Genomic DNA, 57460 nt, shown 5'->3' on the forward strand with positions numbered 1-57460 from the left:
TGGTGTCGCTTGCTTGGTGGTGCCCCTTGCTTAGTGGTGTTGCAGACTCTGGGGCCTTTCAGAACATGTTGTTTTTAGATTGTTCTACTGTATTATTGATTGTATGTTTGTTTATTCCATGTGTAACTCTGTGTTGTTGTATGTGTCGAACTGCTTTGCTTTATCTTGGCCAGGTCGCAGTTGAAAATGAGAACATGTTCTCAACTAGCCTACCTGGTTAAATAAAGGTGAAATAAATAAATAAAATAAATATATACTGAGATCATGTGAAAGATCATGTGACACTTAGATTGCAAACAGGTGGAATTTATTTAACAAATTATGTGACTTCTGAAGGTAATTGGTTGCACCTGATCTTATTTAGGGGCTTCATAGCAAAGGGGGGGAATACATACATATGCACACACCAGTTTTCCCTAGTTCTTTTTTTCATTTTGTGTATGTCCATTACATGTAATCCAAATAAAAATCCATTTAAATTACAGGTTGTTATGCAACAAAAAAACGCCAAAGAGGGATGAATACTTTTGCAAGGCACTGTATGTTTAATAACGAGTTCCTAGGGACACTGATTGATTGGTGGTGAGGTACAGTACAGTAGACTATAATCAGTTGCATAAAGAGCCCCCCTGCAGTGGGGTTGTGTTCTGCTCAATATGCCACTCAGTCGTTGTTTGTCCATTCAGTCGATAGGGAGATAGAAAATGCAGATGGAATCACAGACTGACTGTAGTTCTCAGTGGACCAACACCAGGGTGCCAACAAGAGTTATGATGCTGTGCGTTCGAACGTGCTGATCAATTTGTATAGTTTGATTAAAAGTACATGTATAACTTGATTTGGGGAAAAATAATTATTCAGTCATGTACAACTTGATCTAGGGAAAATAAATGATTTTTCAATGAAATAGGTGTGTTTTGGTAAACTGATGGATTGCGTTTGATTGGGAAAACAGGAGTAGGGAGGGAGTTAAAACCTCTTGAAGCTAGGGGACAGTATTTTTATGTTTGGAAAAATAACGTTCCCAAAGTAAACTGCCTATTTCTCAGGCCCAGATGCTAGAATATGCATATAATTGGCAGATTAGGATAGAAAACACTCTAAAGTTTCCAAAACTGTCAAAATATTGTCTGTGAGTATAACATAACTGATTTTGCAGGTGAAAACCTGAGGAAATCCAACCAGGAAGTGCCTCTTATTTTGAAAAATCCCTATTCCATTGCCTGCCTTTCCTCCATTTAAAGGGATATCAACCAGATTCCTTTTCCTATGGCTCCCACAGGGTGTGAACAGTCTTTAGACATAGTTTCAAGCTTTTATTCTGAAAAAAAGAATGAGATTTATCACATTGCGTCAGTGGACTGCCAGATGTCCTTCGATTAGTTTATACGCGACAATGGTAGCTCGACATTTTCTTTCTCTCTTGTATTGAATAGTTTACCGTCCGGTTGAAATATTATCGATTATTTATGTTAAAAACAACCTGAGGATTGATTATAAAAAACGTTTGACATGTTTCTACGAACTTTACGGATACTATTTGGAATTTTCGTCTGCCCGTCATGTCCTGCACGAGCCTGTGGATTACTCAACAAAACGCGTCAACCAAATGGAGGTTTTTGGATATAAAAATAATCTTTATCGAACAAAACAAACATTTATTGTGTAACTTGTAGTCTCGTGAGTGCAAACATCTGAAGATCATCAAAGGTAAGCGATTCATTTTATTGCTTTTCTTACTTTCATGACCAAGCTACTTTGCTGCTAGCTGTTTGTAATGTTTTGTCTGCTGATCGATGTCCTCACACAAACGCTTGGTTAGCTTTCGCTGTAAAGCTTCTTTTCAAAATCTGACACGACAGGTGGATTAACGACAAGCTAAGATGTGTTTTGGTTTTGGCGCTCTGCAATTCAGCGGATGTTGACGAAAATGATCCCGCTAAAGGGATCTGTGCGCCAAGAGAGGGGTGCTTGACAGATCATATGACTCACCCCCTTTGCTCCTCACAGACTCTAAGAGAGCTTACGCAATGCTCCACCATCCTCACAAATCTATTTCAGGAGGAGTAGAGTGCGAATGAAAGAGCGAGAAATACGTTGGATTGTCTTTCTAACAAAGCCGGGGATAAGGAGGAGCATGCATCAATGGGAAAACAGCTGCATATCTCTCCCTCTTTAACCCACTCAGCAGTGGGCACAAAGCCTCACTGTGTCAACAGACCCTGTAGTGAGAACATAGCGTCATGTCCTTTAGCCCTGGCCCCGGTCCAGCCAGGACAGGCACAGAGATAATGGCTATTAAATGCCCTGTTATGAAACCTGAACGTAAAAGAATTCCAATGGATTTAGGTTTCACCACCATAGCTGGGACATCTTGTAAATTGCTTCTACTGCTGTGGATTGCTTCAAAAGTCCTTCAAGTATACTTTTTTTGATTCCACTCAAAGTTGTTGAACTGGTTGCAATATCTGTTTCTGCTTCACAGTGACAAACTGGCAAGACGCTTTGTTATGAGTTTGAAACGAGTTAGCAGACACTTGAGTCCAATGTTAATGTACCCAGGTCTTAAATCAGCCTTCCTTGAGTTAACTTTGGAAATCATTCATCCACACGTTTAAGAACAACATGTGCAATTACTTCTCAATTAAAGTAAAAAGTTACACAATCTTGGTTGATTTCCAGGAAAGGATTTCATTTTGCTTTGCATTTTAACTAATGACAATAACCAGTTGTGGGCTCATTTAAACGGTCTATTTCACCTTCCATTCATGCATTCCTGTTGATTTAAGTATGGACGAATGCTAATGTTTTAGGCACCAGCTGTGAGTTGAGAGAATACTTAATTAAAGAAGGGAATTGCTAAATATTCTGATTTGTTTTCAAGTTTTAAAAAGAAAGGAACTTTTTAACTTAGAGATGGGAGACAGGAAGACAGACACACAGAATGACAGACAGATGGACGGACATACAGAAACCAGACAGACAGACAGGACATAGAGCTTTTGAGAAAATCCATACATACTGTATGTTATTACTTTTCCTTCCTTTTCACATTTCTCCAAAACAGAACACAGGGGATGGCATCAATATATCGACCCCCCCCCTTCTCCTCCTTCTGCATTTATCACATATCAGCCCAGTTTGTTTGACATATAAATCGATACAGTTGGAGATTCTTGTATCCTTGTATCCTTGATCATATTTTGATTCCATTTTTACTTTTGGCTTTGTACGTTGAACATCCAGTCCATGAAATTACAAATGTATACTGTAGGCTCAATTATTTCTATCATTAGATGCCGAGGGCCGGGGTTTTGATTTATAACAGCTGTGAGGCATTCAGACTCTCCCGTTATATCTTCTCTGTATGTGTGCAACCATTCTGGACTTCAATCTGCTGAACTTCAATCCCTCTGACTGCCTAACTGTACATGCTTTGCCCTGTTAACTTTGCTTTTATTCACTTCTCCTGGTGTGCTCTGACAGCATCATATATCATTTCACTCTGTTACTTGTGGTCGATTTGGGCTCGGAATAGGGAGTGAAATTAGACTCCTTTTAAGAGAATATTGAAGAACCTCTTTGGAAAGAAATTGCCTTTCAAAATGTTCCTCACAGGACATAACTTTTTATGTGAATGAAATGGATGGATCTAATTAAGGTGAAAATGGACATCACCAAAGCCTTGGCGATGTACTCGAGTTTTTGTCTATCTGAAGAGGGCCACGGGTCTTGAAAGGAAAGGAGGTAAAGCTCTCCAAAACGCAGTATTAATGGGCATAAAGAGGGATTGGAGAGAAGGAGATTAAACAGTTCGGAATAGATTTTCTCACCTATTTTCTCCGTTCAATACTCTGTCTTATTTAGTCAGTGACAAAGACAGCAGATGGAAGAGATTCTCTCTGTAATGCACAATGCATCAACAATGAAAACAATAGAAGCAATAGGATTCCTTCCTTGATTTGATTCAGTATTTATCAATGCCGTCTTCAAAGGATAAATACTGTATTTTAAAGCTCCTCCGTCCGTTTAAAAAAAAGGCCATAAGCCAAAACATATTGGTTCTACTTTTAACAATTTAAAGAAGCCTTTTTATTTCATTCCATTGTTTTCCAAAAGTTGCTGAATATCCTCTGTACCTCAGTTTGCTCCTCTATTCATGCAGCTTGGTTGGAAAGGCTGGTAGCGTCAGTGATCCCGTCCGTTTATGGGTGTTTTTGTGCGATAACGTTCTAGCAAACCCCTGGTGTCCGACAGCAGAGTTATGGCCCATTTTCCCTCAGACTGCCTTTATGGTTTAAGAAGAGTCACATTTCCTTGTGTCAGGTCATAATAGCATGGCCAGAGATTAAAATGTCAAACTGTGATTTTATCACTCTTGGTGCTCTGCCTTGGCTTTCGGGCCTGCTGTGGGGAAGATTGCTAGTGTGGTCGGTGGCTGGCTGTGGATCAGATCTACATAGATTGTTTTCATACATGGCGGCTGGTCACTAAGTATGGCTCACTGGTCCACATCTCAGCTCTCTATCTCTGGGTGTATGTGTCCCTCTAGCTGGGTGAGAGCTGCGTCCCGCCATCCACAGCAGACGGCTCATTAAGCTCAGGGCTCAGGCCTTTACGCTTGAGGTGAAATTGCATGATTGCGTTTTTCTCTCCCCCTTGTAGATAACACGATAAGCCTCGCTGGCAACATATGTCTTGCAGACAAGGATCATTTCACGTGTAATGATAATTTCCCGTGGGTGTAATATAGCAGTGTCTTCGGTGGCTTTTGTTGACATGAGGGGATCGACCAACATTCCGTATCGCTCTCAGCGACATGGATAAATAGATTTTATCTATGTCATTCCAAATTATTTAATTCTGATTATGACTAGCGTTCTCAGTTTCTTACATAGGGGAAATATGGCATACATATTATATGGAACATGTTTTATTACTTTTCGATCAACGACAAAGAGAATTGTTTACATTTGTCACATTCACCTCAGTTAATTCATTGCACTTTTGTAGCACTTGATCAAAATAGGTCATGATATCATCTTAAATAGTTCTTTCCACAATGTTGGCCCTGAAGTCTGTAATTTGTCACTTCTTGGGCGTAAATGTTCATGATATTATCTACAGGCAATGTCCGTAATCCACAAGATAGAAAATGTCATGTTTGTTGTATGATGTAAGTTCCTCTTGAGCCACACTATGTCCCTAAAGTCTCTCAAGTCCTCAGGATAAAAGGAGACAAAGTCAATTCTAAAGAAATTACCATGAACTTTCACAGAAAACCTGCACATTATTAAATCAAAACAGAGAACCATACATAGCATCAACATTTAATTCTGAGAGAAATCAAAACTCACATATCAAATAGTTACATGTTCTTAAATGTGCACATTGTTGACATATTTTATGCCTTTGGGCTATGATATTAACAGTATTCACCATCTTCTTTATCCAAGCAATATTTTACAGGACGAAAAACCGTCACACAGTATCAACTTCAATGTAGAAACATCAGATACAGTGAGCCACTGTCTTTCAGTTCACAATATGTAAACTAAGGCATCAGTCAAATTCTGTCAGGTTGTCCCCTGTATTGTTCATCCATTTTGACAACCTCACCTTCTGCCAGCACTTAGATCCAGGAAAACCCCTTTGGGTCACTCTCACATCCAGCAACCGAGGAGTTTTGTGAAAGATCATTTAATTCAGGTCTCATGGTCGAGAGCAACATTCTAGAAATCAGGTCTCAGATTGAACCTTAAAGATAATTGTTCTCCTATCTCAATGAATAGTTTGTCAAAGAGGTTCCAGATCTCAGAACTCAAGTCTCATGCTCGACAGCAGAAAAGTTTGTGAAAGACATTTCGGAACTCTGCGTTGAAGGCAGTGTAGATGATGGGGTTGACAGCACTGTTGACGTAGCCCAGCCACGTTACCACGGATATCAGAGTGGGGCTAATTTTGCAGGACACGCACAGCACGTTGGTCACATGTACCACAAAGAAAGGTGTCCAACAGGCTAGGAACACACCTGGTATAGGTGAGAGGGGATGAGGAGAAGAAGGGGGGGGGGGGGGGACGCAGTCAGTCTTTTCAATAAATCAATACATGGCAAGGGATACATAACTACAGTATATTACTATAACCTGAGATGGTAAATGCCAATGTGATATGACATTGAGGAAAAGGTGTTTATGACAGACACTGCATATAGAGTTACTGGTTTTGTTTAATACGAGTATATTGGTATAATGTGAGATGGTAAATATCATGTGATGTCCCATTGAGGAAAAGCTGTCTTTGACAGGCAGACTGTAGCTCACTGCATATAGAGTTACTGGTTTTGTATTATCTGATTGTGGGTGTGTAGAATAAATGCATGTGGCACGAAAAAGTGTTTGCACAGATCATGTGAACCATGGTAGAAGATGGCAATTGAGTGGCTGTTTCCAAGGAGATAGCATCCTCTATTTGTACTGCAGGCTGCATTATTATGATGTATGATGCCTCACAGACACTTACACCATGTGTTAACTCTATATTTGGTCGCTAGCTAATTAGCCGGTAATACTTTATCACCTTTCCGGCAAACGTGCCATGATAACATTGTCACACTGAGCAAAGTTAGTCAGCTCTGCCTGTACACATGGCCTGCGCCAGTTATGGCGTGAACGACTCTCAGAGTAGATGTACGTAGATGTACGTAGACAATGGGTGTGCGCACGTCCTATTTTTCTTTCGTTCACTCAGCACGCGCCAACACACACCTGTGCACGCACTCACACATATGGTATGATACAGCTTAGATCCACAACACATAGACTACGGACTCTATTTCTCTCTGCTTTGTCCGTTCAGACACAGCGGGAGTTGGTTTGTCAGTGGATGCGGTCCTGCATTAGTAAGCAAACAGGCCCGGCATTGTGGGAAGAGACTATGCTGTGGAGGATGCCATTATTCATTCCTCTGTTGTCACAACAGCACTAGCATAACGCTCGACACATCATGCTAAATCTGTGGAGCATCAACACCGGCTAACACCACCGTCTCCCCTCGCTGCATTTTGACAGTCTGTGTTTTCAAATGTTGAATACATAGCCACGGAGTGTGAGCCTTTTTCTCACATGATCAAAATGTTAGCCCCTTCTCAGCATGCAGCCTCTTTCAAGCATTCAGGGTTTGTTATATTGATGCCATCCCCTGTGGTCTCAGATTGCAAAAATCTGATCCTTCTTTTGTGTTGCTGTAAAGCTATGTTATTATGTAACGCTGAACAAAAACCATTGATTTCAAACATCCTCTTCTTGACCCTTGTCTGGCAGTAGAGTATTTACTCTTCTCTCAGGAGAGGCAGGCGTAATGCCTTCAGTTGGGGTGGGAACTGCCCGGAAGGTGGCGACAGTTAAGTCGTAGTGTTCCTCATTTCTGCATCTCGGCGTCGTAAAACCTAGGTGCGGCGCTTTCACCTGTTACCACTGCAGGTGTTGTCCACTCTTTTAGGTGATCGAGCTTGGTGAGCACTGTTTCTCCTGGCGGTATCAACTGTCATGGTCTAGCCCTGTGACGTTGGTTGTAGTAGAAGACTTGTTTCCTCTTTTCTGCTGTATCCTTTAGCCCGGTGTGGTTTTTGTTAAGCCACTTAGGTTGCAGGTTTCTCACCAAGGTTGGGAGCGTCGTTCAGATTTTTCTACCCATGAGGAACTCTGCTGGGCTCATTCCCGTCGTTGTGCATGGGGTTGACCTGTAGCACATGAGAGCAATCAGCGGGTCTTTCTGCTTCAGAATCCTCTTTGCGGTCTGCACTGCCCTTTCTGTGTGACCTTTACCCTGAGCGTTGTGAGCGCTGGAAGTAATGTGCTTAACGTCAAGCTGCTCTGCCATTTCTTGGAACTCGGAACTAGAGAATTGAGGCCCATTTTCACTAACGACCTCATCTGCAATCCCATACCTTGCAACGGTTCCTTTCAGCTTAAGGGCAACCTGTGTGCTTGTGGTTGTAGGCATGTGTCACAGCTGTCGTAAGAACGGGACCAAGGCGCAGCGGATGTTGAGTTCCACATATTTCATACAAAGAGAAACTTAAACAAAACAAAAATGATCAAATAAACGAACAACTAAACGTGACTACGTGATGCACAAACACAAAACAATATCCCACAAACACAGGTGGGAGAAATATCTACTTAAATATGATCCCCAATTAGAGACAACGATTACCAGCTGCCTCTAATTGGGAATCATACAAAACACCAACATAGAAAATATAAACTAGAACACAACACAGAAATTATAAACTAGAATACCCCCTTGTCACGCCCTGACCTACTACACCATATAGAAACAAGGGCTCTATATGGTCAGGGCGTGACAGCATGTGTAGTATTTCTATGAATCTTAAATAGTAGTCAGATATAACCAAATAGTTTTGTTTGTTATGCACGCATAGATCCAGATCAATTATTTTACATGGCCTGCCAGGGAGCGGTGTTGAGATTAGTGGCTCCTTTTGCAGGGCCAAGATTGACATGACCTTTTTCTTCTCTGAGATCCCCGACCACGATACTGAGGCATTGGCCCTCTCTCTGCATTTAGTCAGACCTTGATGTCCGTCGTGTATTCTATCAAGAATGTCTGCCCTCTGTGTCTGTGGTACTAGTATGCGGTTCCCCCTGGTGACCATACCAGTGTACTCTGAATGTTCACTCTCCACAGGGAAAAACTCTCTGTGACTGGGGTTTTACTCACATGTTCTGGCCAGCCTGACCTGTACTTGATCACTGTCTGTAGTTTATCATCTCTGAGAGAGCAACTCTGCTCTCCATTTTTGGCTTTGTAGTAGGTATGTTGTTGATTATGGCTGCAATGTAACACTCCATGTATGTGTGTGTGTCTGTTTCCTTTTCTGTGAGTATCAACAGACTCCTTGAAAGAGTGTCCGCCACGACCATAGTTTTTCCTGGCGCGTACTCTGCTGTGGTTTTGAACCTCATCAGCCGCATGAGTAGTGGCACCGTACAGGCACATTATCCAAGTCTTTGCTGTTCATTAGTGGGACCACGGGCTTGTGGTCTGTCACTAGCTTGAAGTCCTCCAGGCCATAGAGAAATTTCTCAAACTTCTCACAAGCCCAAACACTCGCCAGATGCTCCTTTTCGATCTGCACGTATCAAATCAAATGTTATCGGTCACATACACATGGTTAGAAGATGTTAATGCGAGTGTAGCGAAATGCTTGTGCATAGTTTCCTAAGAATGCGAAGCGAGGCGACCATCTCTGTCGGCGCCATCTCTGATTATCTGGTTTCTGCCTCCATGAGCCACCAGGAGCAGTACACCACAGGCTTCCATTCCTCACCATGGAGCTGTAGTAGTACACCGTCAAGCCCAAAGCTGCTTGTGTCTGCTGAGACTGCGATGGCTCTGTTGCCGTCATAGAACGTCAGGACTGTGGAAGTCGTCAGAAGTTCTTTGAGGCGCTGGGACACTGCCTGGTGTGCGTGATCCCATGTCCATGCCGTATTTGACCTCAGGAGCTCATGCGGTGGTTGACCCACTGTGGGAAGGTTGGGGATATACTTCCCTAGGTAGTTAACCATCCCAATAACTCTCTTCAGCTCCTGCAATTTCTCTGGTGGGGAAACGCTGCCAGATGGCCCCCACTTTCTCTGAATCGGGCCTGATTGGGTCAATGAGGTGTCCCAGGAAGCGTAGCTGTGTTTGCCTGAGGACACACTTTTATTTGTTCAACTTTAGTCTGGTTGACTCAATCTCTTTTTAGTCACTCGTCGTGCTCCTCCATGGTATTTGCATATACCAAAATGTCATCCATAAAACGGTGACTCCCTCAAGGCCTTGTAATGTCTACATAATTTTTGGGGGGAAGATTTCTGGAGGGCTCGAGATCCCAAATATCAAATGGCAGAAACAGTACCTGCCAAAAGATGTAATAAAGGTTGTCAACTTTCTGCTGTCACAGTGTAGGAGTATTTGCCAAAACCCACTTGCTGCATCCCTTTGTTGAGAATACTTTGGCTCTGCTCAGCTTTGCGAGTATCTCATCCGAGGTGTGTAGGATAAACCGTTCTATTCACTATCTTTTCAACGCTTCATTATTCTTTTTCAAACCCACACACTTTTCCATTTTTCTTCAGGACACCAATCTGTTGGCTGCGTCACCTTCTCCATGATGTAATTTTACTCCATCCTGCACAGCTCCTCTTTCACCTTCTGCGTACGTGGTATTGGGATGCTGCGCGCTGTGTGTTCTCTTTCAGTTGTATTTTGTGTGACACATTCTTTCTCAAAGTCCTGGTTTCTGACACTTGTTGCATGTTCACTTGAAAGCTCGTTGATAAAAAACAGCCATGTTCGTGAATAACACTCCGTTTGGGAAAACAGTATTCAGTATATTTCCTCACGACAATATCAAAGTCTGCTTCCTCATCCTCTGATGCAAAGGTGAACGATTTGAAAATGTTCTCTGCCTCGCTGCCCATGGCGTGAGGGAACTGACCTGCACATCACCATCTTCCTGATCCAACTTGGTCACGGTTCTGAATCTCATAAAAAGTTGTTTCCAATCCATCCATTCCATCAGAGGAGTACCTTTCTAGGTAAGTTGTTTTAATGCCCGCCTCACCAGAACGCCTCATGATAACGTACTGCTTTATGACATCCCGTAACACTGTTGTGTAGACTATGATATCGTCTACACACAATAGCCCATAATGACAAAGTAAGAACATTATACATTTGAGCAAATTTATTGAAAATTAAATACAGAAAAGTTCAGAAGGGTTTGTGTATATATTATGAAAAAAATTTGTGACATTTTTTTGTTAGTTTTGGACTTCGGTACGTTTTTTTTATTGTTCGGCACACAACATTTTTTCTTGAGGCCAGCCGATAAAGTCTTTGTCTTAATTTCGTGCACTTTTTTTCATTGAGAAATACTGCACCAAACATCTTAGTTAGATGTAAAATGGCACGACTAAGATCTCTTTGGCAAAAACGTCTAAATAAAATGACATATTTCTTGACTTGTTTAGAATTTTGAAAAACATTATTCCCCTTTGACATTATGTGGTATTGTGTGTAGGCCAGTGACCAAAAACCTACATTTAATCATTTTTTAATTCAGGCTGTAACACAACAAACTGTGGAAAAGGGTGTGAATACTTTCTGAAGGCGCTGTATTTGCTCTGAATTAAGATTAAACGATGCCTGCAGAAATAATGGGGTGTCATTTATGACATGATTCTTTTGGTTATTGAACTACAGTAAGTGAATTGATTTACACCCGGTAACAGAATTGTGCTAATGGAATTTCGTCATAGGTCCCTGATTTGAACTAAAATAGATAGTTTCCTAAATAGGTACACAAAAAGTATAAATATGAAATATCCTCCTTCGCATATTTGGGTTTTATTCTACACACTGGCCATTATTTGAATGACCTCTGCCCCCAAACAAGACCAAATTTGGTTGGTCCGGACCGGACCAAATCTAAACCAATCGCAGACGTCTATGTTTCACACGTTTGGACATCAGCTCAGTAGAGTACAATAGAGTACAGAACAGTAGAGTTTAGTGCTGTAGAGTTCAGTACAGAACAGTAGAGTACAGTAGTGTACAGTAGAGTATAGTTCAGTAGAGTATGGTAAAGTAAAGTAGAGTACAGTACAATACAGTACATTATAGTGTACTAAACTCTAGTGTGCTCTACTGTGTACTGAACTACACTCTACTTTCCTTTACTGTACTGTACTGTACTGTCCTATGCGGTCCAAACTATTATGTGACTATGATTTCCCATTGTAGCCAATTCATTTGCAGAAATTCCTGACAGATTTTTCTGAATTTTCCGTTACGGATTTGGTACTCATAGCTTTCATTTTACACCCAATTTGACATTCTCCTAGGAACTTCACATGTTGGTGCTCATGGCTCATTTTACATGGAAATGACCGCATTCATCTTAAGATAAATAAGTGAGACAACCACATATCACAGTCGTAGTAAGTACATTTTCCCACGATACAGAAATGATCAGCAAAGTCACTGCTAGCTGGAAAATATTATTTCTTTTTTTATGGGGGGAGGGGGGGGGGAATAAGACAGAGATATCTTATTTAAGATACTCATTGAAGAGGTAGATTTTCAGGTGTTTTCGGGAAGATAGGCAGGGACTTTTCAGTCCTAGCTTCTGGGGAAAGCTCATTCCACCATTGAGGTGGAAGGACAGAGAAGAGCTTTAACTGGGATGAGCGGCTTGGGATGTAGGGTTTGAGCATAGCCTGAGTGTAGGGAGGGGAAATTCCCATTGGTGCTCCGTAGGCAAGCATCATGGTCTTGTAGTGGATGCAAGTGGAGTGTGCGGAGGACTGGGTGACATGGGAGAATTTCGGAAGGTTGAACACCAGGCGTGCTGCGGCGTTCCAGATAAGTTGCAGGGGTTTGACACAAGCGGGGAGCTCTGCCAACAGCGAGTTGCATTAGTCCAGACGGGAGGTGGCAAGTGCCTGGATTAGGACGTGCACCGCTTCCTGTGTGAGCTAGGGTTGTACTCTACAGATGTTAAAGGGCATGAACCTGGAGGAGCGAGTCACTGCTTTGATATTTGCAGAGGAAGACATGGTGTTGTCCAGGGTCACGCCAAGGTTCTTTGCACTCTGGGAGGGGGTCACTGTGAAGTTGTCAACTGTGACGGAGAGGTCTTGGAGTGGGCAGGCCTTCCCCGGGAGTAAGAATAGTTCAGTCTTGTCGGGTTGAGCTTGAGGTGATGGGCCGATATCCAAGCTGAGATATCTGCCAGGCACACAGAGATGCATGTTACCACCTAGGTGTCAGAAGAAGGGAAGGAGAAAAGTAGTTGAGTGTCATCTGCATAGCAATTATAGGAGAAACCATGTGAGGATATGATGGAGCTGAGTGACTTGGTATATAGAGAGAAGAGGGCCTAGAACCGAGCTCTGGGGGACACCAGTAGTGAGAGCATGTGGTGCAGACACAGATCCTCTCCACGTCACCTGGTAGGAGCGGCCTGCCAGATAAGATGCAATCCAAAAGTGTGCAGAGCCTGAGATGCCCAGCACTGAGAGGGTGGAAAGGAAGATCTGATGGTTCACTGTGTCCAAGGCATTGGATAGATCTAGGAGGACGAGGACAGAGTAGAGAGTCAACTTTGCCAGTGCGGAGAGCCTTCGTGACACAGAGGAGAGCGGTCTCTGTTGAGAGACCCGTCTTGAAGTCTGACTGGTTAGGGTCAAGAAGATTGTTCTGAAAGAGATAACGAGAGTGTTGGTCAGAGACTGCACGCTCAAGTGTTTTGGAAAGACAAGAAAGAAGGGATACCGGTCTGTCATTTTCTATGTCAGAGGGGTTGAGTGTTGGTTTCTTGAGGAGGGGAGTGACTCTGGCCATTTTGGAGTCAGAGGGGATGCAGCCAGTGGTCAGGGATGAGTTGATGAGGGAAGTTAGGAATGAGACGGTCTGGAGAAGGGAGGAGGGGATGGGGTCAGGTGGGCAGGTTATCAAGCGGCCAGATGTCACTAGAATTTCATCTGTAGAGAGAGGGGCGAAAGAGGTCAAGGTGTAGGGTAGTTCTGTGTGAGTCGTACCAGTGGACTCAATAGGCTGACTGAATGAGGAGTGGATATTGTCTACCTTCTTTTCATAGTGGTTGACAATGTCTTCCGCAGAGAGGGGGGGATTAAGGAGGGAGGAGGTGGAAAAGAGTTTCCTGAGGTTAAAGGCAGAAACCTGAAATCTGGGGTGATAGAAAGTGGTGTTAGCAGTGGCTACGTAGGAAGAGAAGATAGAGAGGATGGAGTGAAATGATGATAGAAGTTTAATTTTAGTTTAGTTTAACTTTCCTCCATTTTTGCTCACCTGACATACTCAGCCACCGAGCAGAAGGATAGGGCAAGCCGACCGGGAGGAAAGGGGACAGTGAGTGTCATACGATACAGAAAGGGAGGAGAGTACGTAAAGTAGATGGCCCTAGCTAGCAAAAGACAATACTAGACAACAACAAATGAAGACAAAAAGGATTCTTCTCACTCCTGGAGAGAGTAGGAGTCCTCTAGCTATAGATTGAAACACACTGAACTGGAGCTTGAGAAGCTGGATATACTGTATACTCAGAGAAGAGGTGAAACCACTCACCCTCCAGGCACTGATTACCAAAACAGCAACAATCACAAACTGCCCTGCACTTTAATCCTAGTTGATGTGTCAACAATCAGCTGCAGGTTATGAGGTTATGTATTCTGCTCACAGTGGGGGAACCCCTCATTTCCATGCCCCTCCATGTTTATGTAATTAATACTTTTTAAGGTCACCGCAACCCACTGTTTTCTTACCCCAACGATGCTAAATGTCCTTTGTTGACATGATTTGTGTAAATATTAGACCTTGGAAGACACGTGCATGTACACACACACACACACACACACACGAACACACACACGAACACACACACACACGAACACACACACACACGAACACACACACACACGAACACACACACACACACACACACACACACACACACACACACACACACACACACACACACACACACACACACACACACACACACACACACACACACACACACACACACACACACGTACACATACCTACCAACTACAACAGGAAGGACCTTCATGGCTTTGCGCTCCCTCCCACTCACTCTGCTACTCTTGCTGTTGCGGCGCCCCCTCTTGGTGGCCTTAGCGTGGGCCAGCCCATTCTCCTTCCGGCTCTTCCCCTGCCGAGGCGGCTTCTCCGTGGGTTCTGCGTCCGAAATGCTTTCTATCTGTGTAGTCATGGGGTCGCTCTCTGCCATGCCAGCCCCCACAACATCCTGCTGCTTGTCCTCCACCCCCGGGGTCGCTGTGGGCGACGCCATCGATACGGTCGACGGTGACATTGGGCTGAGCCCTGAGGGCATGAGGTACACCACCTTCTCCTTGGCCCCCGCCCTGACCCCTGCGTTTTCCCTCTGCAGGGCGGAGCTGAGGCGCAGGGACAGTCCCCGTTTTCCTCCCCTCGTCAGCTGGGAGCGCCTCCTGCCTGAGCTCCAGCGTCTCAACCCCCGGAACATCCAGTAGTACAGGAAGAGCATGACTGGGCAAGGCACAAAGAAGGAGCACACTGAGGAGTAGACCACGAAGCTGTCGTTCTCCAGCTTGCACACGGTGGGGTCGCGGCCTGGCACCTGGTTGAGGCCGAAGATGACAGGACTGGCGACGCCCAGGGAGAGAACCCAGGTGGCCGTAATGAGGACCAGCTGCCGCAGGCTGAACTGGTTCCTGTTGTACTTCAGGGGCACCACCACCGCTATGTACCTACAGGGACACACACGTCACAGGGGATAAAATACATTTAAAATACATGGAGCACACCTGTTGTACTTCAGGGGCACTGCTGCCACCATGGCTATGTACAGTTAAAGTCGGAAGTTTACATACACTTAGGTTGGAGTCATTAAAACTCAATTTTCAAATATTCTTGTTGACAAACTATAGTTTTGGCAAGTCGGTTAGGACATCTACTTTGTGCATGACACAAGTCATTTTTCCAACAATTGTTTACAGACAGATTATTTCACTTATAATTCACTGTATCACAATTCCAGTGGGCCAGAAGTTTACATACACTAAGTTGACTGTGCCTTTAAACAGCTTGGAAATTCCAGAAATCAAGTCATGGCTTTAGAAGCTTCTGATAGGCCAATTGACATCATTTCAGTCAATTGGAGGTGTACCTGTGGGTGTATTTCAAGGCCTGCCTTCAAACTCAGTGCCTCTTTGCTTGACATCATGGGGAAATCAAAAGAAATCAGCCAAGACCTTAGAAAAAAATGTGTAGACCTCCACAAGTCTGGTTCATCCTTGGGAGCAATTTCCAAACGCCTGAAGGTACCACGTTAATCTGTACAAACAATAGTACGCAAGTATTAACACCATGGGACCACGCAGCCGTCATACCGCTCAGGATGGAGATGCGTTCTGTCTCCTAGAGATGAACGTACTTTGGTGCAAAAAGTGCAAATCAATCCCAGAACAACAGCAAAGGACCTTGTGAAGATGCTGGAGGAAACAGGTACAAAAGTATCTATATCCACAGTAAAACGAGTCATATATCAACATAACCTGAAAGGCCGCTCAGCAAGGAAGAAGCCAAAACCGCCATAAAAAAGCCAGACTACGGTTTGCAACTGCACATGGGGACAAAGATCGTACTTTTTGGAGAAATGTCCTCTGGTCTGATGAAACATAAATAGAACTGTTTGGCCATAATGACCATCGTTATGTGTGGAGGAAAAAGGGGGAGGCTTGCAAGCCGAAGAACACCATCCCAACCATGAAGCACGGGGGTGGCAGCATCATGTTGTGGGGGTGCTTTTCTGCAGGGGGGACTGGTGCACTTCACAAAATAGATGGCATCAAGAGGATGGAAAATTATGTGGATATATTGAAGCAACATCTCAAGACCTGTCAGGAAGTTAAAGCTTGGTTGCAAATGTGTCTTCCAAATGGACAATGACCCCAAGCAAACTTCCAAAGTTGTGGCAAAATGGCTAAAGGACAACAAAGTCAAGGTATTGGAGCGGCCATCACAAAGCCCTGATCTCAATCCCATAGAAAATTTGTGGGCAGAACTGAAAAAGCGTGTTCGAGCAAGGAGGCCTACAAACCTGACTCAGTTACACCAGCTCTGTCTGGAGGAATGGGCCAACATTCACCCATCTTATTGTGGGAAGCTTGTGGAAGGCTACCTGAAACGTTTGACCCAAGTTAAACTATTTAAAGGCAATGCTACCAAATACTAATTGAGTGTATGTAAACTTCTGACTCACTGGGAATGTGATGAAAGAAATAGAAGCTGAAATAAATCATTCTATCTACTATTCTACTATTATTTTGACATTTCACATTCTTAAAATAAAGTTGTGATCCTAACTGACCTAAAACAGGGAATTTTTACTAGGATTAAATGTCAGAATTGTGGAAAAACTGAGTTTAAATGTTTTTGGCTAAGGTTTACGTAAACTTCTGACTTCAACTGTACCTGCAGAGACGCGGATCAAAGCGAATGACATAGTCTACATTTAAAATACATAAATTTAACATGGAGGGGCTTCAAACAGGCCAACACAGCAGGGAAGTACTCAGAGGACATAGTGGCTGTTCTGGAAACATTTGAAAAAACTCAGTTGTTCAAAGCTGTTCTGTGGTCCTACAGGTTCAAAGTAAACTTAGATATGGAAGCACTGGAATGCCACAGATGAAGTTACAATAATATTCACCTTAATTTGTAACTCCACTCTATTCCACCCCCACAACCTGGCTCTACCCTGCTTCTCCTGTCTTATAAATACAATTCATCTCAATCTATTGATTAGATACCATGTCGTATTATTACATTGAGAAATGTAATAACACCACAATGCTATAGAACCTGTCAGACACATGAGCCGCACACCACTAGAGATATAACATTTAACTAACAGGAAGTGTGTGCTGTGTGGAACCTAATGCCCATCTTATATTTTACAGTCGGCTTGTTTTTCCTTTGCCTTAGAAACTCTCGGTCACACTAAGCCCTTAGATGTGGTTTGGGGTAGAGTCCCCTGGGTGGTTGGCGTGAGTTTTCTTCTCTCTGTTTTGAGTAATTACTGGGCATTGATGATTGAGTCGATGAGGGGTTCCAGAGCTACGGTTCCATTAGCCTCCTATAGACCACAGCCATCAGTTAGCATTCACTGTGTGATGTCTGCTAATGGTCTCGCTACACTCTTCTCACAGTCTGGCAGAATGATTTGAGGGATTACTATGAGTGACAGGGCTCGCTACAGATATTAGAAAGACATGCTGAACTTGCACGTTGGAGATATTGTTCTTGGTGTTTTTAATGACTCTCTTTGTTCCTTTCAAAAGTGGGAATAAAGAGTATACACAGGGTATTTCTTGAAGAAAGTTTTTGAAGAAAAGCTTGCATTATCAATCTTTTCCTTGTTCAAACTAATCATTCAGAGATATTGTGGTAGTTCTTTGCAATTCTTTGTTAACTCAAATCACACTGGAGACTGCCCAATGGGCACAGCATGTCATTCCAACGTGGATAATTGGGTAATATTTGGTTGACACGTCGATCAAAGACATTACCACCTATATTCACCCACTCAAAAAGACAGCCGAAAGTTAGTTGAATATCCGTTGTGTTATCCCGATGCTTTCAACCATCTAAAGGCCCAAACAAATTCCAATGCCAAACAATGTCTGATTTGTGGTTTATTTATAGAAAAGATGATTGTGTTATCACTGTGCATCGTAACCAAATGACCTGGATTGCAGTTGAGACTGCGTTAAAAGTACATGGTGCAAGTGATCAATGCCGTTCGAGATTCTGCACAGATTATTACAGAAATTGTGATCATCTCCACAGACCTGCGACGACCTATCCATGCTATTTTGATATGCACGCCTTATATGATTACATAAGAATACATTCATGGTTACAGTAACCTCAATGTGGCTATGGATGTGTTACTCATTTTAAAGTTACATTCGTTTCTAAGATAGCCTTCACTTTAGGCTATTTACTGTATTACAAATGTAATATTGAATTGTGTTTGGTTGTCAACGCAATCAAATATCAACATTATGTTCTGATTGGATAGTTCCATTTGTGCCACTAACTTAGTCTGGCTTTAATTCCAGTTTGTCTAAGTCAAAGAATAGAACAAAATAAAATCAATCTTTTAAAGCACTTTAAAGTTTGCTTTTGATTTCATCTTATTCTTTAAATTTGATTTTGGTTGAGATGGAGACGTGAATCCAACATATCAATGATTCATTTGTAGACAAACTGGAATTAAAGGCAGACTAATTCAGTGGCACAAATGGCATTAGCCAAGCAGAATATGCATCTCCTTCAAATGTTGATATTTGGTTGCGTTGACAACCAAGCACACAATTCAATACCACTAAATATCATTCAATTAGAAATCAACCAGAGCTTGAAACCCTAGGCCTGTTGTATTGTCTAATTTTTGTTGAATTCTGGGTTGAAATAAAGCGATAGCTTTTGATGTCTTTGCAAATCCTATAGCTTGTAGGCCTAAATAGCATAATTTATGATCTGGAGTGATAAGACTATGGTCACATTTTATTTACTCTGCTAAACCTACCCTTTTGTAATGACTTCGATAGCAACAGTGAATCTATTTTGTTTTTTTAAGTGGACATCTCTAAGAAATCATTCTCACGATAGCACATTGGTAATAGTCAGTGACAAATATCATAGCTGGGCTTGGTTAAAACCCTGGATGGGAGACCAAAGGGTAGCTGTAGATAGATCAATTCTCTAGTAGGAGCCAGGAAGTGCTGCCCAGCCTATAGTTTTTCTTCTTCTGATAGTGTGTATAACGTTGAAGATCTGACATTGTTTTAAAGGTACAAATGCAAGGTTTATATACAAGGTTTCCATATGTTGAAATGTGGTTACCATGAGGACATAATCCTGTTGTAGAAATGTCTCCCTCAAAACAACAGTTAATGACTTTTTTCAAATCCAATATATTTTCCACGTATATTCCACGTCACAATATGTTGACAAATTACATTGAAACAACGTTGATTCCACCAGTTTGTGCCCTGTGGATGGACATGTGGTGCTGCTATGTTTCAGAGTCCAGTGTACCGTAACTCGACAGGTTAGAGAGGGCAGGTGTGTTATTGAAAACTAGTGTGACCTGACAGCCATGTGTTACCATGGTGTCCAGGTGAAGTTGAGACAGAAGGACTCACCTGTCCACACTGATGGCACATAGGTTGAGGATGGAGGCCGTGCACAGCATGACGTCCATGGTCATCAGAGCATCACAGATGTATGTGCTCAGGGTCCAGATACCACCCAGGAACTGGGACACACAGCAACAACAACAACAACAACAACAACAACAACAACAACAACACATGGTTAACAAGTTGTCAGTCCTGTCAGCGGTGGACTTTAAACTACGACGAGACAGACAGGACAGGTAATTGAGCAAAACGACATGTATTTGGGTATGTGTACGTGTTTCTTCAATTTAAGAGGTCATGGAGGGAAAGTCAACTTGCACACACATACACACATAAATACACACAGACACACACACATACACACACACTCTCCGCTCCTCCCTCACCTCAGAGTAGACGTAGAGGGGCAGCACCAGTACAGCCAGCAGTAGGTCGGCCACAGACAGGCTGATGATGAAGTAGTTGGTGGCAGTCTTCAGGGAGCGCTCAGTGAGCACGCTCAGACACACAAGTACGTTGCCCAGGATGATGATCAGGATGAGGGGCACGCCCAGCACCAGGGCAAAGTAATTGTAATCATACTCTTCCCTCTGGCCCAGGACCAACAGCCCTCCCTCAGTCAGACCCTCTGGGGTGGCATTGCTGCTGGGTGACATCGTCACGTTGACCATGTCGATTATGGAGGCCCCGGGCTGCACTGTCGCTCTGAAGTTAACATCTAGGGAGGAGGCGAGAGGAGAGTGTTTACTGTGGAGTGTGTGTGTGTGCCTTCAGTAAGTATTCACACCCCTTGACTTTTTTTCACATTTTGTTGTGTTACAAAGTGGGATTCAAATTCATTTAATTGTATTTTTTTTATCATCAATCTATACAAAATACTCTGTAATGTCAAAGTAGAAAGAAAAATGTGAACATTTATTAAACATTTAGGAAAAATAAAACACAAATATATCTCAATTATATAAGTATTCAACACCCTGAGTCAACACTGTACATGTTAGAAACACCTTTGGCAGCGATTACAGTTGTGAATCTTTGGGTCTCATTTGGGTCTCATCAAGTCTCTAAGAGCTTTTCACACCTGAATTGTACAATATTTGCCCATTATATATATATATTTTTTATTCTTCAAGCTCTGTCAAGTTAGTTGTTGATCATCATTTGGGGCGGCATGTAACCTAGTGGTTAGCATATTGGGACAGTAACTTAAAGGTTTCTGGATCGAATCACCGAGATGACAAGGTAAAAATCTGCTGTTCTGCCCCTGAACAAGGCAGTTAACCCACTGTTCCCCGGTAGGCTGTCATTGTAAAATAAGAATTTGTTCTTAACTGACTTGCCTAGTTCAATAAATAAATAAAATAAAATTGCTAGACAGCCGTTTCCAAGTCTTGCTATAGATTTTCAAGTTGATTTAAGTCAAAACTGTAACTAGGCCACTCAGGAACATTCAATGGCATCTTGGTTAGCAAACTCCATTGTAGATTTGGCCTTATTGTCTTGCTGAAAGGTGAATTCTCTTCCAGTGTCTGTTGGAAAGCAGACTGAGCCAGGTTTTCCTCTAGGATTTTGGCTGTTCCTTGCTGTGTTACATTTATTTTTGTCCCAAAAAACTCTATAGTCCTTGCCAATGACAAGCATACCCATAACATGATGCAGCCACCACCATGCTTGAAAATACAAAGACTTCTACTCGGTGATGTGTTGTGTTGGATTTGCCCACAAAATAATACTATATATTCAGGACAAAAAGTCAATTTCTTTGCCACATTTTTTTGCAGTATTACTAAAGTGCCTTTTTCCACACGTTAATATTTTAGAATATTTGTTATTCTGTACAGCCTTCTTTTCACTCTGCCATTTAGGTTAGTGTTGTGGAGTAACTAATCCATCCTCAGTTTTCTCATATCACAACCAAACTGTTTTAAAATCATCATTGGCCTCATGGTGAAATCCCAGAGCGGTTTCCTTCCTCTCCAGCAACTGAGTTAGGAAGGACGCTTGTATCTTTGTAGTGACAGGGTGTATTGATACACCATCTGAAGCATAATTAATAACTTTACCATGCTCAAAGGGATATTCAATGTCTGTTTATTTTTTTAATTTTGAACCATCAACCAATAGGTGCCCTTCTTTGCGAGGCATTGGAAAACCTCCCTGGTCTTTGTGGTTGAATATGTGTTTGAAATTCACTGCTCGACTGAGGGACGTTACAGATACTTGTATGTGTGGGGTACAGAGATGAGGTAGTCATTCAAAATCACGTTAAACACTATTATTACACACAGAGTGAGTCCATGCAACTTATCACGTGACTTGTTAAGCACATTTGTACTCCTGAACTTATTTAGGCTTGCCATAGTAAATGGGTTAAATACTTATTGACTCAACGCATTTCAGCTTATCGTTTTTTATTCATTTGTAAACATTTCTGAAACATAATTCCACTTTGACATTATGGGGTATTGTGTGTAGGCCAGTGACACAAAATCTCAATGTAATACATTTTACATTCAGGCTGTAACACGGCAAAATGTGGAAAAAGTCAAGGGGTGTGAATACTTTCAGAAGGAAAATGACTAGGCAACAGGACATATAATAGACTGTAGCAGCAGCGTATGTGGTGTAAAGTGTGTGTGTGTGGTGTCAGTATGCATGTGTGCGAGTGTTATGTGTGTGTGGGCGTATTTAGTGTGTGTGTGGTGGGGTGTCAGTGTAAGTATGTGTGAATGTGTGGGTAGTCTAGTGTGGGTGCGTAGAGTCAGTGCAAGAGAACTAGTGCAAAAAAGGGTCTTTGCAGGTAGTCCAGGTAGCCATTTGATTAGCTATTTAGCAGTCTTGTTTAGTAGTCTTGTGGGTAGAAGCTGTTCATGGTCCTGTTGGTTCCAGACTTGCTGCACTGGTACTGCTTGCCGTGAGGTAGCAGAGAGAACAGTCTATGGTTTGGGTGGCTGGAGTCTTTGACAATTATTTGGGCCTTTCTCTGACACCCCCTGGTATAGAAGTCCTGGATGGCAGAGAGCTCGGCCCCAGTGATGTACTGGGCAGCTTGTTGTCGGATGCCTTGCAGTTGCCGTACCAAGCGGTGATGCGGCCAGTCTACAGGGAGGAGGTGAGGGCCCTCGGAGTGTGGTGTCAGGAAAATAACCTCACACTCAACGTCAACAAAACAAAGGAGATGATTGTGGACTTCCGGAAACAGCAGAGGGAGCAGCCCCCTATCCACATCGACGGGACAGTAGTGGAGAAGGTAATAAGTTTTAAGTTCCTCGGCGTACACATCACGGACAAACTGAATTAGCCACCCACACAGACAGCGTTGTGAAGAAGGCGCAGCAGCGCCTATTCAACCTCAGGAGGCTGAATAAATTCGGCTTGTCACCAAAAGCACTCACAAACTTCTACAGATGCACAATCGAGAGCATCCTGCCGGGCTGTATCACCGCCTGGTACGGCAACTGCTCCGCCCACAACCGTAAGGCTCTCCAGAGGGTAGTGAGGTCTGCACAACGCATCACTAGTGGCAAACTACCTGCCCTCCAGAACACCTACAGCACCCGATGTCACAGGAAGGCCATAAAGATCATCAAGGACAACAACCACCCGAGCCACTGTCTGTTCACCCCGCTATCGTCCAGAAGGCGAGGTCAGTACAGGTGCATCAAAGCAGGGACCGAGAGACTGAAAAACAGCTTCTATCTCAAGGCCTTCAGACTGTTAAACAGCCACCACTAACATTGAGTGGCTGTTGCCAACATACTGACTCAACTCCAGCTCACTTTAATAATGGGAATTGATGGGAATTGATCAAAGATGTATCAATAGCCACTTTAAACAATGCCACTTAATATAATGTATATGTATATACTGTACTCTATATCATCTACTGCATCTTGCCATCTTTATGTAATACATGTATCACTAGCCACTTTAAACTATGCCACTTTTATGTTTACATACCCTACATTACTCATCTCATATGTATATACTGTACTCGATACCATCTACTGCATCTTGCCTATGCCGTTCTGTACCATCACTTATTCATTTATCCATTTACACTAGTGTGTATAAGGTAGTAGTTGTGGAATTGTTAGGTTAGATTACTCGTTGGTTATTACTGCATTGTCAGAACTAGAAGCACAAGCATTTCGCTACACTCGCATTAACATCTGCTAACCATGTGTATGTGACAAATAAAAATGGATTTGATTTGATTTGAAGATGCTCTCAATGGTGCAGCTGTGGAGCTTTTGAGGATCTGAGGGTCTATGCCAAATCTGTTCAGGCCTACTGAGGGGGAAGGGGTCCTGTTGTGCCCTCTTCACAACTGTGTGGGTGTGTGTGACCATGTTCATTCTTTAGTGCTCGCCCCTTTATTTCCTGTATTCCACGATCAGCTCCTTTGTCTTGCTGACGTTAAGGGAGAGGTTGTTGTCCTGGCACCACACTGTCAGGTCTCTGACCTCCTCTTTTTTGGCTTCCTCGTTGTTATTAATCCTTCCACCATTGTGTCAACAGCAAACTTGATGATGAGGTGGGAGTCTTGCACGGCCAAGCAGTCGTGGGTGAACAGGGACTACAGGAGGGGACTAAGCACACACCCCTGAGGGGCCATCGTGTTGCTGGTCAGAGTGGCGGATGTGTTGTAACATTTCAGTGAAGACACTTGCCAGCTGATCAGCGCATGCTCTGAGTACGCATCCGGGTATTCCGTCTGGCCCCGTGGCCTTGCTAATGTTAACCTGTTTATTGGTCTTACCCACATGTAATCTGTGATAGTGTGCAAGTCCTGCCACATCTGTCGAGCGTCAGAGCTGCCGTAGTAGGATTCGATCTTAGTTCTGTATTGACGTTTTGCCTGTTTGATGGCTCGTGAGAGAGAGAGAGGGGAGCGTGCGTGTGTGTGCATGCAAATCATGTCCATCAATACAGAAGGAAGTGTATAATCACATCACTCCCTCACAACCCTGACAGATGTTCATACCTTGATGAAGTGAGGCCGGGAGAGGCGCAGAGCGGGATGTGTGTCCTGACCACTGATTCTAGACACAGTGTGTTTAGCGTGTGTGTGTCAGCCAACTGCTTCCCCTCGCTGAGACCCGTGACAGCCATGTTTTTATAGAGATGACTCTTCAGTCGTGCTCATCTCCCTGAGTAACATCACAGATCACACCTGCCAGGGAAGAGGAAGAGGTGGGATGTAAAAAAAAAGAAAAACACATTTTCTTTAACCCGCTTCTGCTGCAACTCAGTAGCCCATAGTGACCTCTGCTATTTTTCATCCAAAGTGATGGTACAGTAGGCATCTGTGTTTTTACATCAGTGCGGGTTAAAGGAAAACTCCACCCAGAAACTGTTGGTGTTTGTTTCATTAGTCTATTGTTGATATATTCCCAAACTGTTTTGCATGTCAGCAATCAAGTTTTCAAGATATGTAGCTTTCAAAATACAGAAATCTGGCCCGTTTGACGAGGAAAGCTTATTACTATTCCCTCTTTCGTGGCATATTTTTAACTCTAGCTATAATTCAGATGTCATCATATGCAGCCTCCCTCCCTGTCTAATTGTTGTTTTGCACGTGTTGCTGAAACACACATCTTGTTTTCCCACAGTCTCCCCACTGAGCGTGCTCCAGATCAGCGCAGTTTTTCCTGTGATATGGAACTGTCTTTTTCTCCGCGGCAACAGGTGAGGGTTGCCATGACACCCATGAGAGCTCGCACAAGCTACAAAAAGACCCACTCGAACTGTTCCAGCTCATTTCACTTGTATAGATGAGATATGAAAGCAGTGGTTTTTGTTTATCCAATTTTGGAGTGGTTGGGTCTAGTTTTGATTTACCTTTGTTTGTTGAGTTGTCAATTAATGTGACTTCAATGTGAAATCAACAAACAATGTCCCATGTCATTAGATTTAGGTGAGAAGTTGGGTGAAAAAAGCATGAAATTCTCTTACGTTAATTACTTTTTGCAAATCCAATCAGTTTTCCACATTGATTCAACGTCAACACATTTTTTTTTTTTTATGATGTGGAAAAAAACATTGATTCAAACCGTTTTTGCCCAATAGGTTGACACATTATGTACAAATAGAGTTTGTCATGTTCTGTGTGCCTATGGTTCTGGTCCAAAAAGGATTTTCTTCTCACATCTGGGCAGTCCAGATGCATTCATTGGTGATCATATTGATGATGTTCCTTTCTCAGCGATCTCTTCCAGATAATAGCCACAGGTTGCCAAATAGAAGCGTTTGTCCCAAGCAGAGACAGATTGCTTGTTTTGAATTTGATCTGTAGTGTAAATTTGAATTGTGATCTGGAAGGGTGTTCAAGCTCACTGCTGTGTTTAATATCTCGGTTAAATTCTAAAGAGCAATCCGAACGAAAGCAAACGAACACACGCATGCACACAAGCACATTGCATAGGCCTGCTGTGTAGCAGGTAATTTGTCTGCGTGGTCGGCGGCCTCGGCGTCCCGCCGTAAATGTCAAACCAAGCGGGAGCTTGCAGATCAACAAGAGTGGCTCAAAGGGGAAAAAACAAGAGAGAGAAATAAAGTGGGAGTTATTGAGGTTTATCAGATCAGATGGAATGGACTGAAGAAGCAGAGCGAAGACGTGGATAGCCATCATCACTCAACCCCACATCTCCCCTGGGCAAACCCACTCTGCAGTGCACAAAACAACACACTGGGCAAAAATGTGTTGAATCAATGTTGTTTCCACGTCATTTCAACCCCCCAAAAATATATGTGATGTTGAATCAATTTGTAAAACTGATTAGATTTGGAAAAAGTGATCAACATAAGGGCATTTCATATTTTTTTTACCCAACTTTTAACCTAAATCCAATGCCATTGTGACGTTTTTTTATTGATTTCACGTTGAATTCATGTTAGATTGACAGCTCAACCAAATGTAAATAAAAACTAGACATTGAACTGATGTCTGTGCCCAGTCGGAAAACCCAATAGTCAAAGCAACTTTCCTCCCTCTCACTCTGTCTGTCATCTGTCTGTCAGGCTGTCAGAGTTGGGCATTGTTCGGCTCCAATTCCTGTTTAATTTGCCTTGGGATTTCTCTGGAAGTGCCATTACAGCCCAACTGTGATGAATTACCTACCAAAATCCCACTATCAAGGTGAATAGTCTCAGGTGAATTTTGTCGGGAGAACTAGACTTACATGAAAATGCATTACAGTAGCGGCTACTGAGGAACCTATTGGTAGATTTTCACTTCTGCTGCCCTCATTTAAACAGCAAATATTTTAGATAACCATAAAACTGCTTGTTGTGTTACCGTAATTTTGTTACGTTGAATCTCTGCATTCATACCCTGTCAAAAAAAGTTGCACATACATTATTTTTTAATGTAGGTTAAGTATTGTTTTGTTGCAAGTTTCAAGTATTTCCTTGCAGATACTGTGATTGTGACCGGAAAGGGTTAACTACAGTACCAATGGTACATACTGTAGGAGGTGTGAACGTCTTTCCACTGGCATTGTGTGTATCTGTATTACTGTATGTGTGAACTTTTAGAGAGAGGTCATACAAGGATACCTATTCTATTCTCTCTCCCAGCTATTGTTCAGGGATGCTGTTCGGTGATGCTGATTTTTTTTCTCCCTCTCTGTAAGAAAATACATTACGCAACCACAGCTACTCCCCCACACCTCTGGACAGGCCAACATGATCACCGACACACCTCAACATAGCCCCTGACCATTGCAGTCATTTTAGTCAACGGCTCTAATCCATGGTGGATATTCTTCTTAAAAAGGAACAATGGAATGCTGTAATTATATACCTCCACTTTGCACCTTCACATTACATGACAGCCACTGATGAGTGGTGCTCATAGGGCTTAGGTTGATGTTCTGATGCTGTTTGTGGTTTGTCATCAATAATGGATGATGGTGCGTTTCTGCCCAAGCCAGCTCTTTATTCTGCTAGTTGCCAATTATGATGTTAGAGGGGGGCCAGTGCACAGACAGACTGTCACCCTGGGCGGGTCAGCAAAACATCCCTTGGGTTGGAGAGTGGAAGAGAATTGTGTGCGGGAGTTGGCGGATGTGTGTATGTGTGTGTGTGTGTGTGTGTGTGTGTGTGTGTGTGTGTGTGTGTGTGTGTGTGTGTGTGTGTGTGTGTGTGTGTGTGTGTGTGTGTGTGTGTGTGTGTGTGTGTGTGTGTGTGTGTGTGTGTGTGTGTGTGTGTGTGTTTATGTGTGTGTGTGTGTGTGTGTGTTTATGTGTGTGTGTGTGTGTGTGTGTTTATGTGTGTGTGTGGGGGGGTAAACATTCAGCAGAGCACCATTAAATCACCCGCCAGCTTTGCCCATAGCACAGAGAGAGGGAGTGAGAGGGGGCAGAGAGAGGAAAAGAGGGCAAGAGAGAAAGAGGGATGCACTGAAACAGAAAGAGGGAAGCGATAGGGTACGGGAGAGGAGGAAAAGAGTGAAAGCAATGAAGAGAGATGTATAAGCGAGAAATCGAGCAGCCTAGACAGCAGAATATAGATATACGCCTTATGTTGCTGAATGTCAATTTGTTTTCCTACCGAAGCCTAGCCTGAAACCTTTTCTGGCTGCCAAATTTTGACAGCAGACGCTGCTTATTAAGAAGGTGTTTTTAGCTGTGTCTGAGATATACTTGAACAGGAGACAGCCTGAAACATTTCCTTTTGTCTTGCTTAAATGCCTTTACAAAGATTTTTTACAGCATTTCTGTTCACAGAAGCCATCAGTGCTGGGCCAGAGAGCATGCTGGGACACACTAGAGACAACAATAGCAGATGGGGCAAGGAGCTGTCGGAATTAGAAAACAGAAACAGACATGCTGGGGTCAGATGTGCGTGCGTGAGTAGTCGATGTGTGTGTTTGCTTGTCTGTGTCTGTGTGTGTGTGTTTGTTGTGTGTGTGCGTACATCCGTGTGGGGGTTAACAGTATGTACAGAAAGATAACAACTGCAAGCCAAGATAACTACCCTTCTCCCGGTTTTCACCGTTCCCACCAGTCAGTCCAAATAATGGTTATCCTCTGTTTGCATGCTCTTGTACAGTGTGTTGAACTGTCAATTAGCCAGGCGGGACCACAGGCGACAGCTAACATGGAGACTACATAATGACTATTGGGAGAGGAGGATAGCGTGATTGTCAGCTTGGGTGTTTGTATTGACTCCTGGGACAAGATGTTTTTCCACACGCTAAGTTTGGTCTCGCACAAAGAAGAAGAAGAATACAACATCGTATTTAAAGCATATTTCTGTGGGATAATCGTTTTATGTTGCAGATGTGTGTACGCGTAATGTGTTAGCTTCCTGTCAACACTAATTAGCTCATATGCGGCTGGAATGGACTTGGAATGGAGTGTGTATGACGTGTGTTTGCCTATGTATGTGCACATCTCCATACCAGTACCATACCCCCAGGAGTATTGACCTCTATTTGCCCTCTATCTCTCGCTCTCTCTCTCTGTCTCTCGCCCTCCCCCGACCCTTTCCCTCCAATATCAATATTTTCCTTTCCTTTCATTGATCCTATCCCTGTTTTTTTTTCTCACCCCCTCTCTCTGTGGTCTCTCTCGTATCCCTTTTTTCTGTCTCTCTCTTCCCCTTTCTCTTCTCTCCCACTCTCTCTCTGCTCCACGAGGGATTTCTCTGCTTTCATCCATAGCTGCTGCTCCTGCCGCGCTCTGTCGGGCCGTGGCTGACCGAGTGGCCGTCGTCCAGCACCACTCGTCACAGTCCACACCACCACTTGTGCTGCTGCTGCCATTTATCAAACACGTCACCCTTGCCGAACAACCCGCGAAAATCAAAACATTTACATCATCAGCCTACTGTGGTGTGATGTCTGCCGGTCAGTATTAGGCTGTCTTTTAGTACTACTGTAGCGGCAACAGCTGGACACGTGTGTCTCTCCGGTCTCCACACACAGACGACGAGCCGGTCGGTATCCTAGAAACGTCCTTTGTCATAACGACGATGCTGATCCGGGGCCTCGGATTTAATTTACTTGGCTAATGAGCTGCCTGTCGTTTTGCATGAGTCGAGGAACCATTTGCATCCTCATGGGTCTGTGAGAGATTTATTGAGAGATGATTTCTCCACGATATATAAATGTCATTTCTCTGTCCATGCCAAATGATGCGGGGCCACAGATGTTGTGAAAGTGTCTGCAACAGGTGGCAAACGCTCAAATAAAACCTAATAGCATAATGTGCAGCATGTATCAGCCAGTCAGTCTGAATACAGGGCATGGTCTGTTTCAGTGGAGGCTGGTGAGGGGAGGACAGCTCATAGTTATGGCCGGAATGGAGTTAATGGAATGGTATCAAACACATTGCATAGAAACAATGTGTTTGATATGTGTTTAATACTGTTCCGTTCATTTAATTCCAACCATTACAATGAGCCACCAAACCAGCCACAACAGGTCTGTGTCCCAGTAGCCTCATTACCTCATCCTCCATCCTTCCCTGCTAGCCTAGATCTGACAGGTCTTCTTGGAGAAAGGTGTAAGTTCTATATATGACTCATAAAATATATATATACATATCTGGTTATATTTTCATCTATCAATAGTCGTGAATGGAAGATAGAGTTTGTAAGGGGTATCTGACAGGGAATATCTGTTTAGGAATGTAATAGAGCGTGGCTTGATTGAATCTTGACTTGGAGGCTGCATGCATACCAATGATCCCAGGAATAGCATGTAAGTTGGTGGTGCACCTCCCATTGATTCTGAAATGATCGTGTTCATCAAAACGATTGCAAACCAGACGGCGGGCGGGCATATTAGGATGCTCGGGTGCTCTAAAACTAACATGTAGCTCGCCTGCCATATGGATTTATAGAGGGCTTAATCTGAGTGTTTCTTAAAGATGTGTCCCAAATGGCACCATATTCCCTATAAAGTGCAGGACTGGTCAAAAGGAGTGCACTACATAGGGAATAGGGTGCCATTTGAGATGTAACAACACTTTCTCTACTCTTCCTTCCATGAAGGTTTAAATTGGACAGGGTCGTGGCAGGTGATGGATGATTAACGAATATAAACACATGGTTGTCAAAGGGTGGGTCAGGGAAGTAATTTCACACCTGAGACAGTTAAAGAGAGCAGCACAGTGTGGTGCCTTGGGAAGCTAATAGAAGTTAAAGCTTGTCTAAGGAAGAAAGTTGTTTTATCTTTTGTTTACTGCTCATTAAAGGTGCTGGTGTCGAATTATGTGTAGTTTATGTAACCTGGGTAGTCTTTTCCATTAAAAGCACTGCTGTTTTCCAGGGTGTGCCATCTGTCAGTTTCATTGACGGCTCTATATAGTCTACTGACAGTCTGACAGATAAGAAATTAAATCTTACTTTGTGTTTATCAATATCCCCCCAAAATGCACTGAACGGAATGGAATTTTTTCTCTCTATTTGTCTCTATTTGTCCCTCTCTCTCTTTCTTTTTATCGTCCTCACTTTTGTCCGTCTCTGTACACCTCTCTCCCTCTCTCTCTGGATGCTGAGGGACCATCACTTGCTTAATTAGTCATGATTTGCCTGAAGCCTCTGTGATTGGCTCTTTTATGTTTTTATTGCCCTTTAACTGTGTTTTTGCTAACCACCTGTCCTGGCCCATGTTATCGCTCCATATCCATTGCACATGTGCTCACCAGTTGTGGCTGACACAAGGTCTTTATCCTTGTGTTGGAGCCCATCCAGAGCTCACCAGACGGGGCTGGGTGGTGTTTGGTGGTGGCCTGGGTGGTGGAGGGTCCAAATTAAGCCCCCGAAGCCGCTGCGACCAACTGTGCCAACAGCTGCTTACTAGGAAGGGTGGTGGCGTTGGGTTTAGAGAAGATAGCAACGGAGCCAGGACTGTATTAACAAGAGGTTATGATACTGCGTATGCCCTACACGTGGCTGTGCTGTAGTGTGTAGCAGGAGGCAGTAGGAGTACGCCATGGTAGAGTGTTTCAGTAGGGTAGAGTCTCTTGGTTTCTTAGAAATGGAAATACTGAGATATAATTGGGATGCTGGTCTTTTTCACCCCTCACACTAATAGAGCACAACTGTTCTATGAATTACGTTTCTGCGTGGAGTGATTCTGTAATTGTCTGGGCAGTACTAAATGAGTAACTGCGGGTTTTCGATGGCTTTAAGGCTCTGTGGTTATTTCCTTTTGGGCACCATGACACCCTGGGGGGATCTTATCTCACAGACATAATCTGACACTACCCCCCCCCCCCCCCCCCCCATCCCCTCAAGTCTCACTGGCTGGTCAGAGGAGGCCAGTAGTGCGCTGTCTTATTGGTCGAAGGCTACATTTATGCACTCTTCACAGATATGTGTGAGGGTTCAAATAAACTACAGGAATATAACGTCAACAGACCCTGTTAAGGTCGTGCTTTCTGATCACATCCGATCAGAAAGCACTACCACTTAAAGGTAACACAAAACATGGATGGTCAAGCGAATGGAAATTTGACACCCTAGCTTTTGAAAATTGTTATTCGTTTTAATTTAATGAAGCTGGTGTATTTTGATGTCAAACTCGACGGTTGATTAGAGATTGTCTTGATACTAATCATGCCTGATCTGTTTTGATTAAGAAAGTAATTATAGTCATTATAAATTCTCTTTAATATGACAGTCTTTGAAATGTTATTTCTTCTGGTATACCAATAGTGTGCTTTTTCTATTTTTAAAACTCAAATTAGTTGTTTATTACTGTAGAACATTTGGATATAACAACCATTTTATGTATAATTATACAGAATCATATCACCATTTTCCAATAACCATTTTCACCATTATATGCAGATCTTTTTATTAAGACTTTTTTTTCATGTTTATATCAATTACACTATTTGTTAATGGTATTCGAGGACTTGAATTTCTAACAAGAGTAGAACATTCCAAAAACACAGAATAAAAAATATAGCACAAAAGGCAAAAAAGGTACTCACATCTACATCAAGCCTTTGACCCCATAAAGTCTATCAATCCTGTTATCACCATCACTCCGAGGTTCCCAGTCCAAACTATCTCAGTCAGCCCTGATGTTGTCTGCTCCGCATGCTTTCCTTCTCCTCAGCTCCACAAAACTGTCCTTCAACAGCTGTTTTCCCCCTCGCTCCGCCACACACTCACACTACTCCATCTCCTCCTGCGCTGCAACTGTATAGAGTTTTACAATTGATGAGCCATCTGTCTGAAGTGAACGTCCACGACTGAGGTGTCAGAAACTTGTCCCCTGCCTTCACATCTATGATATGACACAACGTGACTAAGCCCATATCATCTCCCCTTTTCAAAGACTCCGCCACAGAGAGTGTGCTAGAACTCAAACTCTCTCCTCTCACTCTCTAAACGTATCTCTGTCTCGCTCTCTCTCTCTTTCCCTCTCTCTCTCTATTTGTCTCTCCCTATTTGTCCCTCTCTCTCTTTCTTTTTATCGTCCTCACTTTTGTCCGTCTCTGTACACCTCTCTCCCTCTCTCTCTCTATTTGTCTCTCTCTATTTGTCCCTCTCTCTCTTTCTTTTTATCGTCCTCACTTTTGTCCGTCTCTGTACACCTCTCTCCCTCTCGCTCTGGATGATGAGGGACCATCACTTGCTTAATTAGTCATGATTTGCCTGAAGCCTCTGTGATTGGTTAACAGTTAAAGGCTGCTGTGCACCCCTCGCCGCTTCCTTTACTCTCACAGAACAGCTGCTGCCCTATCACTGGGTCTCGGCTATGTTCTGACTCCACCCTTCTCTTACTGCAGCTGCACCTGAATCAGCGCTTCAGGGCTTCATGCCAGCTACAGAAATAGAGCTCGTAAAATAGACATGGTTCTATATTCTATTTGATTTTCCATGGAACCAACCATAGAAAGCGAATGACACGTATATCTCAACGAGTCTCACCAATATGACAGCTTAATAGAACTGGCTTTAAGTGTGAGCATTTTAAGAGTGAGTAACACTTGCCTGTCACTCACTCTGATCTACCCTCAGGAGAGTAGTGCGTTTGTACTCAGCTCATTGAAATCAGGATTACTCAACGTTATGGTGATGGGAAAACCAGAGAGTTCTTGAAAACATGTATACAGCTGTATGCTCATTCATTTTCAGGAGTGTAGTTGATAGTAAACTGTACATAAAGTGTGTGTGTGGTTATTATTGACTAGTATATACAGTTGATGTCAGGAGTTCACATACACTTAGGTTGGAGTCATTAAAACTCGTTTTTCAACCACTCCACAAATTTCTTGTTAAAATATCGTTTTGGCAAGTCGGTTAGGACATCTACTTTGTGCATGACACAAGTCATTTTTCCAACAATTGTTTACAGACAGATTATTTCACTTATAATTCACTGTATCACAATTCCAGTGGGTCAGAAGTTTACATACACAAAGTTGACTGTGCCTTTAAACAGCTTGGAAAATTCCAGAAAATTATGTCATGGCTTTAGATGCTTCTGATAGGCTAATGGACATAATTTGAGTCAATTGGAGGTGTACCTGTGGATGTATTTCAAGGCCTGCCTTCAAACTCAGTGCCTCTTTGCTTGACATCATGGGGAAATCAAAAGAAATCAGCCAAGACCTCAGAAAAAAAATGTGTAGACCTCCACAAGTCTGGTTCATCCTTGGGAGCAATTTCCAAGCGCCTGAAGGTACCACTTTCATCTGTACAATCTGTACAACCATGGGACCACACAGTCATCATATCGCTCAGGAAGGAGACGCATTCTGTCTCCTAGAGATGAACGTACTTTGGTGTGAAAAGTGCAAATCAATCTCAGAACAACAGCAAAGGACCTTGTGAAGATGCTGGAGGAAACAGGTACAAAAGTATCTATATCCACAGTAAAACGAGTCCTGTATCGACATAACCTGAAAGGCCGCTGAGCAAGGAAGAAGCCACTGCTCCAAAACCGCCATGAAAAAATCCAGGCTAAGGTTTGCAACTGCACATGGGGACAAAGATCGTACTTTTTGGAGAAATGTCCACTGGTCTGATGAAACAAAAATAGAACTGTTTGGCCATAATGACCATCGTTATGTTTGGAGGAAAAAGGGGGAGGCTTGCAAGCCCGAAGAACACCATCCCAACCGTGAAGCACGGGGGTGGCAGCATCATGTTGTGGGGGTGCTTTGCTGCAGGAGGGACTGGTGCACTTTACAAAATAGATGGCATCAAGAGGATGGAAAATGATGTGGATATATTAAAGCAACATTTCAAGACATCAGTCAGGAAGTTAAAGCTTGGTCGCAAATGGGCCATCCAAATGGACAATGACACCAAGCATGCTTCCAAAGTTGTGGCAAAATGGCTTAAGGACAACAAAGTCAAGGTATTGGAGTGGCCATCACAAAGTCCTGACCTCAATCCCATAGAAAATGTGTGGGCAGAACTGAAAAAGCGTGTGCGAGCAAGGAGGCCTACAAACCTGACTGAGTTATATGTCAGGAATTGTGAAAATTGAGTTTAAATGTATTTTGCTAAGGTGTATGTAAACTTCTGACTTCAACTGTATTGACGTTAGAGGGGGTTGCAACCTTATCTCGTGACACAGCCATGCATGTGTGAAATGGACTTGGGAAAGGGTGTTAAACATTTTGGCCTCTCCAGCCCCTGGATGTCCAGTACTCCAAGCAGACAGAAATAAAGCAAGGAGTCTGCTCTGATGCTTGTAGGAAGACCTGGAGAGAGGAAAAACAGCACACTGAGAAACGCCAGCAAAATCATTTACAGGTTGATAACCTAACCTTTCCCTGGCTGCCTTGGTCAGACCTGATGGAATGTGGAATTGGTATTTGGTATTTGATTAGGATCCCCATTAGCTGTTGCGATAGCAGCAGCTACTCTTCCTGGGGTCCACACAAAACATGAAACATGACATAATGCAGGACATTAATAGATAAGGACAGAACTACATACATTTAAAACATGGAAAATATAACTAAAAGGTTCTATACTGACTCAACACTGAGAAAAAAACACAGAGAGACCTACTATTCTAGGCCTACATGTATTATTTAGATTTTCTTACATTAAATTTACATTCAGTAGGATCTATCAGTGCAGACACATAAAATATTTAGGTAAAATAGGAGAGAGGTGTTGTGCTGTGAGGTGTTGCTTCATCTGTTTTTTAAAGCCAGGTTTGCTGTTCACTTGAGCAATGTGAGATGGGAGTTCCGTGCAATCACGGCTCTATATATGTCACGATTGTCGTCGAGAGAAGGAGAGGAGGACCAAGGTGCAGCGTGGTAAGTGTTCATTATTATAATAAACAACTGTACACTGAACAAAACAACAAAAACGACAAACGAACAGTCCTGTAAGGTGACGGAAAACACTAAACAGAAAATAATCACCCACAACTCAAAATGGGAAAACAGGCTACCTAAGTATAGCTCCCAATCAGAAACAACGATAGACAGCTGCCTCTGATTGGGAACCACACCAGGCCAAACACATAGAATCACAACAACATAGAAAAAATAACATAGACCGCCCACCCTAGTCACACCCTGGCCTAACCAAAATAGAGAATAAAAAGCCTCTCTATAGCCAGGGCATGACAATATAATACTGTATGTTTTCTTGAATTCGTTCTGGATTTGGGGACTGTGACAAGACCCCTGGTAACATGTCTGGTAAGGTAAGTGGGTGTGTCAGTGCTGTGTGTAAGTTGACTATGCAAACAATTTGGAATTTTCAACACATTGTTTCTTCTGAAAAGCTTCAACCTGGCCTTGGAATGCAATCACACAGCTAATTCTGGAGTCAGACTTTCCTTGGACGTGTCAGGTAGGCTCAGACGCCGCTTCCTGAGATTACGCTGTGAGGGAGTAGCCACACTGCATGTCATTGTAGAGCACCGTGACAGAGGGAAATTAGAACTGTGACACGTTGTCTCTTCTGACCCCTTGCCCCCCGTGTGGCTCGCGGGTCTGCTTATCCCCATCCATACACACACATGCAGTCACAGCTGGCCCTAGCCTTTTGGGGTTCCTAAGTGAAACGTTGTTGGGGGGCTCCTCCCACCTTGCAAACACAACATTTTAGCGGTCCCCCTCTTGACAGCGGAAAGAAAAAAGTTTTCGAGTACTTTTTCCCATTTGCCATGAGGCATAGTTTTAAAGCAAGATTTCTGCAATGCTACACATTTTGCCATGGGCCAGAGAGAAGATGTTGAAATTGTATTACTAATTTCATGCAATTGTAAAAATAAAAAATAAATCCACGGGGCAGAGTGAGAGAGACGAACACAATCAATGGGGGCACCCTTGTAGGTAATTTAAACCATGATTACTACAAATTCAGATAACTGGCTAGACTAACTTACCAATCTTAAAAATGTTAGCTGACATGGGTTAATTGAATGACAGTCGGTGACTAACATCACAAGAGAGAAACTGCTGACGCACAACCAAATTTCTACTAGTCTAACTCTCAACTTCCGGGACCCCGACATAGTTTTGGGAAATTGATCCACGGGCCTACAAAATGGGGGTTGATCATCCCCGCTCTAGGTGATGGCTTTTCTGTAGATAAGACAGTTCTTTGAATTTAATTAAACTGGGAGCTGTTCTGATTGAAGTCACGTTGCAGTACTCCAGGATGCCTTCATAAGTCTGGAAAAGTGTAGAATGTAAGGTTACAGTGACATTACATTGGAAGGTAGTGGAAGGTTACAGTGACATTATATTGGAAGGTAGAAAAAGGTTACAGTGACAGGAAGGTTACAGTGAGTTCTATGATTTTGAGTTATTCTGTGTGTGTGTGAGTACCTAATGTTCGCTCTCAGGGAGAGTTCGCCCAGTTCTGTTCTGTGTCAGACGAACGTATAGTGTCCTCTCTACTTGCCGTGTGTTGGGTCATGGTCTGGTTTTTGATTGGTCTGTGTGTTTGTAGCTCTGACTACACAGTGGATGTGTCTCAAATGGCACATTGTTCTCTATAGTATACGGTGTTGCTGGCCCGGCAGCTGCTCACAAGCCAAGGGGGAGACCAATAGTTTAATTAGACTTCAAACAGCAGCTCCTGTTCCTTCTTTGATCTCTGGTTTGGAAGGATAACGTGTGATGATGAATGTGTGCCAGAGTGTCTCTATCACAGCACAAGGCTGCAAGGGGGCCATGTTACACGTGTGCGTCGCTGCCGTTTACATGTTTAAGGTTTAATTAGCGAGGAAGAAGGAGAGAGAAGAAGTAAAAGTGACGGGCAAGTGTGTTTGATCTGTTAAATCAACTCCTGCCCTTCTAAAGAGCTCTGCTTTTGAATTGACAGATGGGGCGATGAGCAGGGTTCGTGCGACTACTTGTAAATGTAAACTGTATGTGGGAAGGAGTTGAGAGCGAAGACCTTGCACAGCTGCGAAATGCTCATCCACCTCTGTCCCCATCCTCCTGCGGACCCCCCCCCCCCCCCCCCCCCACACACACACATACACAGACAGGAGAGCTGAGTCTCAGAGCCCTCCTCTTCCTCCACCTCTTCACTCACCCGTTTTATCTCTCCGCTTCAGCCATTTCCACAGAGATTGCCTGTATTTGGCTTGCTCCATTGCTCTCTATCGTCTGTCTGTTTGCCTCTGTCCTGGCTTCCTGCCTCGGTTTCTTTCCAGAATAATTAGTTTTGCCCGCTCCACAGACAGCTATATCAGTCCGCTAATACAGGACTAGTAAAGGCCCAGTGCACTACTTTTGGTGAGAAATAGTTTTTTTAAATAAATATGTACAGTATATAGAAACAAATAAATAGGGTGTGCTGCAGCAACCTCAGCACCCCTACTTCCCACGGCTATGACCATACCCTCTTCAAAGGCACTTAAATATTTTGTCTTGCCCATTCACCCTCTGAATGGCACACGTACACAATCCATGTCTCAATTGTCTCAAGGCTTAACAATCCTTCTTTAACCCGTCTCCTCCCCTTCATCTACACTGATTGAAGTGGATTTAACAAGTGACATCAATAAGGGATCAAATCTTTCACCTGGATTCACCTGGTCAGTCTGTCATGGAAAAAGCAGGTGTTCATAATGTTTTGTACACTCTGTATAACGCTACAGTTTTTGACAAAACCATCAGTTGAGTTGAAAATGCGATGGAAACCCATTTCACACCTTTTTTTTTTTTACCGGTACATGGGAATTTAACTGCAAAAGTTTATTTTAATGTGCACTACGCCATCACGCACAGCTTTTTATCCACAATAAATAATTTTGATGGAAACACATCTCTGGGGGGAAAATGTGCGTTCAGTTTTATGCAGATTTTTGAATATTTGCATGAAAATCTGTCGCCGATCAAAGGGAAACATAGCTAATGTGTGTCTTTTTCCTTTTCTAGTTCTCTGCCTGGGTCCCTTGATGGTTGTCATAGTTTCTGTTTTAGACATTTTCTCTCCCGTCCTTTGCTGCCCATACTTTCTTTTTCAATATCTGTGTCTACGTCTCTTTTCCCACATATTTTGTTTCTCTTTGTCTCTTTCGCTTCTCGTCTCTTTCTCAATCTGCTCCTTCTATTTTTTTTCCCGCCCTCCCTCCTGCTCCCATTGACACCTCCCCTCCCACACGCCGACCTATTTTGGATCATGTTCACTGTTGGTGCGCTACTGATATTGCTTTTTCAGGGTCATTGTGTTTCAATAATGATAAACGTTACGACCGGTCCATTTTGTGCAGGTCACTGTAAAACAAGGGTCACGTAATATGATGTATTAGGAGCTCTACTGCTGCATTTGTTGTGGTCCTATGGGTTCTGCACTGTATTATCGGCACCAGCGCCGTGTGTGTTCCCTCTAATGGTACACTGTACATATACGAGGTATGACGTGACGGAGTTGTCTACTCAGCTACAAGGTGAACCTCTCACTTCCCACACTAATTGGCTCAGTTTGTTGTTGTGGTGTGTGTTTGTGGTGTGCGTGCTTGCGCGTGTGTGTGTGCATGCAAGTGTGTGTGTCCTTCTGTGCTGTGTGTGTATCTATGTGTGTGTGTGTGTGTCACTCAAATCATTATTCACCTGGACAGGCTCCCTGCTCCTTATTAAAGTGGCCCGCGGCTATGGTCAGATGGCCGCCAGTTCATATCGGAATGGATTACACTACATCCTTGGCTAGCATATGATTAAGTGCCAAAACTTAGTCTCATCAACATTGATGTCCCAGAACAGGTGATATTTATCGAACCCTTCAGAATCCATTGACTTCTAAATGCTTAATTAAATTTGAACAGTGTACTCTGGATGTTCTTTTCATGTTTAATTTAATTTAGGGTGTATTTGTTGTGTTTAGAAACTGTGTGTCTCTGTGTGTGTGTGCTTATGTGTGTGTGTGTGTGTGTGTGTGTGTGTGTGTGTGTGTGTGTGTGTGTGTGTGTGTGTGTGTGTGTGTGTGTGTGTGTGTGTGTGTGTGTGTGTGTGTGTGTGTGTGTGTGTGTGTGTGTGTTAGTTACACTGACTGCCACATCACAAAGCCATCCAGCTTTACTCCAATTAGTGGCTCCCGCAACGTCTGCAAAAAGCCATTTAAAAGCTCCTCATAATCATCTACTTGTCTCCTACTTACATGTTGTTAGAATTTATTTTCAATGTTTTAATTGCTCCATCCATGTTTTATGCATGCTATATGCTTTAGTTATGATTGCAAAGGGAGGGTATATTACTGGTAACTTTCAAGAATTTTGGTAACTTTCAAGTTTATGGAATTTTATCACATGACATCTAGTGGCCTTTTGGGGTACTTCCGATTATCACAGGTGTCTGTAATTAACTCTGGCCCTCTGTGTGGCCTTATCACATGTAAAATATATAAAATAATCAAATAAGATGATTTTAAATACAAAAAATAGAATGACAAAGCTGGTGCCAAACTGGTGGCAGTTGTGAAAAAAATCTGTAGTTGGAAGAGTGGCAGAGTTAATTGAAAATAATGTCATTGTGAATAGATATTTTTTCATTAATTAGGCTATTTTCTCTTGAACCATATGGCCTATCCATTAGAAACTCATGGAAAGTATGGACACGTACAAAATGAATACTATACATTATTATTATTTTTTTTTTTATTATTTATGTATACATTACAAAAGTTACCATAGATTGCCATAGATTACCTGTTAATTACCTAAATCACTGAAAGTTCCTGTAACTTTGGCAAATTACCAGTATTTTTGAAACCCTAGCTTAGTTAGATAAATTCAGGCACCTTGCTTCTTCTGATATCACAGAGTCCTACCCACCCCCTACAGTGCCTTCAGAAAGTATTCACACCGCTTGACTTTTTTCACATGTTGTGAAAGTATTCAATCCTGTTGTTATGGCAAGCATAAATAAGTTCAGGAGTAAAAATGTGCTTAACAAGTCACGTGATAAGTTGCATGGACACACTCTGTGTGCAATAATAGTGTTTATCATGATTTTTTTATGACTACCTCATCTCTGTACCCCACATACAATTATCTGTAAGGTCTCTCATTCGAGCAGTGCATTTCAATCACAGATTCAACCACAAAGACCAGGGAGGTTTTCCAATGCCTCGCAAAGGGCACTTTTTGGTATATAGGTAAAATGTCACAACAGACAATGAATATCCCTTTGAGCATGGTGAAGTTATTAAATAGACTTTGGATGGTGTATCAATACAACAAGTCACTAAAAAGATGCAGGTGTCCTTCCTAACTCAGTTGTCGGAGAGGAAGGAAACCATGGTGACTTTAAAAAAGTTACAGAGTTTAATGGCTGTGATAGGAGAGGATGGATGGATCAACAACATTGTAGTTACTCCACAATACTAACATAATTGACAGAGTGAAAATAAGGAAGCCAGTACAGAATTGTAAAAAATCAAAACATGCATCCTGTTTGCAACAAGGCATTAAAGTAATACTGCAAACAATGGGGCAAAGCAATTCACAGAGTGTTATGTTTGGGGAAAATCCAATACAACACATTACTGAGTACCACTTTCCATATTTTCAAGCATAGTGTTGGCTGCATCATGTTATGGGTATGCTTGTAATCATTAAGGACTGGGGAGTTTTACAGGATAAAAAAAAGGTAGAATGGATCTATGCACAGGCAAAATCCTAGAGAAAAACCTGGTTCAGTCTGCTTTCCATCAGACACTGTGTCACGTGTGCTCCCTATCCGGCCTCTAGGTCACCAGGCTGCTCGTTATGGCGCGCACCTGTCACCATCGTTACACGTACCTGCAAGTTGTCAGACTCACCTGGACTCCATCACTTCTCTGATTACCTTCTCTATATATGTCACTCCCTTTGGTTCCTCGCCGAGGCATCATTGTTTCTGTTTTGTGTCTGTGCGTTGTTCGTGTTTCTTGTTTTGTGTTTTGTTTATTGATTAAATCACTCACTCCCTGAACTTGCTTCCCGACTCTCAGCGCACTTAGATACACACTGGGAGATTAATTCACCTTTCAGCAGGACAATAACCTAAACCACAAGGCCAAATCTACACTGGAGTTGCTTACCAAGAACACAGTGAATGTTCCCGAGTGGCCGAGTTACAGTGATGACTTAAATCTACTTAGAAATCTATGGCAAGACCTGAAAATGGTTGTCTAGCAATGATCAACAACCAATTTGAAAGAGCTAGAATTTTAAAAAGAATAATGGTTAAATGTTGCACAATCCAGGTGTGCAAAACTCTTAGACACGTACGCAGAAATACTTCTTAAATGTTTTGACTCAGGGCTGTGAATACTTATGTAAATTAGATATTTCTGTATTTGATTTTTTTTTTTTTAAACATGTTTTCACTTTTTCATTATGGGGTATTGTGTGGAGTTGGGTGAGAGAGAAAAAATCGATTTAATCAATTTTGAATTCAGGCTTTAACACAGCAAAATGTGGAATAAGTCAAGGGTTATGAATACTTTACGAAGGCACTGTATCTCTCTCAGATTTAATGGCTGGTTGTGTGGTTGACGTCCTCTGATCTAGGCTGGCAGCATCCCCTCCGCTTCCCTTTGTCTGTTCAGGCACATAAAAAGAGAAAGGAGGAGATGAGATCTGTAGCCATAGAGAGGGAGAGATCAGGGTCCGTCTTTGAGAGATTAACAAACGCTGTTACTTGCTGTTGTCGTGTGTGTTTTCCGTGACTCACACCGGCTGCATTTTCAATCAATTCGTCTTTATAAACAGAACAAGATGTGTCAAGAAGAATCATTTTCCATCATTTGATCAGAGTCCCTCCCTTTTAGTCGGTGGCTTTTGAATCCAAATCCTTATTTTTCCCACATTGATTCCCCAAGAAACATGTGCCAAGTCGGCTCACTCTTATACCTGCTGCAGTTTTATATTAAGGCTTTGTGAAGGCAGGATAGAATGCAACCTAACCTGTCTTATTACAGAGGGTCTTTATCACTGTTAGAAAGTTTCTATTACAGTGCACTGCCGCGGTGACAGTCGCTATGCAAATGGTCAGCTCTGAAGGCCCCTGAACGCGGTACACTGACTGCCACCGTTCTGCCTAGCATTTGCATTTTGAGAGGGATGAAAGCGAAAGGGGCTGGGGATGGAGGGGATGGGGATGGAGGTATCAAACCTCTGTCAAATCTGGAATACAGCAGATGCAACGTAGGCTTCATTCTGGGTCACAGATAGAGTACCAGTTAAAATATACAAATGGCACTGCATGTTTGTGCTAAGGTACAACACATTTCCCCAGAGAAGTACTGTAGCTAAACATGTGTTCTTATTCTTAGACGCATACATTTATAGAAACAGTGGTTTAAATAGAACTGTGCCTTCAACCTTTGTCTTCTCTAGCTGCTTAGATACTGACCTTTCTCTCGGCCTTTACGTTGTGTGCTGCGGCTGAGTGAAAATGTGGATAGAAAACACCCTCTCTTCACTACACTACTACTAACACGTATACACGTACGCACACATACAGTACACACACACACACACACACACACACACACACACAGTGCCACACATCTCTTTGCATTGATCACTGTCACTGGGCCTACATCTGTTCTTATGTCCTTCCAGTGGCGAAGGTGTCGAGGCTTTGGCATCATGGTTACCCTCAGGTGTCGGTGCTGACCGCTGAGGGGTTCAGTATCAGGTTTCAGGTGAAACCCAAGTGCAGACTGTGTTGAAGTAACAATGTTTATTACAACAACAGGGGAAGGCAAACGACAAGTCAAGGCAGGCAGGGGTCAATAATCCAGAGTAGTTGGGCAAGGTACAGGACGGCAGGCAGGCCCAGGGTCAGGTCAGGCAGAGGTCGGTAATCCAGAGAAGGGGCAAAGGTACAGGACAGCAGGCAGGCTCAGAGGCAGGAGGGCGAGAAAAAAAGAGACTAGGGAAAAGCAGGAGCTGAGACAAAATGCTGGTTGACTTGAACAAACAAGACGAACTGGCACAGACAGACAGAAAACACATCTATAAATACCCAGGGGATAAGTAGGGAAGATGGGTGACACATGGAGGGAGGTGGAGACAAGCAGAAGGACAGGTGAAACAGATCCAGGCGTGACATTCAGTCTTTTATTTCTCCTTGGTCCATTGCAAGGGTTGGAACCGGTTCAGGGAAAAGTACCCGAAAACAGGAAAATAAAGATGCTATTTGAGGAACAGAACCTGAACCGGAAATTAAAGTATACTGTTCCGGAACCTAACTGCTATTTTAAAGCATGGGAACCGGGTTGTTTACGTTCCAGGCACTTTTTTCCAGTCCCACAAAAATCTCAAACAAAGCGCCTATGCACAGCCCTCACTCTGTCACTCAGAAACGTAATCCAGTGTCTGTCTGCCAGCTGGAAATCTTTCCCTGTGGGAGTATGTAGGGCACCAGCCCTTCCCCTTTGAAGCATAGGTTACTGTAGTCTACAAGCATGATTCAGAAATTAGGGAGAGATGTTAAAAAGAATGGATTCACTTTTTCAATGCTAGTTAAGGATACGATTTCTCATTGGATTTACCAAAAAGGTAAGACGTGTTTTTAATTCTAGTTCTGCTCTGCACACACAAGCTTGTTAGCTAGCTAACGTTTGCTCTGGTACAACGTTAAAAGACATTCAAAGTTCCTCCATAGAAGCCGCTCCTCCATAGGTATAATTCCGTGGGCCTAATTCAGATAATGCATGTCATAACAAGATGCCCAGCGCTTCGGGGCAAGCTTCCTCCATCCTCTCTCGCTCTCTCCTCACCCACAAAATTTCAGTTGCATCTCAGGGGTCTGTCTGTCCTCCTCCTCACTCTCTTTATCTCTCTTCCTCACTCTCTCTCTGTCTGCCCCCTCTGTTTCTCGTTCTCCTTTTCTCCTTCTCTGTCCTCCGTTTCTCTCTATCTTTCCTCTGTCTCACCTCTCTGTGAAATGACTCTCACAATGAAATCACTTCTCAGCATTCAAGTCAAGTGCCAGTCGTCTGTGGCTCTGACCTCTCTGTGTCCTTCTTGATGTGCAAGAAGGTTCTCAAACTTGACAATCTGAATAACATCTGAATAAAACCAACTTGACCCTTTGGCAACCGCAGTAGATTCTGCTTCACTCTCTCGATTTAGTGCAGATTTGATGTGCTCACTCACTCAACCCTCCTCACCTCTAATAGTCTTCACTGACGCGCATACACCATCATTCTCCTCCCCATCCTGTCCCCTCTCTCATTCTCCCTTCTCCCTCCCTCACTGACCCCCAATTGTCCCCTTAGGTCCTCCCTCCTCCCCTCCCCCTTTCCTCTCTGTTCTCTCACCCCGGGCAGAAGATTCATCTGGACCTCAAGGCTGTCTGAGATAAGCAAGGGACAGGACCATCATACCCACACACAATGTCATCTGAGTGTGAGGGAGAGAGAGACAGACATTGGAAAGAACTAACAAAAAAGTAGAGTAAACTAGAATGCTACTTGGCCCTAAACAGAGAGTACACAGTGGCAGAATACCTGACCACTGTGACTGACCCAAACTTAACCTGTCTAGGATCAGCGTGGCGCTAGCGGCACACCCCCCCCCCCCCCCCACTGAAAAACCAGTGCCGCGAAATTCAAAAAAAATATTTTTTTAAAATATTTAACTTTCACACATTAAAGTCCAATACAGCTAATGAAAGACACAGATCTTGTGAATCCAGTCAACATTTCCGATTTTTAAAATGTTTTACAGGGAAGACACAATATGTAAAGATGTACATCTATTACCTAAAAACACATTAGCATAATCCACCATCTTTTATTTGTCCACCAACACCAGTAGCCATCACCAATTCGGCTAAACTAAGATATTTATAGCCCCTAACCAACAAAAAAACTCATTAGATGACAGTCTGATAACATATTTATGGTATGGGATAGGTTTTGTTAGAAAAAAGTGCATATTTCAGGTAGATGGCATAGTTTACAATTGCACCCACCGTCACAAATGGACTAGAATAATTACAATGAGCAACGTGTTTACCTAACTACTAATCATCAAACATTTCGTAAAAATACACAGCATACACGAATCGAAAGACACAGATCCTGTGAATACAGACAATATTTCAGATTTTCTAAGTGTCTTACAGCGAAAACACAATAAATCGTTATATTAGCTTAGCACATAGCAATTAGCAGCCCAGCATTGATTCTAGCCAAAGTGAGCGATAAAAGTCAACATCGCCAAAAGATATTAATTTTTTCACTAACCTTCTCAGAATTCTTCCGATGACACTCCTGTAACATCACATTACAACATGCATATACAGTTTGATCGAAAATGTTTATATTTAGCCACCAAAATCATGGTTAGACAATGTGAAATGTAGACAAGCTGGTAAAGAAAAAGTCCTTGCGCCACTTAGACAGTGATCTACTCTTATACATAAATACTCATAAACGTGACTAAAAAATATAGGGTGGACAGGGATTGATAGACAATTTAATTCTTAATACAATTGCGTTATTACATTTTTTAATTTATCCTTACTTTTCAATACAGTTTGCGCCAAGCGAAGCTACGTCAAAAAACATGGCGTCCTAAGCCACTAAAATGTTTCGACAGAAACACGATTTATCATAATAAAAATGTCCTACCTTGAGCTGTTCTTCCATCAGTATCTTGGGCAAAGGATCCTTTCTTGGGAGAAATCGTCTTTTGGTGGAAAGCTGTCCTCTTGCCATGTGGAAATGTCAACTGCGTTCGGGATGAACTGAAAAGCGTGCCCAACTTTTCACATCGTTGCAAAAATAAATGTCCCAAAATCGCACTAAACGGATATAAATTGCTATAAAACGCTTTAAATTAACTACCTTATGATGTTTTTAACTCCTATAACGAGTGAAAAGATGACCGGAGAAATATAACAGGCTAAACTAACGCTTGGAACAGGAGCGGGTCGGTGTCCAGCACGCGCGTTACGCAGCAAGGAAAGACTTGCTAGCTACAGGGTTTTTTGATTTATAGGGCCTGTGAACGCGCAATCGACCCCATTGGAATCGTCATCACGTAAAGGCATCCAGGGGAAGACGTAAGAAGTGTCCGTATAGTCATAGCAATGACAGTGCCCTTTTAACTGACTTCAGAAGAGTGGCCAACATTTCTCAAATCTGACTCCATGTCAGGGAAATTGCTGTAGAATGGGCTCTGTTCCACTTAGAGACAAAATTTCAACTCCTATAGAAACTATAGACTGTTTTCTATCCAATAATAATAATAATATGCATATTGTACGATCAAGGATTTTGTGGGAAGCCGTTTCAAAAATTAGCCAAATTAGCATAAATAGTCTAAACAGCGCCCCCATCCCCAACAGGTTTAAGGAAGGCTTTGACTATGTACAGACTCAGTGAGCATAGCCTCATAGCCTTGCTATTGAGAAAGGCCACCGTAGGCAGACCTGGCTCTCAAGAGAAGACAGGCTATGTGCACACCGCCCACAAAATGAGGTGGAAACTGAGCTGCACTTCCTAACCTCCTGCCAAATGTATGACAATATTAGAGACCCATATTTCCCTCAGATAACACAGGTCCACAAAGAATTCGAAAACAAACCCAACTTCGATAAACTCCCACATCTACTGGGTGAAATACCACAGTGTGCCATCACAGCAGCAAGATTTGTGACCTGTTGCCACAAGAAAAGGGCAACCAGTGAAGAACAAACACCATTGTAAATACAACACATATTTACGTTTATTTATTTTCCCTTTTGTACTTTCACTATTTGCACATCGTTACAACACTGTATATATACATAATATGACATTTGAAATGTCTTTTTTCTTTTGGAACTTCTGTGAGTGTAATGTTTACTGTAAATTTGTATTGTTCATTTCATTTTTGTTTATTATCTACTTCACTTGCTTTGGTAATGTTAACATATGTTTCCTATGCCAATAAAGCCCTTGAATTGAATGTAATTGAATTGAGAGAGAAGGAGAGGGAGGGGAGAGACAGAGAGAAGGGTGTACAAAATAAAGACAAAAAAGACACAGACAGACAAAGAAAAGCAGACAAGAATAAAAAGAGACACACACCCTGAGTGTGAGACAGACCAGAGAGAAAAGAGGAGAAAAAAGAGGGGTTGAGAGACCGAGAGAAGTTAGAGGCAGACAGACAAGTGTTTCTGCACCTTAGAACCCTGACAGTCCATTGTGGGTCTCAGATGTTCTAGCCTTGCCGACCTGGTGAATAATGTTTCCCAACTTCAATTCAACTGTGTAATTCAATTCAGCCAAGACAGTAAAAGGGCTAAAGGTTAAAGTTTCAATGGCATTTTGATGTCCCGAGTCTAACCTAATAGACGCCATGAACGACGGATCACTCAATGGGCTAGAGCCCTCACATTGGGACTGGTAGTTTGCCAAAGGCCACACTGATGGCAATCCACAACATTGGGTTTGTCTGTGCTGAGCAGGGGCCGTGTCCCAAATGTCACCCTATTCCCTATGTAGTGCACACACGTTGTGCACTTTATAGGGAATAGGGTGACATTTGGGAAGCAGACTGTTTTTTTGACTGTTTTTTTTCTCCTTCAGAAACGATGTGCAATATGTTGTTTTTCTATGCATCTCTCTTGTACAGTATTTGACTTGAGTCACAACATCCCTGCTAGCACAGCAGGAGAAGGAGAGTGAGGTGTTAGAGATGTGTGCCAGTGTTGAGAAGACAATGGCACCCTGTTCCCTATATAGCGCGCTACTTTTGACCCTAGTCATGATAGTCTTTCATGGTTGAGGAGAAATGAACTACTTCTCTTCTAGTCTTTTTAAGAAGCATTTGTGTGTTGAAAATGACTAACCACTTGTATAATCTATTTGCATACACTTCAAACAGACATTACATAGCCCAACAGACACGCCACAATGGGTTTCTTCACGGTACGCAAACAAAATAACTGATTAAATGTGTCGCTCAGTTATGTATAGAGCCATGTCATCGTGGAATGCTCTGGCACTAGAGGTTACTCAGGCAAAAAGCAAGTTTAGCTTTAAAAAACAGATTAAAAAAACACATTGTACCACAGCGCCTCTCCTCTTTCTAAAGATTTAATTTAACTGTACTATATGTATAAAGTACCAGTCAAAATTATGGACACACCTACTCATTCAAGGGTTTTTCTTTATTTGTACTATTTTCTACATTCTAGAATACTAGTGAAGACATCAAAACTATGAAATAACACACATGGAAAAATGCAGTAAGCAAAAAAGTGTTAAACAAATCAAAATTTATGCAGTCGCAAAAACCATCAAGTGCTGTGATGAAACTGGCTCTCATGAGGACCGCCACAGGAAAGGAACACCCACAGTTACCTTTGGTGCAGAGGATAAGTTCATAAGAGTTACCAGCCTCAGAAATTGCAGCCCAAATAAATGCTTCACAGAGTTCAAGTAACAGACACATTGCAACATCAACTGTTCAGAGGAGACTGCGTGAATCCGGCCTTCATGGTCGAATTGCTGCAAAGAAACCACTACTAAAGAATACCAGTAATAAGAAGAGACTTGCTTGGGCATTACACCGGTGGAAATCTGTCCTTTGGTCTGATGAGTCCAAATTTGAGACCGTGTCTTTGTGAGACGCACAGTAGGTGAACGGATTATCTCCACATGTGTGGTTCCCACCGTGAAGCATGAAGGAGGAGTTGTGATGGTGTGGGGATAGTTTGCTGTTGAGACTGTCTGTTATTTATTTCGAATGTTTAGCATTCTGCAGCGATACGCCATATCATCTGGTTTGCGCTTAGTGTTTGTTATCATTTGTCATTTCTATCATTTGTTTTTCATCAGGACAATAACCCAAAACACCTCCAGGCTGTGTAAGGGCTATTTTGACTAAGAATGAGAGTGATGGAATGCTGCATCAGATGACCTGGCCTCCACAGAGTGAAAGAAAAGCAACCAACTTACAGTGGTGGAAAAAGTACTAAATTGTCATACTTGAGTATAAGTAAAGATACCTTAATAGAAAATGACTCAAGTAAAAGTGAAAGTCACCCAGTAAAATACTACTTGAGTAAAAGTATTAAAGTATTTGGTTTTAAATATACTTAAGTTTCAAAAGTAAATGGAATTCCTAAAATGTACTTAAGTATCAAAAGTATAATTATAAACCATTTCTTATTCCTTATATTAAGTATAGCAGACGGCACCATTTTCACTCCAACACTTAACCATCATTTACAAACGAAGCATTTGTGTTTAGTGAGTCCGCCAGATCAAAGGCAGTAGAGATGACCAGGGATGTTCTCTTGATAAGTGTGTGAATTGGACAATTTTCCTGTCAAAATGTAGCGAGTACTTTTGGGTGTCAGGGAAAATGTATGGCGTAAAAAGTACATTATTTTGATGACAGATGACAGTACTTTAAAGTATTTTTACTTAAGTGCTTTACACCACTGCCAACAAGTGCTCAGCATATGTGGAGACTCCTTCAAGACTGTTGGAAAAGCATTCTAGATGAAACTGGTTGAGAGAATGCCAAGAGTGTGCTTAGCTGTCAGCTGTCATCAAGGCAAAGGGTGGCTACTTTAAAGAATATTTGATTTGTTTAACACTTTTTTGGTTACTACATGTTTCCATATGTGTTATTTCATAGTTTGAGGACTTCACTATTATTCTACAATGTAGAAAATAGTCAAAATAAAGAAAAAAACATAATTTTGACTGGTACTGTATATTAATCGTGTGTAAATAGTATTCTAGTTGTGTCTTGGTGTCTTTCCTATATATAACTTATATCTTATTTAATTTCTTCATTTTGAATTTAATGTAATATCTTATGTTGTTTTTGTCTATTACTGTTCTGTACTTGGTCATGTATTTGTACATGTTATGTGGACACAGGAAGAGTAGCTGCTGCATGTGCAGTAGCTAATGGGGTTCTGAATAAACTTAACATCATCACTGTTATATTACCAATGGCAGTTAGGATAAATAATATCTGACATACAAATAGGTACTGTGTAGACCTAACCAATTATGGTCTCCCCATTAAACGACTGAGGTTGGCGTCTGGCAAAAGTATCTCCAGTCTTCTCCATCTGTCGAAATAGGCAGACTTGAGGCAGAGTTTCAGGGGCACATGGAATGAAAAGGATGTTACAAATACTGGACATTTCTGCTGTACTGTATTATTAGTAATCACCTTCAGTCCCACATTGTATAGGTATACTATACAAGTATACTATGTTGAAGTTTGAACAGGTCAAACTAAACCCCATCGACGACTGTTGGCGAGCAGGCAAGAGTTGGAGGCTGGAGGTAAGGTCTTTGCCAGCGCCTTGTTGATGGGCATGGCAGCGTAGATCAGCTTCTGGCCCATCATCAAAGATAGTGGTCGGTAACACACAAACACACTAAACAATTCTGGGTTAAAAATAACACAATTTGGGTTATTTGGTAACCAAGTGCTGGTTATAGTGGACAGAACACGTTGTTTAATTTTGACCCAACCAGTTGGGTTGAGTGAATAATCTAAACATGTTGGGTTGTTGGGATTACCCAAACATAGGTTAATTTAACCATCAGTTGGGTATTTTTTTTACTCTCATGCTGGGTTTGCCTAGCAGCTGGGTCGGGTCTTTTTGAACCTTAGGTTATTTTCAGGAGGCTTGGTTTATTAGAGGCGTGGCTTGCAACTAGATGTTATTGGCCACCCGTGAGAGTAAATATTAGTTCATCATGTTCAGTTTACATACTGCAAATTCAAATTTCAATAATATTTGTATTTACACATTCTTCTATAATATTAAGATCATTTATTACATATTATAGTAAGGTACACCACCTTATTGCCTAATAAAGTATACCACCTTATTGTATCGAAACAATGGGATTTAGATAGACTTTTAGGCAACGCATACATTTCTCTAAGCGTCATTGAAGCTACAAAAATGGCAATATTTAACCTTAACTATGAAACAGAATAGAGGAACAGGAATGACATTTACTCTCATGGGTGGCTAAAAATAACTATTGGAAATCCCCACCCCTACTAAACTACGCCTCCAGTCTTCTGATCGGACCATCTGGGTCATATATCTCAATAACCAAAAGTCCCAGCACCCAGCATCATTAACCCAGCGGTTTTTAAAGACAACAACCCAAATAAGTGACCCAACGCCTGCAACCCAGCAGTTAGACCAACCAAACAATCCAGATTACATTATCAAGATGGTGCCGATAGAGATGGTCATCCTGTTCATGGCTCCTAAGCATCTTTGCAGTATTTTTATTTGAAATGTTTTGATTTCTCACCTTATTAGTTCAGAACTTCCTTTGCATTATTACATGCAGCTGGAAATAATTTTGGGATATTAGAGCGGGGGTAACTCACCAGCATTCCAACCAGAAATTCCACTTATCCCGAAGAAGAGAAGAGTGGACTCTTAGTCTGACTCAGGAGGCATGCATACCACCCACCACTTCCTGAGTAAATTACTCACTAATGTTCAGTCCATGGACAATAAAGTAGACGAGCTCAGGGCGAGCATCTCCTTTCAGAGAGACATCAGGGGCTGTCACATACTCTGTTTCACGGAACCATGGCCCTCTCCGGATATACTATCCCCACCCATACAGCCATCTGGGTTCTCAGTACATCGCACAGACAAGAATAAAGAACTCCCCGGGAAAAAGAAAGGCAGATATATATGTTTTATGATTAACTACACATGGTGTGATTGTGGTAATGTACAGAAACTCAAGTCCTTTTGTTCACCTGATCTAGAACACCTCACAATCAAATGCCGATCACAATACCTCCCGAGAGAATTCTCTTTTGTCATCGTCACAGCTGTGTATATTCCCCTTCAAGCTTTAACACCATGATAGCTCTCAAGGAACTACACTGGACTTTGTGCAAACTGGTAACTGCATATCCTGAGGCCGCATTTATTGTAGCTGGGGACTTTAATAAAGCAAATCTGAAGAAAACGCTACCACATTGCCTGGGCCACTCACGCTTCAGAAACTGTCAACCACAAGGTCCTCCCCTTCCCTCCCTTAGGCAAATCATATCACGCCTCCATCCTGCTCCTCCCTTCCTATAGGTAGAAACTCAAACAGGATGTACCTGTTGTAAGGACTGTTCAACGCTGGTCTGACCAATCAGAATCCATGCTTCAAGATTATTTTGATCACACAGACTGGGGTATGTTTCGAGTTGCCTCTGAGAATAACATTGACATATACACTGACATGGTGACTGAGTTCATCAGGAAGTGTATAAGGGATGTTATTCCCACTGTGACGATTATAACCTATCCAAACAACTGCATTTAATCACGGCAAGGTGACCGGGAATACAGTTGAGTACAAATAGTCCAGTTATACTCTACGTAAGGCAATCAAACAGGCAAAACGTCAGTACAGAGACAAAGTGGAGTTGCAAATCAACGGCTCAGACATAAGACGTATGTGGGTGGGACTCCAGACAATCACGTATTATAAAAGGAAAAGTCACATCCCGGACACCGATGTCTTGCTCCCGGACAAGCCCACAGTCCATGGCTCCTGTGGACTGTGGGCTCTCGTTCTCCGTGGCCGACATGGGATATTTAAGCGCATTAACCCTCGCAAGGCTGCCGGCCCAGAAGATATCCCAAGCCGCTTCCTCAGAGCAACCGCAGACCAGCTGGCTGGAGTGTTTACGGACATATTCAATCTCTTCCCATCCCAGTCTGTATGTCCCCATTTGCTTCAAGATGTCCACCATTGTTCCTGTACCCAAGAAAGTGAAGGTAACTGAACTAAATGACTATCGCCCCGTTGCACTCACTTCTGTCATCATGAAGTGTTTTGAGATGCTAGTTAAGGATCATATCACCTCCACCTTACCCGACACCCTAGACCCACTGCAAATTGCATGCTTCAAAGCGGGAACAGAGAGACTAAAAAACAGATTCTATCATCAGATTCTATCATCAGACCATCAGACTGTTAAATAGTGACCACTAGCCGGCCCCCGCTCAGTACCCTGCCCTGAACTTTAGTCGCTGTCACTTGTGGTGTAATTATTGCAATCAAAAGGAGAGACTTAAGATTTCTTCAAAACAATCAAACTTTATTATTTAATTACTGCAGTAATGGAGCTGGTCAGTTAATCACAGTAAAGGGGACCTGAGTGAACAAGTAACACAACAATTACATACTTGTAACGGCTGTCTTTCGGTGAGTTAGTAGACCAAGGCGCAGCGGGTTGTGAATACATAATGACTTTATTGCAAGACGAAGAACAGACACGAAATACACTTGACTAATTTACAAAATAACAAAACGAACTAGACAGACCTAAACTACGAACTTACATGAAACGAAGAACACATGAACAGGAACGACCGAGACGAGACAGTACCGTGTGGTGCAATAAACACAGACACAGCGACAATCACCCACAAACAAACAGTGAGAACAACCTACCTTAATATGACTCTCAATTAGAGGAAAACGCAAAACACCTGCCTCTAATTAAGAGCCATACCAGGCAACCCAAAACCAACATAGAAACAGAAAACATAGACTGCCCACCCAAAACTCACGCCCTGACCATCACACACATACAAAACAACAGAAAACAGGTCAGGAACGTGACAATACTTATTTCATTTATTTCATAAACAAAGTTATGCAACACCCAATGCCCCTGTGTGAAAAAGGAATTGTCTCCTTACATTCAATAATGGGTTGTGCCACGTTTAGCAGCAATGACTCCAACCAAACACTTCTTGTAGTTGTTGACCAGTCTCTCACGTCACTGGGGAGGAATTTGGGCCCACTCTTCCAAGCAGAACAGCTTTAACTCAACGACATTTGTGGGTTTTCAAGCATGAACTGCTCATTTCAAGTCATGCCACAACATCTCAATTAGGATTAGGTCTGGACTTTGACAAGGCCATTCCAAAACTTCATGGTGTGTTTTGTGTGCGTTTTGGATGATTGGCTTGCTGCATGACCCAGCTGTGCTTCAGCTTCAGCTCACATACGGATAGCCTGACATTCTCCTGTAGAATGATTTGATACAGAGCAGAATGCATGGCTCTTTCTATTAAGTCAAGTCGTCCAGGTTCTGAGGCAGCAAAGCATTCCCAAACCATTTACTACCACCACCACGCTTGACCGTTGGTATAAGGTTCTTACTGTGAAATGTGTTTGGTTTTTGCCAGGCATAATGGGACCCATGTCATCCAAAAATAACGTACTTCCAAGAGTCTTGGTGAACATCCAGGTGCTTCCAGGTGCTTTTTGGCAATCTTGAGTCAACTTTTTGGACGAGATGGGTCCCATTATGTCTGGTGAAAACCAAACAGTGCATTCCAACACCTATTCAAACACTTATTCTCGACTGCATACTAGAGTGTTTCGGCCGGGCATGAAAACCATAGAGTAGTGGTCACCAACCGGTCGATTGCGATCGAGTGGTCTATCTCCAAGGGATTCCTAGTCGATCATCAAACATTTCTGTAAAAAACCCAACTAATAAAGCCTTCTTATTTTTTATTCGTTTCACACTGTTGGCGGTAGGTGTTCGATTCAGCAGCCCTAGTGTCGGGAAGGCAAAGTGGTCCCATTTTGAACCATTTCATGTAGAACTCCGCCTACCCAGCAGGCCCAGTGAGCAAATCAATTGCACTTATAGGCCAATTAGATAGCTCAGATCACCGTGCCTGCACAGCTTTCTCACACCATGGACTGTAAAAATAAGGCTGGAACATACAGCAAAGTTGATCATGTGTGATTTCTAAACTTTTAAAACCATGACTACAAAGATACTCAACGAATACAGCAAAGAGCTGCTGTTTTTATGAGTGAGTTCATGTTTAAGTTCTTACTCAGCACTGTCAACACTTTGTTCAACACTTTAATAAGCCATAAAATGGCGTTCTCCTTCCACTCACGCTACAACCAGCACTGTGGCTGCAATGAATACGGTTAGGAGTAAGCACCAGGGTTAGCGGTGGGCTTAATGTTCGGGTTAAGTTTAATCAGATTTTTACGACTTTGTGGCTGTGCCAGCTAGTGACCACTGCAGAGCTGCCTCCAGCACCAGGAAGTTCATGATGAAAAACGTTAACCTGCTTTTGACCATGGCCCATAGAACTACAGACAGAGAATGGCTTATTATCAAGAACCCTGAGACAAAGGGGACTGATCCAATCTAGAGAGAGGGTCATAGAAAGAACTGGAGGTCCAGCTTTTATGTTTCAGCCGGTTGAAATGCCTTCATGGAGGTTTCAGCCTATTGTCAGCTTCCTTTCTGTCACGCCCTGACCTTAGAGATCCTTTTTATGTCTCTATTTTGTTTTGGTCAGGTCGTGAGTTGGGGTGGGTATTCTATGTTCTATGTTGTGTATTTCTTTGTGTTTGGCCGGGTGTGGTTCTCAATCAGAGGCAGCTGTTTATCGTTGTCTCTGATTGAGAACCATACTTAGGTATCCCTTTTTTCCACCTGTCTTTGTGGGAAGTTAACTTTGTTTGTGGCACTAATGCCCTGTAAGCTTCACGGTTGTTTTTCATTTGTTGTTTTGTTGGCGACATTTTGAAATAAAAAGGAAAATGTACGCTGACCACGCTGCACCTTGGTCTTCTTCCAGCAACGGCCGTGACACTTTCTTTCTTTTGTTGTCAACCTATTCTCATAGTAATGCTTTAGAATTCATTGGATTTAACCTGATTGTACAGTTCTTGAAAGTCATTATGTTTTTAATGGGACTCAACTAACTGTTACAGTTTTTTACAATCACTTTGGCACTAATTTCGGGAACCTTGATGTCATTTTTCAAAACTCTAGAACCAATGACAAAACTCACAACCAATGATCAAAATGCACATTTTTCAAAACTCTTAACATTTTTTCCAATTGCTTGGATACAATAGACGTAAAGCTAAGATCATTTGTTCATTGAACTAAAATCACCTGTTCAAAATGACACAAGTTAGCATCAAAGTATTACCATTTCAAAATGTAATTCACACATTACATCTGAGATGACTGTCTAATCATTCCATGACAATGATCTAACTATCAATTGATACAACTGCTGAAAATGATAAGTAACTGTTGCATTACTCTTAATGCAAAGTTTTATGGAAACTGACAAACAATATTCTATGTTTAGATCATGAAAGTTTCAGGATAACGAGATCCATTGACACCAATTACCTTGGAATATGAACCAATTGGACTACATTATCTATGG

At 42.5% G+C, this 57460-nt stretch overlaps 1 protein-coding gene across 3 annotated transcripts; it reads right to left on the bottom strand.

The window, feature by feature from the left end:
* Nucleotides 1-4911: 4911 nt before the first annotated feature.
* Nucleotides 4912-33497, bottom strand: LOC129865308 (D(4) dopamine receptor-like). 3 transcript variants are annotated; one of them, XM_055937982.1, is made up of 6 exons: nt 32771-33497; nt 24805-24993; nt 20204-20535; nt 19821-19933; nt 14647-15353; nt 4912-6031 (listed from the first exon to the last, which is right to left on the bottom strand). In XM_055937982.1, exons 3-6 carry the CDS (start codon nt 20486-20488, stop codon nt 5829-5831), a joined length of 1308 nt encoding a protein of 435 aa, XP_055793957.1. In that variant the 5' UTR covers nt 20489-20535; nt 24805-24993; nt 32771-33497; the 3' UTR covers nt 4912-5828. The 3 variants fall into 3 exon arrangements, with proteins under 3 accessions (XP_055793957.1, XP_055793958.1, XP_055793959.1); XM_055937984.1 differs by having other exon boundaries at nt 5854-6031; nt 14643-15353; XM_055937983.1 differs by lacking the exon at nt 24805-24993.
* Nucleotides 33498-57460: the final 23963 nt, after the last annotated feature.

Source organism: Salvelinus fontinalis, chromosome 11 (genome assembly GCF_029448725.1).
Source record: "Salvelinus fontinalis isolate EN_2023a chromosome 11, ASM2944872v1, whole genome shotgun sequence".
Classification (NCBI taxonomy): Eukaryota; Metazoa; Chordata; class Actinopteri; order Salmoniformes; family Salmonidae; genus Salvelinus; species Salvelinus fontinalis.

Bases quoted from the DNA above. Each gene is read 5' to 3' on its own strand.
- LOC129865308 (XM_055937983.1), bottom strand. From the start codon at position 20,488: ATGGTCAACGTGACGATGTCACCCAGCAGCAATGCCACCCCAGAGGGT. The intron at 15,354-19,820 runs GTGAGTCCTTCT...GTGTCCCTGTAG, and splicing joins TGTGCCATCAGTGTGGACAG to GTACATAGCGGTGGTGGTGC. The intron at 6,032-14,646 runs GTAGGTATGTGT...CACCTATACCAG, and splicing joins GGTCCTTCCTGTTGTAGTTG to GTGTGTTCCTAGCCTGTTGG.